Source organism: Eublepharis macularius, chromosome 4 (assembly GCF_028583425.1).
Source record: "Eublepharis macularius isolate TG4126 chromosome 4, MPM_Emac_v1.0, whole genome shotgun sequence".
NCBI classification, from domain to species: Eukaryota; Metazoa; Chordata; class Lepidosauria; order Squamata; family Eublepharidae; genus Eublepharis; species Eublepharis macularius.
Window position 1 is genome coordinate 125,464,152 of NC_072793.1, and position 72,089 is coordinate 125,536,240.

Here is a 72,089-nt window from a genome sequence, read left to right on the forward strand (position 1 = left end):
GGCGGCAACACTGCCAGAATTAAACAATCATCACAGTTTCTTTAATAAATATTCTTTTCATAGCTGAATTGCTCAGGCTTTAGCTGTATCTACCTATCATATTTTTATTCCACCCTACTTGCAGGGAGCTCAGGCTGGTACTTGAGGTTCTCCTGTCCTCCACTGTATCCTCACGACAACCCACTGAATTAGATTAGACTGAAAGAGGGCAATTGGCCCAAGGTGACTCTGAAAGATTCACGCCTAACTATATTAGACAGTCCCTAGGCCAGGCATGAGTCCATCACAAGGACTATCAGTCAGATGTGGGCTTGCAAGTTCCCCACTGGGAATTCAATCCTCCAGTGGGCAAGTTCTGATTCAAGACCATGTCAGATGGGGAGAAGGTGCTTGTGCCTTCTCCACATGCGACTTTCCTGGCCTGAAATGCCCTGTAGGAGCACTTTCCCCCCCACTCTAGAAAGCTTTGTACCCAACTTTGTGAAGCCCCAACAAGACAACAACCCTGTGGCCCCGATCTGAGTCAGGCCCTGCTTGCCGATGTGGGGATTCAGGGAACAGCACTGCAGTGGCTGGTCTCCTTTCTCCATGATCGGGGACAGAGGGTGGCGCTTGGGGAGAGAGTGTCATCTCATAGGCCACTGGTATGTGGTGTGCCACAGGGAGCGATACTCTCTCCATTATTATTTAATATTTATATGTGCCCCCTCGCCCGGCTGGTGCAGAGTTTCGGGCTTGGGTGTCACCAATATGCGGATAACACCCAGCTTTATCTGTTGTTGGACGGGTGGCCTGAATCGGCCCCTGATGCCCTGGAGCGTGCTTTTGAGGCTGTGGCTGGTTGGTTGAGACAAAGTCGGCTGAAATTGAATCCCACGAAGACGGAGGTCCTGTATGTGGGTCGTGGGGAGATGGCTTTGGGACCCCGGCTTCCTACACTTGATGGGCCAGCACTTACACTGGCCCTGAGAGTTAGGAACCTGGGGGTGATTCTGGATTCCTCCCTGAAGATGGTGGACCAGATCACTGCAGTTGCCAGGTCTTCCTTTTATTATCTTCGGCAGGCCAGGCAGCTTGCCCCTTATTTGTCTCCCCGTGACTTGACTACAGTGGTCCAAGCAATGGTCACCTCTAGGTTGGATTACTGTAACGCGCTCTATGCTGGGCTTCCCATGGGCCTGATCCGGCGGTTACAGCTGGTACAGAATGCAGCAGCGCGGGTCATTGCTGGAGCAGCGGTGTGGGAGCATATTACACCGGTGCTACACCAGCTGCATTGGCTGCCAGTGGAGTACCGAATCAGGTTCAAGGTTTTGGTGTTAACCTACAAAGCCCTACGTGGACTGGGACCGACGTATCTGAGGGACCGTCTCTCACCATATGAGCCTCGGAGGACTCTCCGCTCTGGTGGAAAACATCTTTTAAGTGTCCCTGGCCCTAGGGAGGCCCGCCTGGCATCGACCAGGGCCAGGGCCTTTTCAGTCCTGGCCCCGACCTGGAGGAATGCTCTCTCTTGCGAGACAAGGGCCCAGCAAGATTTGCTTGCATTTCGCCGGGCCTGTAAGACAGAGCTATTCCGCCAGGCATATGGCTGACGCTGGGCAGTGCCCGCCCCCCCATGAAGGGGGGGTTAAACCTTCACCCCTATGCGAACACAGAGGCATGTATGAACCACTATGCAGCATGAATTGTAATATTTAATGTTTTTAAATGTTTTAAAATGTATTATTTAATGTTTTAAAATGTTTTTAATGATGTTTGTATTTGTTATCCGCCCTGAGCCTGCGAAAGCGGGGAGGGCGGAATATAAATATAATAAATTAAATTAAATTAAATTAAATTTAGTTCTTAGTAGAGAACTTCCAAGCACTTGTGGATCATGTAGACCCAGAGAGGGCCTAGGGGGAAATGGAACACATAATTAAAGCCTGAGTGGACACTTCATTCCAGGTCTTGCCAGTTGAACCCCGGTCCAATATTCTAACCAGTACTTCACAGTGGATCAATCAAGAAGAGAAAAGTTTATAGTAGGCAACCCATTCTTGGGCCTTCCCAAATGATTGCTTTGTCATACAATAAACGTGTGGTTGTTGCAAAGAAACCAAACATCTCTCTTGACTAGCATAATTGTTGCTGGGCAATTGTATTATTTCCAGCAATAAAGCACAAAAGTTTGTTCATGCGGAAATTAACACACACACACACACACACACAACACTAGGATGTCCACACTGCACTTTGGAATGTAAGATATTTTTCTGCAGAACAGTGTTTTGAAACTCTCCATGAAGAGAAGGGCTCAGGTGTGTACCAGCAACTGGAGGCTGCAAGTCCAAATCTGTCTCCAGAGTATTACTTGTTGGCCCCTCTAGCTGACATGCCAGAGGAAAGGAGTATATAGTTTAAAAGATATGAGAGTCAGTTTGGTGTAGTGGTTAAGAGCGGTGGGACTCTAATCTGGAGAATGATGTTTGATTCCCCACTCCTCCACTTGTAGCCAGCTGAATGACCTTGGATCAGTCACAGCTCTCCGGAGCTCTCTCAGCCCCACCCACCTCACAGGGTGATTGTTGTGGGGATAATAATAACATACTTTGTAAATTCTCTGAGTGGGCATCAAGTTATCCTGAAGGGTGGTATATAAATCGAATGATGTTGTTGTTGTTGTTATAGTTCTACCAATGGAGTTTTCCGGTGATCCAGTTCAGGGGTTCACAATATTCTTCAGTCTGCAGGCCCTGCTGTAATTTGGAGCAAGAACAGTGGGTACCATCATAAAGTGATTGGCAATGCCAATCACAAAAGAGTGGAGGTTCTAAGCCAAACATCCTACTGTGATGGAGGTAGTAGCTTCTGACTGGGCGCTTCCTACAGACACAAAAGTAGACATGGGCACGAACAGCATTACGACCAGAAAAAAACCCACGAACAGCCCATTCATCTGTTTGCGAACAAACTGTTCGTGAGGCCCCATTCTAAATGAACAAGTGGTCTTTGCAAGCCTTGTTTGTTGCCTTCGTCAGCTGTTCGTCAAGCCAGACAGTCTGGTACCTGCAATCAATTCCCTTGGCAACCAGATGCAGGAACTGAACTCTGTCTGAACTCCTTCTGGCTTTCCTTCTGGCTTTCACCCTTCAAAGTACTTCCAGCAGAGAGTCCCGTTTTTGCCACTGTGAAGAGAAAATGACAGCACAGGGGGGGACCCATTGATCATGCCTTTTCCGGGGTGCAATCTCTCTGAAATTTGCAGGGCTTCAGAGGACAGTGAGGACTATGTCCCCTGCAAATTTGGTGGGTATTGGACATTGGGAAGGTCAGTTTGTAACCCCTCAAAGTAGCTTCCAGCAGAGAGTCTCATTTTTGCCACTGTGAAGAGAAAATGACAACAAAGGGGGAGACTCATGCATCATGCCTTTCCCAGGGTGCAATCTCTCTGAAACTTGGCAGGGGGGGGGTCTTCAGAGGACAGTGAGGACTATGTCCTCTGCAAATTTGGTGGGTATTGGACATTGGGAAGGTCAGTTTGGGGGGTGGTTAAAGGGCCCTGCCCCTTGCATGTGGCAGGAAAGGGCCCTTTAAACTATCAGTTGGCTGGCAGCAGGGGGGAATCCCCCCTGCCACCTGCCAGCTGATAGTTTAAAGGGATCTTTAAAGGGCCACGAACAACTAACATGTTTGTGAACAGGGTCATGTTCGTTACTGTTCATTGTTCGTTGTTCGTGGATGGCAGTGAACAACGAACAGCTTGTTCAGGGGGGCGTTCCATTTGTGCCCATGTCTATACAAAAGTGATGCCTCCTGGGTATTTTGCAGCACCTCCTGCTTTTAGGACACCTTTGGTTTTGAGAAAGAGACAAGCTGGTTTCTGTAGCCACAGGGAGAGATTACCAAGCCCATAGACATAAGGAAGACTGTTTCCAGGACCAAGCTGAGAGCCTGCATATGTGATGGGCCTGACTGTGCTTTGTGTTTTGCCAGTCAGTCAGCTGGTAGGAAAAGATCCAAAGCTCCCTGTTTTCTTTCTGTTTCATATAAGAGACGTTAGACTCCAGGACTCAAAGTGTGAGCAGGTACCAGGAAACACCTCAGAGTCAGCAGTCATTCACCATGGTATCCATAGACGTCATACTGGGGATCCTTGATCTTAGCTCACCACCCACCCCCACCCACCCACATTCCTTCCTCAAAGTTGCCCTCCTGTAAAGCAAGTTGTTGATCACCAGCACCAAGCATCTAAGAAATTCAAGATTTTGGCCTTCCACTAAATTAGTTTCTTCAGTATAGCTCAGTTAAGCCATAGTAAATGGTATTTTTCCACTGTAGTTTCCTCCCTCCATTGTTACAATATGGGTTACTTTCATCTCATCCCAAAGCTTTCAGTCATCAGCTCTCCCCTGGGGCTTTTACTGTCAGGCCAATTCTTTTTTTACTTGCTCACTCAAGTTTACCATTTCAGTGAAGCAGAACACTGGTGTTAGTTTTCTCACTGGGAATGAGTGGGCACTCCAGTCAATCATGGGAGTACACTGTCATCACACTATTTAGCAGGCTGCCAAGTCATTCGCATGCACGCAGTAACTTTCCTTTCGTCAACAATGGTGGTTGCCAAAGAGAGAGAGAGAAAATCCAAGTGCCTGAGCTGAAGGAAGAAAGAACAAAAACGGCAGCAGTTGCACAAATGAAGCTTTGACAAGCCACCAAACTGAGTGTCTTCTACATGTAACATAAAAAAACCTTCTCTCATTGACTACCTCTATATGATTGCTGAAGGACAGCTGCATTAGACTGTGGCAGCAAAAATAAAGAGCAGCCTAGGAGCACTGGAAAGAGTAACATGATTTTATTTCCAGCATAAACTTTTTTGTCAAATGCACTGTACTAGGTAGTCACTAGGTAGACATAAATATGGAAAAAATAAACAGGGAGGAAAGGCCATGACATTTTATTTATTTATTTATTTATTTATTTATTTATTTATTTATTTATTTATTTATTTATTTATAGTCCGCCTTTCTCACTGAGATTCAAGGTGGATCACATAGTGTGAGATTAGTACAATCAGTATCAAGGGCATTTCCATAAATGTAAAATCATAGGATTTTTCAAAGACATAGCATTAGCAAGGATTTAATGCAGAGTTGAAGAACTGCTGAAACAGAACATAATCAGTTCTAGGACTGACATTAGACAACATGAAGCACAGGTAGTCTAGGAGTACATATTCAAAGCATCAGATAATATGCAAGGCAACATAGTGGTGAAGTCTATGGTCCCTAACTCATTAGCGAAGCATCTGAGACCCCCTCTTTACAATACTTCCCTCCTGTCTAAATAAAAAGCCTTTTGGAATAATTCAGTTTTGCATTGTTTGTGGAAAGCCAGGAGAGTGGGGGCTCTCCTGACGTCCTCAGGCAGGCCATTCCAGGCAGGCTGCTGTTGATTTTGCCCATGTGCAGGCTGGCAATTGCAAGAGACCCTGTTATGATGAGCGAAGCTGCTATGAAGGGACATAAGGAGTGAGGTGATCTCGTAGGTATGCTAGGCCAAGGCCATGAAGAGCTTTGTATGTAATAACTAGACATGGGCACGAACAGCATTACGAATGGAAAAAAACCACGAACAGCCTGTTCGTCTGTTCACAAACAAGCTGTTCGCGAGGCCCCATTCTAAATGAACAAGTGGTAGTTGCAAGCCTCGTTTGTTGCCTTCCTCAGCCTTTCATCAAGCCAGACAGTCTGGCACCTGCAATCAATTCCCTTGGTAACTGGAGGCAGGGACAGAACTCTGTCTGAACTCCTTCTGGCTTTCCTTCTGGCTTTAACCCTTCAAAGTACTTCCAGCAGAGAGTCCCATTTTTGCCTCTGTTAAGAGAAAATGACAACAAAGGGGGAGACCCATGGATCATGCCTTTCCCAGGGTGCAATCTCTCTGAAACTTGGGGGGTCTTTGGAGGACAGTGAGGACTATGTCCCCTGCAAATTTGGTGGGTATTGGACATTGGGAAGGTCAGTTTGTGAGGTGTTTAAAGGGCCGTGCCCCTTGCACATGTCAGGAAAGGGCCTTTTAAACTATCAGCTGGCCTGCAGCAGTGGGGGGATCCTCCTTGCCACCTGCCAGCTGATAGTTTAAAGGGATCTTTAAAAGGCCATGAACAGCAAACAGCTTGTTCAGGTTTTTTTTCCATTCATGCCCATGTCTAGTAATAACCAATACCTTGAAATGAGCACAGTAACTGATAGGTAGCCAATGGAGTGATTGGAGGATGGGAGTGATGTTCATGCTCCTGCTTGCTCCTGCTAACAGTCAAGCTGCAGCATTTTGCACCAATTGGAGCCTCCTAGTTAACTTAGACGGAAGACCAAGGTATAGTGCATTACAATGGTCAAGTTTTGGTGTTACCCTAGCATGGATCAAGGTGCTTTTACCTTGCTTTTCTAGCCATTTTCTACCCAAGAGCTTTAAGCCTAAGGGCACTTTTTTTGAGGTAAGCCTCACTGAATATAATACGACTTACTTCCAAGGAGGTGTATTCAGGATTGCTCCCAAAGTGGCTTATAAAAATACTAAATGAACAAAGAAAACAAACAGCATAATACAACACATACTGGGCTTCCCTGGTTCCACTGATCTGGCTCCCCCAGGGCCACCAGCAGAGAGCTATGAGCTAAGAGTCCTTTGGCTCATGTCAGAGGCTTGTACATCTGGCTAAATACTGGAAGCTCAGACTAGATGCTTCTAGCCATAAAGATGTTCTCAGCTTTTCTCCTATGCTTTGTTCTTTGCCAGAAGTCAAAAAGAAATACAAGGTAAGATAATTTTGTACAATTCAGATGTATGTATGTATGTATGTATGTATGTATTTTATCACATTTCTAGACCGCCCTCCCCATCAGATGGGCTCAGGGTGGTTTAACAACAGTTTAAAACAGTAAAAAACATTATAAAAACATTAAAACATTATATCAAAACAATTAAAATTGGCTGGTATAAAACGTTAAAATACAGCATTTTCCTGCATGGGTGGTGGAAGGTCTTCAGTGGTATGGTTGGTGAGAGGACAGCCTAACTCCCACCAAATGCCTGGTGGAACATCTCCATCTTGCGGGCCCGGCGGAAAGATAACAAATCCTGCCGGGCCCTAGTTTCCTCAGACAGAGAGTTCCACCAGGTCGGAGCCAGGACCGAAAAGGCCCTGGCTCTGGTAGAGGCCAGGCGGACCTCCCTGGGGCCAGGGACCATCAGCAAGTGCTTAGTGGCTGATTGAAGCGACCTCCAGGGAACATATGGGGTAACAAAAATACAGGAGCCATTCAGTATAGTAGGAATGTTCCTAGTTTTGCTGTTCGAGTTTTGCTGATCTAAACAACATGAGATATGGGGAGATCCCCATCTTGCTATTGTACATTGTCTCTGTCCTTTTCTTAATTACATTTGAATTTTACACCATTATACCTCACCCTGTATTTCATGGCCCTTTGACCCTGTTGTTTACTTAATCATTTATTTACTTCATTTATACTCTGCCTCTCTCTCCAAAGGTGACCCAAAGCAGCTTACATCATTCTCCTTCCCTCTATTTTATCCTCACAACAACCTTGTGAGGTAGGTTAGGCTGAGTGTGTGTGACTGGCCCAAGATTACCCAGTGAGCTTCCATGGCAGAATGAAGATTTAAACCTGTGTCTAATATGCTCACCTCTACATCACATTGGTCATGGCCCTTTGACTCTGCAGTTCTCTTCCCTCCCCAAATCTTGTATATAAATGTCTGCACAGTGAGGATCCATTACATGTACCTGACAAAGTGGGCTCTCTGTGATCATTCTGACAGATGATCCTGTCCACTTGCTCTACAGTCCATCAATAGTATCCAAAATGCGTCAGATGAAATGTTTGGCTGAATGAGTGGAGTGTGATGTGATTAGAAGGGCCCGAAGAGCTAACAAGAGCAATTACAAACCCATAATATTCCAGAGGGATTTCAGTGGGGGAGAAGGTGTTGTGTAGAGAAGAAAAATTAGTTTCACACATGCAGAAAAAAATTGACATCACCCAGCTCCTGTGTTGTGGCATTCTTCTACAGAATGCAATTAGCATTCCACAGGTAGCAGGTGATGTGAAAGACCTCCACCTGAGACCCTGTCAGAGTAGACAATGCTGTCCTTGATATATGGCCTGACAGTCTAAGGAAGCTTCATGTGTTCATTCAGCTGTTTAAGGTATTTTCATCAGGTCTGCTTATGGATCATTTTAACAAAGCTACTATGATGGATGTTGACAAGATCCTGGAATCTATAAAGGACACCACTTGCGCACTGAATCATTGTCCATCCTGGGAGTTAAAATCATGTAAGGACCATATTAATGAGCCCTTGATATCTATCAAAAATCAGTAACTAAATCAGGGCACATTCCCTTGGCCAGTCAAAGATGCAATTATCCACCCATTTTTAAAAACCATCCCCAGACAAAAATAATATGGCCAATTACACCAAGAATCTAGTCTGCCTTTTCTAGGCAAAGTGGTTGAGAGAGCAGTAGCAGACCAACTCCAGGTCTTCTTGGATAATTCTTGTGTTCTGGACCCTTTTCAGATTGATTTTGGCCCAGCTATGGGACACAGATGGCTCTAGAGGCCTTAGTTGATTACCTCCGTATGAATGTAGCCAAGAGCCATGCTTCCTTGTTGCTTCTCCTGGATCTATCTGCAGCCTTTGATACAGAAGATCGTGCCATCCTGATGAAGCATCTGGATGCAAAAATAGGTATCACAGGAGGTACCTTGGACTGTTTTAAATTGTTCCTCATGGATCAGAATCAAAGGGTTGCCATCACAGCTATCTTCAGTGTGCGAGCTGCCTTGGTGTTTCAGAGGGCACAATCTTTTATTTCCCATGTTATTCAACCTTCGGCCGAATCCACACTTCCCTACCTTCCGGTTTTCCTGCGCATTTATTGCACTGGATTCTATCCCGCAATGTCCCAGGCTGTGTTCACATTCCCTTTCTTACTGAGTCAGCATCGCGCTATGCTTCATTCACATCCCTGGGAGAAAAGCAGGATAAGGGCCGGGTCTAGATACGCCGTCACCGATGACAACATGACGGTTTTTAAAAAAAATTAATGAGAGATTTCCGCTATATTGATTTTCCGCTGTATTGCATGCTCATAGATTCATAGAAAACACCACGCTGTATTGCATGCTTAGGCCATGCGAGACCGAAGTAGCATTTTATGTTGGTCAGAGAGCCCCAGGAGAGCACAATGGGTCACTGAAAAAGATAGCGGACACTGGTGGGACACAGGTGTTCACATGGCCAATTACCACAGACTACTGTGTTACTGCTCAAATATATATTTATAGGATAGCAATTTTTCGCTATACTGATAATTTTTTTTATTTTATTTTTTAAAAAAACTGGAAAGAGTCAACCTTTGCAGCCACAGTCCGCTTATCAGAAATTACCTAGGCTGTCCTTTGGCTGTAAAACATTATTCACTGTAATAAAAATGCCCCCACCCCCTGATGCCTCCACGGGCTTTTTACAATGCCACTTCCCAAACCGCTTGGGAATTGAAAAGGGATTGTGCAATATCGCTAAGAAAGCACCCTTTAAAAAAAAATAAACTGGACGGGTGTGCGGGCATGCCTCGAACAAAGTTGGGACCATAAGAATTGCTTGGCAAAAAGGGACGGTATTCTGGAAAGGCAAGAAACAAGGAAGTGAGGGTGGTTAAGAGGGGGAGGTCTCTTTGTGAACAGCTTCTATTTGTTCACATCCATGGTGAGAACAGTTGCGCAACAGTTGCGAAGGAATGGTGGGATTGAGTTGAGAGTACGTGAACAGCCCTCTGAGAAGCACATAAATGGTGGGAAAATAGCGACAAACTTGAGCCATGTGGATTGGGCCTTTGCATAAAGCCTTTAGGATAAATCATTTGTAGCTTTGAAAATGGATGTCATCAATAATGCTGATGACACCAGCTCAATATCTCTCCATCCAATTCCCCTGGTGATGTTGTAGGAGTCTTGGGCCGCTGCCTGCCTGCTGTGATTAAATGTTTGTTTCTTTCTTTGTTATATTATTTATACTCCACCTTTCTTACTGCAACCCAAAGCAAATTCTAAAGAGCAAGTCAATACAGTAACAGCTGGGACATTCAATAAACAATAAATAGACAATGGATTGCAGACAAGTGAAAACAAGCAGACATTTGATACAAACTGAAATAATGCTGGGGGGGGAAAGCAATTTAACATGACATATTAAATGAAATAGGAACTATCCAGTAGGAGCATACTTGCAGCAACAGACAGGGCACATAGTCTACAATCCTTCTCCTTTTAGGAAGGAATCTTATGGGGGGTTGGAGTGCTGTTGGAAGTCAACATGGAAAAGGGGGAGGGGGTGGGGAAATATAGCTGTGGGAAATTAAATGAATTGTACATGTATTTTAATTTGATTGTATTGACCCATCCAATAAAAATTATTAACAAACAAACAAAAAAGGAAGGAATCTCTCTGAACCGTTTCCTTACAGCAAAGCCCTGTTACCGCTGTAGAAAAGCTTTTAGTTTTGCATAGTTTGCCAAAAACCAGGAGAGTAGAACCTTTCCTGACCCCTTCAGGCAGGCCATTCCATAAAGTGGGGGCACCAATGAGAATGCACAATTGTTTTTGCCCATTTGCAGGGTGGTACCTGCAGAAGGCCATGTTCAGATGAGTGAAGCTGTCGTGACGGAGCACAGGGAGATAAGCACATAGATATGAGGGACCAAAGTCATGAACGGCTTTGTATCTGATAGCCAAAACCTTGAACTGACCCTAGTAACCGATAGATAGCCAATGAAGTAACTGCAAAATGGGAGTAATATGCAGGCTCCATCTAGCTCCTGATAATAATTGAGCTGCAGCATTCTGCACCAACTGGAGTCTCTGAGTTGACTCTGAGAGAAGATTTATGTAGAGTGCATTACAGTAGTCTAGTCTTAATGTTACTGTGGCATAGATCCAGGTGGCCAGATAATCTGTGTCAAAGTAGAATGCCATCTCCTAGGCTAGACTGACTAGACGAAACCCTTTCTTTGCAGCTCCGTTAACTTCTCCAGCAGCAATTCTGGATCCAGTATAAGTGAACAAATTGAAACTGAACCCAGTCAAGCTGGAAGGGATGCTGGATGGGAGGACAGAGATCTTGAAGGATATTGTGCGTCTCACTTTCACTGAGGTCCAGTTAACCCTTGCTGACCCAATTAAGAGCCTAGATGTCATACTGGCTCCAGTATTGCTGCTAGAGAAGCAGGTTAATGTGACTGTGCAGCTACAAAAAAGTCTAGCCTGCAAGATTGCCCCCTATCTTTACAATGCCTAACCGGCCATTGGGATCCATACCACTGTAACACTGAGACTAGTGTAACCCAGGTATTGGAATCAAGGGCCAGTTCCTGGTCTAGGGTTTCCTTTCTTAAAGAATCCCACTTTCTATTCACATACCTTGGTATAAACAAAACTGTATTTATTGTAACAGAGATAAACAGAACCTTTAATGTTGGCCTTGTCAGGGCTAGCAGCAGCCACCGCTGGGCAGGGCGCTGGGCGGTCTGCTCCTAACATCAAAGGGGGGCCAGGGATTCTGCAGGACCCTGCTCTGTGGAAGGAGGGGCGGTATACATCACCCAGACTCCCTCTCAGCCCACCTGCTGGCCTGCTCAACCTGGCCTGCGTACCTTCTGCATCCTCCATCATCTTCACCTCCCAGAACTCTCCTCCAAGCCTCCACTCTCACACTGCTCTGCTCTCACTCCACATCCTCACTCCTTACTCACACCCACCACCTCAGAGCTCTTCCCAGCCACCCTTTATAGGGCTTCCTGTCTCCACCCCGCCCTCCTTCCAGGCTTGTTCCCTCTCCTGACTGGGACCAGCTGTGCGTTCCTCCAGGTGTTTCCCTCCAACCACTAATCCCTTCTGGGCTCCTTTGCCTTGCTGGCAGGGTGGGGTTGAGTGTGAGCCATCCCCCAGCTGAGGGCTCCTTGGCCTCACTCACGAGAGGCTGCCCCAGCCAGCCTCTGAGCTACTGAGCTTGCCTGGCCTTGCTCACGAGGAGCTGCCTTAGCTGGCTTCCGTGCTGCCTGCTCGGCAATGCTGGGCGGGGCTACTCATCTCCTCCCCCAGAATGCCTGTGGCAGCCCCCCCTGGAGAGGCTTGGCTTCTAGCAACTCCTGAGCCAGGCTGCTGTCTTCTAGCCATGGCGTGGCCCTGGGCTGTCTCAAGCTGCTGCAGCAGGGGTAGCTGGCTGGGCTGCCGGGATCAGCCACAGCTGCACCATGTTGGCTGGCTACTGGGCTTCTCTGGCTGAGCTGATTATGGAAGGTGGGCCCAGCTGCGGCCCCTTGGCTGGCTGCCCAGCTCTTCCCACCGAGTGCCCTCAGCAGCTCCACCTGGAGGGGCTGGCTTCTGAGCGTCACCTGAGCCAGGTTGCCATCTTCAAGCTGGGGTGGATGCTGGGGCATGGCTCTGAGTTGCTGTGGCTGCTTCTCCCCCTTTGCAGGTAAGGGCCCTGTTTGGGCTGCTGCTGGGTCCCAATTCTTCCTGCCTCTGCCCTCTCCCTCTGGTGTAGGCAGGTTCTGGCCCTGGCTGCTGGCTGAGGTGGCAGGACTGCTGTCTCCTGGCTGCCTCCCCCTGCTTCCTCTTGTTGAGGCCGGGGGCTGTGCCTCAGACCCCGGACAGGCCTCACTTTAAAAAGGATGTGGACAAACTGGAACAAGTGCAGAGGAGAGCAACTAGGATGATCAAGGGCCTGGAGACCAAGCCATATGAGGAAAAACTGAGGGACCTGGGAATGTTTGGAGAAGAAGAGATCTCAGTTTGGAGATGTCAGAGGTAGCTTCTTTTCAGGAAGTGACTTCAGCTAGTAGAGGCAGGCCCACACCATAAGTAATTTTTTCCAGTTCAAAAAGTGAGTTTGGGGGCCAACCACCTGTCCAGAAAGTAACTTCAGCAAAGAGAGGCCTGGAAGGAAGGCTCATAGCAGAAGAAATCAGCTCAGCAGCAAGGTCCTCCTGAATAAAATTCCAACAGAACTTGCTTTCATTTTAGCCCCTGCCTGTGGTTACTTCAACTGAGGCCTTTTCAACAATATAACAGTTAACTGAAGCAAACACAAGGACATCCAAAAAGCTTCCCCTGCTCCCTCTTTCCCAGTTCAAATTATCCAGCCCTAATGCTCCCAAACCTACCAAAGTTACAGTCAATAAAGTAGCTACATATACTCCTCCCAGCATGCAAATTAAGTAATTGATTTGCTCCACCCAGCAGCCCACATTCCTAAAGCTCTGCTCTGGACTACTGCTTTAGGTCTCCTCTTGAAGTCAACTTGGAGATCATAGCTGTTATTATCAGTAGCTAGACAGAGCATGAATATTACTCCCATTTTGTCGTCACTCCACTGGTTGCATATCAGTTACAGGGATCAATTCAAGGTATTGAGTGTCAATCAATTAATTAATTAGTCTTTATTGCATCAGCAAATAAGCCATAGCAACAGCTCAATATCCTTCAAGATAAAATCAAGTCATTTCCACACATTTTCATAGGAGAAATTAAAATACATAATATTCATTTAAAATATCTCAGAATAAAACCACCTTACAGTCGAATGGCTAACTCAGAGTAGAGGAATGAATGTGCAGGTTAACCATGCTTACATTAACATGCCTCATTGTCATGTTTATGGCAGCAACAAAACTTGCCATTTGGAAAATAATAAATTTGTCACTATCTGCCAATTTCAACAAGAGCCCTGTGGCACAGAATGGTAATCTGCAGTACTGCAGTCCAAGCTCTGCTCACAACCTGAGTTCGATCCCGGCGGAAGCTGGGTTCAGGTAGGCGGCTCAATGTTGGCTCAGCCTTCCATCCTTCTGAGGTTGGTAAAATGAGTACCCAGTTTCCTGAGGGTAAAGTGTAGATGACTGGGGAAGGCAATGGCAAATCACCCCATAACAAAAAGTCTGCCAAGAAAACGCCATGATGCGATGTCCCCCCATTGGTCAGTAATGACTTGGTGCTTGCACAGGGGACTACCATTACCTTCTACCTATTTGCCAATATCATTATCTGTCACTGTGCTAGAGTGTATATATGGGAACAGAACTAAAAAAAAAATCTGGAAGATTCCCCCTAACAAAGCTGCATGCAAAATGCATAGGGGTTGTACAATTATTAAGGTTCCTTTGCTTCTGCACCAATTTGTCTCTTCATCTTCGTTTTGCCTTGGTGCAGCCCCCCTTCTTCTTCACTATCTGCCAGTAATAATACTAATCTATCCTGATCTGACCTTCCTGGAAAATGAGATATGATGATCCTCAGAAATCTATTGCACTCAGCCTCAAATCTTGGGCTTGAAGTCACAGCAGCAGACTCATTTGCTATATGGAATCCCATTAGAGCTATTAGTTATCTCATACAAAGCTCTTCATGACCTTGGTCCCTCATATCCACAGAACCTCCTATGCTCTGCCATGACAGCTTTGTTCATCTGAACAAGGCCTTCTGTATGTGCTAACCTAAAAAATGGGCAAAATTAAGAACTACCCATATGTGTACGTTCTCTGTTGTGGCTCCCACCTTATGGAATGGCCTGCCTGATGAGGTTAGGAAAGGTCCCACTCTCCTAGCTTTCCACAAACTGTGCATAACTTATTTATTCTGGAGGGGTTTTTAACACAGGTAATAGCATGTTTAACATATCATGTTAATGCTAGTGTTTTGTTTGAGCTTTGTTTCAACTCTTCCAGATTTCTGCTTGTTCTTATTGTGCTGTTTATAAGATATCCCATCCTGTTGATTGCATTGATGCGTGCTGGGTATTCTGTCTTGAATCTCAGTGAGAAATAACATAAATTGTCCAGGAATGAGGTCACAACCACCCCCATGCTTACTGGCCCCCAGTTACTAGATACAGCAGGACTAGCACAACTACACTAGGAACAGGAGGCTTCCAGGCAGCCTATACAGGGCCTGCTAGAGTCCCAGGGGCTCAAGCAGGGGATAGTGGAGCCCTTACCTCCTGTGCATGCATGTTATGTGCACAGATGCTTCCACACTCACCATCCCCAGAGGAATATCAGTGCACACTCTGAAAACCGCCTCTTTGGAGGCAGTTTTCACCTTTTCACCTCGATGCACTCATGCATTGTGGCTCCTTCCTTCATCCTGTCCTACCTATTTTCCAGTGGGATGAATGAAGGAGTTGCAGCCTGTGCGTGGGCACTCAATGTGAAAACTGCCTCCAAAGGAGTGGTTTTCAGTCGGCATGCACCGGGATTCCTGTGTGGAGGAGGAGGAGCACATGCACGTGCTTCTCCTCACCACCATGCTCCCCCCTGTCAGCCAGAGGAACAGGGTCAGGGGGACAGCAGGTGGGGGCAGGAGGTCCCCCACCCTGGGCAGGGGGGTGGGAAGCCTAGCAGCCCAGCAGGCCCAGAACAACTCTGGGATAGGGAAGCTAGGAGGAATCTTTGAAACCTCCAGAGGAAGTGAAACATCTGGGAAGGTAGGAGGGAGGATTAGGAGCTCATTGGCTGGGAGGCCTGTCAGGCTTCAGGCTTCACAGCCATTGGCTGTAGTCCGGGGGTTTCTGTCCTCAGGTAACCCTTTATTAGGCTGATCTGAGGATCAAGCCAGAGAGGAAGAGGCCAGGCCACACCCTTGAGGACAGAGGGTAGCCAAAGACCAGGGAAAGAGGGAGCAGGGTGTGAGATTATTCCCTCTCCCCTCTTAGTGATGTATTGCCTCCTGATTGGCTGGGAGAAAGGGAGATGCTGGAGAGTGCACTTCCCTCAGGTTCTAGCCACTAACAAGTGAAGACTGACACAAATAAATAAGTCAATTAGATGTAGAGTTTCTAAATGTGTGTGTCAGGCTTCCATAAGAAAGGAAGTGTCCTAGGGCAGACAATGGGACCTCAGCAACAGGACAAACAGCCTGCCCAATGGCCATTTTGGGTCACAAAAATGACATGGAGGGGGAGTTGAGGCCTCTCCTCTCACTGCACCATGCTCTGGAATAGAATCAGGCCCCACAGCACTTCTTACTGTGAACCCCCCCACCCCATTAACATATGACTGCAAGTTGGGCTGGGTGACCTGTGACCTGACTTGCATTGACATCTTGTGTAATGAGGAATGAAATCAGCAGCTCCTGCTAGGGCATGCATGTGGGATGGAGGATGAGAGGTTTCTGTAAAAGTCCTGGTTGGGCAGCTGGCTCATTCAAACAAACCACATGCCACATGTGGTGTATGGACCACCACACACAGTAATACATGCCTGGTTTCACGTTAGATTCTGGCGAGTGTGATGCACTTTCCCCCAGCTAAGCATGATTTAGATTTTTGAGGCATTAAGTAAGTTTCAAAAAGGGTCAAGCAAATAGGAATGTCTTTCTGAGGTTTTAGCTTGCTGAAGTGTTGCCAGGGCCAGGAATAGAATTCAGGAGCCCTGACTCCTTGACGCCAGCTTGCCCAAATAAATGGCCCTGCTTCCGAGGCCACAGCAACAAAACAAAAAACAAAGCCAGAAAGGGAGGATCTGACTTCATTGCTTTTGGAACCGATTGCCAGGAATTCTCTCTGCTTTTTAACCTTTGCCCTATTTAGGACTTAGATCACTCTTATAAAATTCAAAGCCTTTCAATCTATGGCTTTTCTAACCCTTCTTGAAATGGTAACTCTAATTTTCAACATCTTAGGCTAGGACCCCTATCCGCTAATTTCACATTAACTTTATGTGTTTCCTTAACAAAAATATTATTAATACTATTCTTCATTTGTAGTGGAGAAACAAAGCCATGTTGTGAGCTTTGTATATGAGAGCTAAAGAATTAAAAAACAGTTTGTGTAGTTGAACGTATACTTTTGTTATAATTTTGTATTATAAAGACTTTTATAATGGTTTAAATGTAGCAGGTAGGAGTAAACTAGGTTGCCCTCATCAACTCTCTAGGGCTGCCAATCTTCAGGTGGAGCCTGGCTGGCATTCTCCCAGAATTACAACTGATCTCCAGACTACAGTAATCAGTTTGCTTGGAGGAGATCTTTTGGAGGGTGGACTCTATGGCATTATACCCCACTGATGTCCCATTTTCTTCAAACTCCACCCCCATAGGCATCACCCCCAATTTTCAAGGAATTTCCCAAGCTGGTGTTGGCAACCTATGGGGTGGGCCTGGAAGTGATGGTGGGCAACAGCCACTTTTAGGCAAAGCAGACCAGGCAAGTGCAACTTGTTATGGAGTGATGATGGGTCCTTTTTGGATGGCCAGTCCCTTAGTAGCTGCACAAGTATGTGGATTTTTGATACTGGTTCTGGAAAGGGGATGGATGTGGGGAAATGAAATTACAGTTGATCAGGGGAAAAGGTGCTGCTGGAACTGTGAGTCTGCAAGAGCTAAGGTTTGAGTTGGGACAACGAAGGACTAGTGGAGCAAGAGGAGGCAATCAGTCTCCAAATCCTATAAACAGCAGGATACATGAAAGGAAAAACATATTGCTCTGTCAGCAGTCCAGATGCCAATCACAAGACCCAATATTTTAAGGAAACGGCTTCTAGAATTCTGGATTTTTGCACCTCTGCATTGATAATGCATTAATGCATCTCAAGTTAACAAAATGCACCAGACTATGATACCATATTCATTGCAAGCAGCCAGGCTCTTTACTTCAGCATACATTGACATGATAACTGGTACTGGAACCATTAGAATCTGTGGTAGAACCAACAGTCATGAATTCAGAGTATGTCACTGCTCTGGAAGTCCTTGCTTCAGGGCTTTTGAATGAACTATTTACCATTATTGGTGTTTTCTGGGTGAGGCATTGCCAATTTGGCTCAAATCTGGTTTTTTTAATCATGTTTCAGCCCTATTCTTTGCAATGAGACTCAAGGCCCTTTGGGGCAGCTGTTTTTTGCAGATAACAGCACAAAAATTGCCCAGAACACACTGCTCCCTCTAAACCATTAACCCACTGAGTTTGAGAGTGCACACAACAATGGGGCTCAATGTTTACAGACCTTGAAGAATGCTCAAGGAAGGCATGTGTTGGCTGTGTGCACACACACTGTTCTTTTCAAGGTGAGTGTAGGGAAACTGTTTTTGCACTTAACAAAAAAATTCATTGATCATTAATCCCCCTCCCTCTAAACCATTGATCCACTGAGTTTTTCCTCAAGTACAAATTCACACACACACACACACACACACAAAACAAGAGACCCAGAAGAAGGCAAGTGTTGATGGGCACATACTAAGGCAAGAAATTGGCAAAAAGGTAGCAGGGCGGTGGCAGTGGGACAGCGCCCAAGTAGGAGAGTGCTCCAAGCAGTGCGGCAACATTTCTTACAAAAATTCTTGCTTATGTTTGCTTTTTTCCCTTTTTCTAAGTGATGATAGTGCAGTTTCATTCTCACGATGAGGGGTTAATCCTTCCTTTTGACTCCCAGTGTTCCACTGTAAAGCGGGGTATACGTGTGTTCTTATATTAATCGCCATCAGTCTCTATCACCCAAGTGCAGGTAAGTAGGCAGGCAGGCAGGATGATTGTCTGAATTCACCCCCTCTCCAAACAGACCCTATGTTTTCCCTGTATGCTTACCTTTTGCGGTGGCCAGGCAGGATTGGAGGGCAGAATAGACCAATAGACCACAAAGGGCTTTATTTATGTTTGATGTGTAGAATTTTTTAAAATAATGTTTTGGTGGAGGCTGGATGGGGAGGGGGATCTTGCAATAGGATGGAAACCTGAAGAGAAAACTAGCTCATTTGTTGCATAGGTAGGAACTGTGAGGTAGCTGAAGTTTAACTGGGGTACATATTTGTCATTTGACTCAGAAAACATGAGAGTGCTGAAATACTATGGAAGAAATCCTTAAACGGTCTATTCAGATGTAAGTCCCATGTTATTCAATAGTGCTTACTCCCAGGGAAGTGTCTTTAGGACTGCAGCCTATAATTGAAGGCTTTTATGAAGTCTGACTGATTGAACAGATCACTTGAACCCCTCCCCCATGGCACTTTTCCTCACAGTGACCAACTGTCCAAGTGCCCTGATGAGGGTGGGGAAGACTGACCACTGCCTGGGTAGCACCCCCCCCCCAAAGTCCACATTCCCCTCTAAACAGGTCTACGCAGATGTAGGTCCCATAGTGCTTACTCCCAGGGAAATGTCTTTAGGATTGCAGCCTATGCTTGAAGTCTTTTGGGGATTTCATCATGTTCAATCAATTGAACAGATCACTAGCATGTGCAAGTGCCTTGATGATGGTGGGGAAGAAAGACCAGTGCCCAAGTAGAGATGCAAACCCAACCCCAAGATGACCATTCCCCTTTCCCTCCAATGAAGTTAAACAAATGTTTCCAACACCAATAGGAGGTGAGGGGTCTCCCTTTATGAGGACCTTATTGGCAGGGAGATGCCATTGTGGCACAAAAAAAATGCACTAATGTGCATTGCACACATTCCCCCTTCCCACCAACAGTGCTAATTAAGTGGTATAACATAAGATAGGGGCTCTCGCCCTGAAGATCCATTGGTGAACGCCTTAAGGAAAATAAAATGCTGTCATGCCAGTCCAGTGTCTGCATGCCTGCCGCCGCCGCTGTGCACTAAGAACCAAAATGAAGTACATGAACTTTTCAGTAGGAGGGTATCATTATACTTTGGTTTCCAGATTTGGTTCACCGTTCCAGAAGCCACTTTAATGAAACAAAACAGTGATTTCTGGGTGTATTTCCAGTTCTTTTGTTTTGCACACCCTAATGTACACATGTACATCCAATTGCTCCAATCCTTACACCAATAATAATAACAGCAGCAGCAGCAGCAGCAAAAACAACAATAATAATGGCCATGATAAAGGGATCATGTAAACCTGGTTATCATGTGTGTGGATGAATACCACATAACTGCATCATTCATTATGGGCCCCTATATATAGTATTTCCAGATCAGGTATTATTAATGTAAGCACTCTCGAAAGCCAGGTTGTTACCTGAAATGGTCTCCTTGCATAAATATGATTTATCAGGGGGGTGGGAATTAGCTAGCAAGGAGGGTCCCAATCCCAATAAGCCAAGCGAGTCTGGTGCTTCAAATCAATCAATAACTTTTATTAAAGAACAGAACTTTATGCACATACACACCACTTACTGGGGGAAAATAATCACGCACAGAGAGAGAGAGAGTCCTAGGAAATATAGCTAGAGGTGTGGGAATAGACCAAGAGGGAGTAATTATATCTACCTATCCTGGAGAAGGGGGTCCAGTCCATAGGAGAGAAGCTTCAAACATCCCGTGTCGTCAGCCCAGAGAGAGAGGTGTGGAACAGCGCTTGTGGATCCAGGAAAGCAAGCAAGCGTGAACAGTTTGAATGGGGCTGGGGCTCAACCTTTATATGCGAAATGTGCCCCGAGGTGGAGGAGAGTCCTCCTAGCAGTTAGGACAAAGACTCCAATGGTTAGTTCCTGGGTTGGACAAAAGGCTTGAGTACTTTGATTAATGACTGCCGGGGTGTATGAATAGGAAGGGAAACCTGGCCTGTTAGCTGGAAGAATACACTGGAGCTAGGTTGATAGTTTTAGGTAGGGAATACAATATCCCAGGAACGGCTGTATATACTTATGAATGCTATTTGATTAACTCCTCAATCACGGACAGGGATCTCATCATGGGAGGGGGGACAGGAATGTGCTAAGTGGGGGTGACTCAGCGAGACCTTCATTGCTCTGGGCCTTCCAGAGCTTGGGTGGATAGCGAGGCCAGTCGCATCACAATACCTCTGCATTCCACTGCGGCATTCCTTACATGCCTGGCTCTCCAGGGCAGGATCTGGCAACAACAGGGGCTCTCTGGTGGCGGTGCTGCAGCCATTTTAAACTCCAGAGGCTTGTACACTTTTAATATCATGAGCAGGCATATATCATGAGCAGCCGGGCTGACCACCCACAAAGTTGGCTGACAGTATGGAATATAAATGCTTAAAACAAACAAATAAAATACTTCCAAAATAATACTATGAAAAAATGAGAAAAATATTACAACTTTGCTAGAGGACTGCTCATGCTCCGCACAGGTTTGCAACCTTTGGCTGAGTATTCCACCAGCATTCATTAAATATCCAAAGGAAACAAATGGTCCTTCTCCACTGGGCAAGCCAATAAATATTTAAAACTTCAATTGGCCTCTGTGAGGTCATGAAAGTGTATTGGGCTGTATACTGCGTGGATAAAAGAGGATGGGTAGGCAGTCAGTATCTTACTGTTTGATCTCCTGGTTCCCCTGTAATAATTTAAATGTTATAGTTCACTGGGCATTATGAGATTGATTTCTCTGGACTGGACTACTTATGTGATATATCAGTACACCTTGATTTTCCCCAAGATTCAGACAAGAGACATTGAAGGAATAAGAAGCAAATATCTGGTCAATCCTACTGTTTTTGCTTCTAAAATCTATTCTAGGTCACGTCACTACTCTATGTGTACTGTTTGGGGAGGGGGGGCAGGGACACAATGATGTTAATATACAGGCTAATGACTGCTTCTAGCATGCTGTACCTTAAAAACTTGAGGATTGTGAGGAACTGAGGGAGTGAAGAACAGTTTGGAAACTGAAAAAGGATGGTGGTGGGCAGCACGACAAAATAATTCCTCTGGAGGTAGTTGCAGTCATAACATGCCTGCCATGGGGCAAGGCCAATCACAGAATGTTGGAATTTCCAGGCCAAGGCAACTACTTCAACATGGGCACTTCTAGCAGATGCAAAAGTAATGACTACGGAGCACCTCCTACATGGAGGAGGCAGAGGTAAGTGGGGATCAATTTTTTTCCTTCCCCAAGGAAGGAATGCTAGTTGGCTTCAGTTTCCAAGCAAAACAGATCATTTGCTCCCTGTGTGGCCATAGGGAGAGATTTTTGAGCCTGAGGGTGTACAGCTGTGACACACCTGCCTGCAATTAGCTCATCAGCTTGCTGTGAAGTGCCAGGGAGCAGCCTGCCTGTAGCCTCCTGTTTTTTTTTCATGTTCCGTTCAAGATCCTTTGGATTTTATCCCTGACCTGTGAAGCAAATGAATGCTAGGAAACTCATCGGCAGGTGTCATAATGCCCTCAGGTATCACGCTGGGAAATGATCACTCTGAAGTCACAAGGGCTTGAGCAGGCGAATTCTCCTCCCTTCTTTTCCTGTACCCAACTTTCAGTTGCTTTCAACATCTCATGCCTCATGGAGCATACTCAGTCTTCATCGTACTATTTGGGGGCAGGTGTGTGTGTGTGTGTGTTCATTTTGTGCCTATTCGTTCATTTTTTGTTCATTTTGTGTGTATTTTACAACTTAATTTACAATTTTTCTGCATGCCTGGGGAATTCCATGCGTGATCAGAGGCCCCTGCCTTTTCTGGGGGGGCTTTTGTGTCACAGGAAGAACCAGCCATTTTCCCATGATGATGAACCACTGGTCAGAATAAATCACTTCCGTTAGCATGGGCAGACCCTTGACAGGACAGTCCCAGCTATCAGATATAAACATAAACAGTAGCTTTACAGTGAGTCAGGTCATTGGTCCATCTAGTTCAATATTGTCTTCTGGTGATTAGCAGTGGTTCTCTGGTAAAGAAAGGTCTTTCCATGCACAAAATAAGTGCTCTACAACTGACCCACAACCCCTCTCTAAATATAATGTGTATACCTGTCAGGCCCCATTCTCTACTATGGTTTGGTAAACACGGGTCTGTACATTTTTTTATACCAAATATAGGAAAGTAGTGCTCCTATCCACTCAGGAGAAAGACCAAGGTGATCCAGAAGCTTTTATAAGGTTCAGATCTTATCACATGACCTGCGATGGGACTATTACTCACAAGGCTTCTTTGTCTTGCTAGTGCTGCTGTAATTCCTTTTCTTTGACCAGAGCTTGGCAGTGTTACAAAGGCTGTACCTCTCTGATTTCCATATAACCTCCTTTTTGCTACTAGGGAAACAGTGGAAGGCTATTACTGAGAAACTCCTGCTATGGCAACACTTCATATCTAGACTTCTAGAGCAGGGGATGGGCTTGAACTGGAGATCAGGTTTATTTGGGAAATTCCACTGAGGTGTAGGAGTCTGTGCCATATAGGCATTTTGCCTCAGGAACAGAATGATTACACATTTTATATAGAGTCTTCTTCCCACATCATTGGGCAAGGGCCAAGGCTATCAGATAGAAAACAGAATTAATTGCCCAGGTGTCACTTGTTTTCTAGCAGGGTTTTATTTTCATACATAAAGGTGACACTGTATATTTATTACATTACACATGAAAGAGTTATCCATTTGTTTTTCATGGAGATAACACCATTAAGCAAGTTACAACAAAAAAGAAATAATAAAAAACTGCCTGTATCGAGTCCAAATACTGGTCCATCTGGCCTTTCTATTCTGATTAGTGGTGGCCATACTTGCCAGGTTACCGCTGGCAGTGGAGGATCCCCATTGCCAATGAGCATTTCCTGCTGCTGCACAGTTGAGCAACAGAAGAAGAAAGGTGGGAAAATGAAGAGGGAGCAACAGGCAGCATCCTGACATGTTGACGTGAATCCCCATGCTCCTGGAAATGATGTCAGTGCATCACCAAGGATGCTCTAGTATCTTAGCAAAACTCCATGGCTGAACCATAGAATTTTGCCAAAATGCAAGAGTGTCCTTGGAAACACACTGACATCACTTCCTGGTGCACAGAGAGTTATGTCAGCATATTGATGACATCTAATAATGTTGCTGGAGAGCTCCCCCCCACACACACACACACTTGTTAAGTTTCCCACCAGTTCAAAGTCCCTGCTGTATCCCTAAGTGGCAGCTCTCCAACATCTCAAATAGAGATCTTTCCTAGCCCTGCTAATTTGATATAATGAGAATTAAACCCGGGACCTTGTAAACACTCTGTTTGATTAGCTTGTTCTCAAGGCTGAGGGTAAGACAGAAAAAGACCTTACTTAATTCTGGATAATGGAAGATAACAACGAAGCCAGGGTTTGCATTAATTATGGAGACTTTGCAATGTTGTCTGCAGGAAACCAGTTGTACATAAAAGCCAGCAACAAATCACAATGTTTCAAACTGCAGGAAGAATTTTTCTTTTTCTATTTCCTTCTTTCTGTCTGTTGTTTATAACACAATGGAACGTATCAGTATGTTTGTTACATTTTCCGAAAAGAAAGAGAACAACTGTAACATTCTTGTTGTCGTTGTTAGTAGTAGTAATTTAGTCTGAGTTAGTAGTAACATCCAAACAGGGTGAATAAGAAGACAAGCATGATGAAATACCACAGGATTAAACTCAACGGTTTCGTTAGATTGACTTACTTATTTCCTTACTTACTCTAATCACTGCACCACACAGAAAGCTTGTCTCCACTAAACTCCATAACAGCAGTTTTCAAGCTTGCTTTGTCTGTCAATTACTCCTCCCCCCACTCCATGTCCCCCTCCCAATTTCCCACTGGGTGCCCTCATGCCATCCAGGATTCTTGGGCTTAAATGTTATCCCATGCTACCTGGGAGTGGATCTTAGAATGTCTTCAGTCTTCCCATGAATCCTTCCCCTAAGCCTGCTTATTCTCAGTGAAGGTCTGGTGGTAAACCTGTCTTCCAGAGGAGCTTATTTCACATTACTGATCTTTTCACCTGCTTCTTGCAGCTCATTTATATTTTATTGTAAAATCATAATTTGGTTTTCTTAAGACAAGCCCTGGAACTGATTTTATGGTTGATCTTTGATTCTTGACTGGTCTGCTTTCTATGTTGCATTTATTCTTTCTCAGTCTGTAAATCAGTTACTAGGCAGATTTCTAAGAAAGGGCCATAAACTTGTTTATGTAGAAATGCTACCAGACCTGGAAGTGTCTGTTTTCTCTCAAGATCACAGGATAATTTACAAATGCTGTCTACTAATAGAGTTTAGAAGTCTTCCCAGTGATGGTGGCACCTAAGCAGGATGTAGAACAATGTAGAACAATGAATGCCTCAAGGAATCACAAGGTTACAGTTAAGGATGCTTGAATCCCCACTAGTTCAGCTTAAGTTCTGCTTACCAGTTGGAGAAAGGAAGTGATTATTTTATTAGGTAGTTCAGCTGTTAAGGAGAAGCTGCGCCCTATTCATTGGGTTGCTTTTTGGTTATTGATTGTAGTGCAATCAGAACCTTTCATGCATGTGCATTCTCACACTGTCCAATTAGAGGTGCCAACTCCAGGTTAGGAAATTCTTGGAGATTTTGATAATGAAGCCTGAGAAGGGTTATGTTTAGGGGAGGGACATCAGCAGGGTATAATGCCATAGAAGCCACCCTCCAAAGCAGCCATTTTCTCCAGCGGAACTGATCTCTGTCATCTGGAGATCAGTTGTAACTCCAGTAGATCTCCAGGCCCCACCTAGAAGTTGGCAAGCCTAAATCCAATGGGTTCTTAGTTTTCTACCAACAAACCAGAAGTGACATCATTGAGAGAGGGTATTGCTCTAGGATTCACCCAAAATTCTATGGTTAAACCAAGTGTTGTGCTGATGTGATGATGTCACTTATAGTTTTGTGCCAGAATGATATTGCATATTGGTGTAATGTGAATCCCTGCCCCCATTTCCCCTTCACCCTATCAAGCAGCAGCAGCAGCAACAGGGGCACAAGCCAGGAGTTCTATAGCTAGATATCTGCCCCACCCCCTGTCAGTCATGACTTTTATACACATGGGTCTACAATCCCTGTTATAGCCTTTGGGGTGTATGTGTAAAAAAGAGTCCCTCCCTCCTGCTTCAGTGGAAAAGCTAGTAGGATCCAACTCCCTATGTCTAATAATTGCCCACCTCATCTCATCTCTAAATATGAGGGTACCTATAGCAGAGCCTCTGAAGATTATCTCAACTGATATATGCCTTGAAGTTTGAGGTATGAGAATAAAAGTAGGTATGCATGTTCAGGACAACATTCCATGTCCAAAGTAAAAACCCTGCATGTATTTTCAGGACAGCCAGGAAAAACAGCACACCCCACAGTACAATATAATTTGGAGTGTGAGAGAAATCATAATAAACTTTTATTTACATATATGCAACATAATACTCTGTTTGCAGTCTGATGTCCACACCTGTTTGCAAAGGTACCAGGGGAAAGGCAAAGTGTATACTAATGCAACATCATTTTAAAATACTGAGATAATAAAAGTTTGTGTGCATGCTCAAGACACCATGTTGTGTTATAGGGACAAACTCAAGCTCAAACCAAGCAGTCAGTTTCAAGAGTGGTGGAATGAGTAATTTTGCCCCCTTCCTCTGCGCAGGGCAGGACATTAGTTCTGCATGGATATTAGTCCTAGGAACCAATGTCCCCAGGCTTAGAAAAAATGCTGGTTGGAAGGGAGCAAGATCCATGATCCTTTACCCATGGATCACTGGATCCCACCGAGTCTCTGAAAGAAAGGCTCCCACACCCCATGCTTTATAATGGTGAAGCATGAGATAGTCTGAATAGCAAGCCAAATGTTGTCTCTTGAATTCAACCCGGTATATAGCATTTCTGAGAATGTAAAAAGGATCACAAATTTCTGATTATGGATGTTCAGACACCCATTAGTTTATCTCATATCCCGTATGCCAATTATTATCAGAGGTAATAACAGTCAATGGACTGTTGGTCTGTTCATTGACCACTTCAAGGTTCTTTGGTAGGTCGATCGAACTGATTCCTTCCTAACACTACACTACAGTGCAGAGCAATCAGCTTTACATGCACGTGCCTTGTCACACAGGAGTGTGAGTTCTACTTTTTCCGCCCTTGCTGTGCCACTGTTTTGCTTGGCAGGCAAAGGTTTAAGTAGACAGTAAACCAGTCACAAATCATATAAATCAGTCATGAATAACTGCTGTGTTTTTAAAAAAGAAAATCCTACCATTTTGTGTTTTCAGTGGTCTTTAGTGACATTCATGTTTGCATTGCCAGTGTTTTGCATTGTTGAGTGCTGAACCAAACAGGCCCAGTGACCAGCTCTCATCTGATCATCACGGTCGAACATAGTATGTTCAACTGTTGAACATGCTCACTGTGAAGAAGAAACATCATTTGAAGCATCATTATCTGAAGATTTGGATGAGCTTTACCCCAAGCCACCTCCAGTGGGCCTACAACAGAAAGTGAGCTGCTCTGGCAGTATTGTGGAGGACTAAATACAGGTGTCACTATACCATGGTTGCTGTACTGACTAAGCTGGTCCCACCAGTCTGTTTGGAAAAGTTGGCTCAGTTCTCTCCACATTGCTTGCTGATGCAGTCTATGTATCTTGATACCCCACACATTACTGTCACTGTAGGAAGCAAACATCTAGCTTAAAAGATCTTTGATCTTCTCCCCCTCCTCCTGGACAAATGGAGAAAGGATAAATAAATGAAGTGCCAAAGGCTATCCAGTGAGCCTGTGCCAGAGTTCAAAAGAAACAAATAATCACCTGATTCTTATCCTTTACTTTCACCGCTCCCTTCGGGAGTGTTGTGTCTTGGTGGCAAAATAGTATAATCAAATAAGTGCATTGCAATCATTAACCAACATTAGGTGACCTTTGATATCATTCTTCCTAGATACCATTCTTGTTTGCTTTGGGGCATATGTATTCTCATCTCCGTTCTCCCCTCCTCTTCTGTTATCTTTGCCTGGACAGCTTTGCAAGGCTTGAAGTCCTGCATTCTTTGGCACCAACACAAGCTGGTTTAGCAACAGATTCTGGGCACAATCCAGCCTAAGTTAGTGATAAATTTGTGCTCTGATGTGAGAGTAAGCCCTCTTGAACTCAATGGAATTTACTTGCCTGTAAACATGCATAGGTCTGGGCTGTGAATCTCATCAAAATCAATGGTCTATTAATTAAGTCATGATTAAATTCCATTCCGCCACTTTCAATGGGAGTTTGTCATGACTGGCTTTGCTGGATTGTGCCTGTTTTCTCAAAGACTCTAACCACACTGGTATGTTTCAGTGGTATGTAGACGTGCGTAACTGTGCGTAGGACGACTTTCAAGGCCAACATCAACATCTTTCTATTTCAGACTGTGAAGGAGACAAACAGTTTGGCAAAAAGTGCAGGAGGAAGCCTGTGTCAGGGCCAGCACTAGGCAACCTAACAGTGCAGTCCTCTGGAGAGTTACTCCAGTCTGAGCCCATTGATTTCACTGGGCTTATACTTACAGAATTGCTCTGCAAATCACTCAGCTTTTTTCTTTCTTTTTTTAACCACAAGAATCTGTATTAGGTGGTACGATGGTATAAGCAAATCTACCTTTCAGTGCAGTTGTTAAAAGATCCTCATGATTTTCGATCAAAGTTCCTTGTGAACTTTGATATTTGGCTTAGGAACCCTCTGTATCTTAGGCTACATATGTTCTATGCAACCCACCATTGTCTTCTGTAAACTCTGGGGTCCATTTTGTCCATTTGTTGATAAGGTAGAGTATGAAGACTTCATGACTTTAGTGTTGGATTATCATTCTATTTAGATGTTATATATGACTTGTATCCTCAGACAAATTTTAGGCTACCTGCACTGATGATGCTAACACAAAACACAGAAGCCTTGAAGCAAAGAGAACACAGAAGAGAGAAAATATAGTACTGCTTATATTATCCAAGATAATTTAGAAATTTACTTAACAGCACACACTTGAATATTACCCACCTACCAGGTCCTCATGGATGAACCCACAAAATGCAGACTGCACTGTGCTACAAGTAGAGATGGGCACGAACAGAAAAAACCCCCAAACGTGATGTTCGTTGCCATCCACGAACAGGGACTCACAAACAACTATGAACATGGCCCTGTTCACGAACATGTTTGTGGTTGGCTGTTCGTGGGGGCCACAGGCTCTCCTCCAGCCATCATCCAAGTCAAAATCCCTACTGCACCACTCCCAGAAACCTGACCTGAGCAGGCACCAGGAAAGGTACCAATAATAAATAATAGCTTGGCCCCAGAGCCTGGCAGCAGCCCTGGAACTTGAAGGGGTAGATCCCTATCCCACCACACGCAAACAAAATTCAATGCACTCTCTCTATCAAAATGCCAACAGCAACTGTCTCTCCACTGTCTACAAAGTCAGAGCTGGGAGCCCCCTTCCACCCTGGTCTTTGCTCCCTTGTTGTAACAAATTTGGAGCTCTACACTTGAAAGGAAGACCTGCCTATCAAGCTAAATTGGGCTTAGATTGGGGTTTCCAGGGCAACAGCAGGAGTTCAGACAGAGTTCAGACAATCCCTGCCTAAGCTGCCAAGGGAATTGATTGCAGGTGCCAGACTGTCTGGTTTGATGAACAGCAACGAACAGCAACGAACGAGGCTTGCAATGACCATCTGTTCGTTTAGAATGGGGCCTCATGAACGGCTTGTTCGCTAACAGCAGATTGGGCTGTTCGTGGCTTTTTTTTGTTCATATTGCTGTTCGTGCCCATCTCTAGCTACAAGCAGAAAGTCCAGTCTTCATTTCTTTGTAGTTCACCCACTGACTAGGATTTCCACTGCATCCTCTAACATTTCTGGGCTGAAAATAGGGACACTTGTATACTTGTAAGATTTGAGTCCAGTAGCACCTTAAAGACCAACAAGTTTTTCAGGGTATATATGTGTTTGAGAATCAAACTTCCCTTCATCAGATACAATTATGAAAGGGAGTTTTGACTCTTGAAAGCTTATACTCTGCGAATCTTATTGTTCTTAGGTGCTATTGGACTCAAATCTTGCTGTTCTATTGCAGGTCAACATGGCTACCCGCCTGAAGCTTGTATACTTGTAGTACCTCTGTTCCTACTTATTCAAACTTACTTGAGAATAAGTCTTATTGGAATGAATAGAATATTGGCCATTTTCATACATCCTTAATTTCTTGCTTATTTGCGCTATGAGGTCATTAGTTGCGAGCCCACTATCATGACACACTGTTCACATTGTCTTGACTTCGTGTGGCTGCGTCACTGTTAGGTCTTGCCAGGTAGTTCCCCAAAACACTCCACTGCATCACTTGGGTGAAGTAGTTAAAATGTTTAATGGAATTGGCAGGAATGCCTAAAGCTAGTAAAGCCCAATCAATTATAGGGTAATGCCCCACCCCAGTGAGAAATAAAGTCAATTAGGGATTTTGGCATGCAAGGCCTGGGAAAAAGAGGGGGGGAGAGGAGTTTGGTTCAGTCTCTATGAAGATGGGAGGAGAGAACAGGCAGCTTGGTTTCTCCAAGGTCAAATTCTCAGCTTGGCAGGAACTCAGCATGAAAACATTCCTCCTGTAAGGTAAGCAATTAGTCCTGGCACATTAGAAATCAGGTTTCATTCTAAACGTACTCAGAGACCCAACAACAGATACAGATACAATCAGATACATGGCAGATATGCAGGGCTTATCTGACATACTGCCCCCCAAGCTCTATGCCCCTCCCCCAGGTTTGTCCGGGTACTCTCAGTGAAATCTATGAATTAATCGAGGAACATTCACATCAGAGGCCTTGACCCACTTAACATTACTCTTGTTAAAATGAACCCATTGAATCAGATAGAACAGTTCTCCTCATTTCATTTTAGAGTCCAGCACAGCCTTCAGCCTCGTAGTGGGGTTGGCCATTCACCATTTATTTTATTTATTTATTTATATTGTATTTGTATTCCGTCCTCCATGAGGGGGGCGGATTTGAACTCCTTGGTCAGGATGCCACTTATCGGGAGGAGGAGCTTTTTTCAGGAGGCTGAAATGAAATATGGGGTGAGTGTGCTGTAAATTCTTTGGTAATTTCAGTTCCACAGTCACATCATTGATAATTCTAAGTACTTCAAACGGTCCTAAAAATTTCCACCTCAGTTTTTTGCTTGGTTGTCCCCCCCACAGATTCTTAGTGGAGATATATACATGGTCTCCCACTTTCAGGTCCTGGGAGGGGGGGATTCGTTTGCAATCCATATGCTTCTTATACTCCTCTTTAGCTTCGTTCAGTGTTTTTTGAATTACCTCCCACTGACTCATTAAGGTAGTCCACTGTTCAGCCAGGTCCCCCCCCCCGTGGTTTCTCCACGTCAGTCAGGAATGTCAGGGGCTTGACCTCAAACCCCTGGGCAACTTTAAAGGGGGAGACCCCTGTGGAACTATGTATACTGTTATTATAACAATATTCTGCAAAACCCAAGAATTCAGTCCAGTTGTCTTATTGGTAATTAATATAACATCTCGGGAATTGTTCCAGCACCTGATTAACCCTTTCAGTTTGTCCATTGGTCTCAGGATGATAGATGGAGCTTAGTCCTTGTTCAATTCCCACCACTTTCATTAACTCCTTCCAGAACGTAGTCACGAACTGTGACCCGTGGTCCAAGATCACCTTACTTGGAAATGAATGTAAGCACACCACATGCTGCATGAACAGCATTGCTAACTTTTTGGCAGATGGCATCTTAGCACATGGAATGAAGTGCGCTTGTTTCAAAAACTGATCCACCACGACTAAAATTACAGTCTTTCCCTTAGAGGGAGATAGGTCCATAATGAAATCCATGGCTATGGTGGCCTAGGGTCGAGTTGGGGTTTCTAACAGCCTTAATAATCCAGGAGGTCCCCCCCCGGGTTTTCCCCATCAAGCACACTTGGCAGGACGATACATATTGGGACACATCCTGCCTCATCTTTGGCCACCAAAACTGTCTTTGGACTAGATGCAGGGTTTTCAAATAGCCAAAGTGCCCAGCCAACTTTCCATCATGACAACTCTGTAGTACTTCCCCCCCCCCCCCGCACACTCACCAGAATGTACAGTTTCCCTTGTTTGTACCAGCCTCCGCTTTCATTTTGTTCCAATTCATCTTTGGGCACCACCTCCCCCTCCTTTTTCACCTCAGGTTTCACTCTATCTTCCCACTCCAAGGGAGGAGGAGGAGGAGCTGCTTGGGCTTTTGCCTGTCGCCATGTAGTCACTGCCCCTCCCAGTTGGGTGGGCAAAAACATAGTGTCTACAAATTCCTCCTTCTGACTATCATGCTGGGGGAGGCATGAGAGAGCATGTGCTAGAAAGTTTGATTTGGAAGGAGTTAATGAAAGTGGCGGGAATTGAACAAGGACTAAGCTCCACCTAACATCCCGAGACTGATGGACAAACCAAAAGGGTTAATCAGGTGCTGGAACAATTCCTGAGATGTTATATTAAGTTCTTATGATCAAACTTTCTAGCAGATGCCTCTAAGTTCTTATGATCAGTCCACACTTCAAAGGGCATCTTGGCACCTTCTAACCAATGCCACCAAGTGCACAGCGCTAATTTAACTGCCACCACCTCTTTATCCCACACAGCCCAATGGTGTTCAGGGTCCGAGAATGTCTTTGATATATAGGCGCAGGGATGCAGGTTCCCTTCATCCTCCTCCTGGAGGATCACACCCCCATCACCATGTCACTAGCATCCACCTGAACTATGAACTTGCAATTCTCATTGGGGTGGTGCAGGACTGGTTCAGATGTGAACAATCATTTAATCTTTCAAATGCCTCCTGACATTCCCCAGTCCAATTCAATTTAGCACTAGGTTTCGTTCCTTGGGGTCCCTTCTCTTTGGTCTTTAGCAAATACGTTAACGGCAAAGTGATCTGTGCAAAGTTCTTTATGAACAGTCTGTAGAAATTAGGAAACTCCAGGAATGATTGCAGCTGCCATCAGGTTTTGCAGCTTCCTAACCAATTATGGCCTGAATCTTGGCTGGGTTGATCCCCAGTCCTTGTCCCAACACTTGGTAATCCAAAAAATCTAATTCCTTCTTGTGGAATTCATATTTAGACAGTTTTACCGGCAGCTGGTTATCAAGTAAGGCCTTCAACACTTCCCTCACCAATTTCACATGAGATTCATAATCTTGAAAATATAATAACATGTCATCTAGGTAACCCCCCCCCTTTATGCAAAACTTCATTAATTAGATTCATGAACACCCCCAGGGCCCCTTGTAATCTGAAAGGCATTACTAAATATTCAAACTGGTCCAGCGGGGTGTTAAATGCTGTTTTCCATTCATCCCCCTCTCTAATTCAAACTCTGAAGTAAGCATCCTGTAGGTCCAGTTTCAAAAAGATCTTTCCTTGAGCCACTACTCCCAATATGTCTCAAATGAGGGGGAGAGGATAGGCATTCGACATCGACACCGCGTTAATGCCTTGGTAATCAGTACACAGTCTTAAACCCCATCCTTTTTCTTGCGGAACAGTACAGGGGCGGCATGGGGGGAGTTCACGAGGTGAATGAAACCATGTTCTAAATTCTTGTCAAACTTTCCCAATTCCGTCCATTCCCCCAGGCTCATGGAGTATAACTTTCCCTTCAGCAGCGTCTGATCGGGGATCAGTTCATTGGCACAGTCAGTAGCCTGGTGGGGAGGGAGCTCATATGCTTCCTTCTCCTCAAATACTCAGCTTAAATCTTGATATTCAGAGGGAATTCCAGAAGTTCACATGCTGTAGAAAAAAGTGTTATTCTGGGCGGTGGATGAGCTCGTGTCACAGCTGATGACAGTACCTTCCCACCCATTTTACCTCTTTTTAAAACAGGAACCCAGATTTGCACTATATCATTGTTTCTATATGCAAGATTGAACCTCCACTCCCCAACAGTAGCCTGTGATAGGTTGCATTTTTTGCCTGCCAATTTACTTCAAAAGACATTGGTGGATTAAGGGTCATCAGTGGGGAGAACTTTGGGAGTCAGTGATCTCAAAATGGTGCGCACATGCTCAGAAAACCACTGCCAGCCATTATGTTCCTGCTCAAAACCCAGTTTGCATTTTTAATAGATTTGCATGATTGCACTGTCACTATAATTTTTTTAAAAAAGATCCGACAGTCTAGGAGTGTTCCATTATTTGCAAAACGTAACTTTAACATTAAACATTTAATGTCCTTGTGGAAAAGAGCAAGAGTCCAGTAGCACCTAAAAGACTAACCAAATTAATGGTAGGGTATGAGCTTTCGTGAGCCACAACTCACTTCTTCAGGTATCTGTATCTGTATCAGTATCTGAATAAATGAGATGTGGCTCATGAAAGCTCATACCCTACCACTAATTTGGTTAGTCTTCTAGGTGCTACTGGACTCTTGCTCTTTTCCACGACTACAAACAGACTAACATGGCTACCCATCTTGATTTAATGTCCTTGGTTTTTAAAAATCGGCTGTTATTGCAGTTGGTTCCTTTTAAACAAGACATCGCAATAGCACAACAAAGGTGTCCTTTTTTAAAAAAAAATTAGACATAACTGTCGCCAGGAGCCTGCAGAGGCTTATGGATTCCTGGTCATGGGCGGGAAAATGTCTTCCTAGGGAGCAGAAACTGAGAAAGGAGGAGGGGGTGAGTGGGCGGACTCTGTAGAAGCATTTCCAGATGTTCTCATGCATGCGAAAAAAGTGGTAAAAACGCATTACATAGCGGAATAAACAGGAAATCTACATTCTTGGAGAAAGCACAACGATGATGCGAGAATGATGGGTTTTTCATGGGTGGATTACGAGGATGTGTATACAGCTGTGAGTAGAGCAGAACAATTGCGATACTGTGGCACTAAAAGAAGGACATGTGAAAACGGCCATTCTTTCCTATCATTATACATTATTGGCACCTCCGCTTGGCCTGTTGTATGCTGTATATCTTCACACTATGATAGCATTATCTATCCTCCACTGGTTTAAAAGCATGGAAATGTACATAGCAAGTATAACTGCACTATGTTATCAACATTTTAAAATGGACTTCACTGGCTGAAGCATGTGAACCAGTAGGCTCTGCATTATATTGTACCTAAATATTCATGCACATGGTGATATGCACGGGCAGTAGAAATGAGATGCATCGGCTACCCACTTGCAAAGGTAATTTCTACAGACCTGGGAGGAAGGAAGGGAATCTGAAAAATGACCAGTCTAGCAGTCATTCTAATGACTAGAGATGTGTATTACAAAATTCCTGAGCCAAAAAAATACCCCCCCCCCAAAACACTGTTTTAGGTCATTGCCCTGGTTTTCAGAAATGGTTACACAAATCTGAGATTCTTAGGCATTATGAAAAACACCTGCACTGAAAAATCCCTGTAGACTTTTGTATTCAGGAGCTTACCATCAGCAAGGCAGCAAGCATCCTGGCCATTTCCACACACGTTGAATAATGCACTTTCAATGGACTTTAGCAATCCTTTGGAAGTGGATTTTTTGTTCCACACATGAAAAAGCAGTTCCAAATGTTCACTAAAGAGTATTGAAAGTGGATTATCCAACGTGTGTGGAAGCAGCCTTAGTTATTCTTTGATTCTCCACATTTCCCACACAATGGCCCATAGAAGGCAGCTCCTGGCCAGCTCAAGCCAGGTGCAGGGCCCTGCAGAGTTGTGTTTCTGGCTCACTCCTTCTCCTTCCCCTCTCCATTGTGGGGGTAGAGTACTATTTTTCTTCACAAGTATGATTACTGGGGGCACTTTATTCAGGGGCTTGTAGAATTGGACTCCTTGGTCCAATTTACTTGAAATTTGGGAGGGAAATCTTTAGTGTTTTAGGAAGCATTCGTTCACCTGCAATTTGGGTGTCATTAGGTTGAAAAACAGTCACTCCAGCCCCCCTGGAAAAATGCCTCCCCCCCAGAGAATAATGGAACCCAAATAATTCTGGAATCCCAGAAAATCCTGAGCCTGAATCCTGAAATAGTATCAGGGGGCCTGAATATCTCGAATACCGGTATTTATGCCTTTTTAGAAATCTAAATCCAAAAAATATGAGTGCACATCCCTACTAATAACATTTTTGAAAGATATCCTCCAAATTGCTCTAAAATATAAAATGGACAAAATGTGAGTGTTGATTTTCCAGGAGAAGTAGCAGGAAAACAGAGTCCTTTGGAAAATATACATTTCTCTGTTGGCCCAAAACAAAGATACGATGGGAAGTGGGAGGAGTCTAGGCACATGATGTAAACAGCACCAGAGCTTTTCTCTGAATCCTTGCTAGCTTGTCAATATCCTTCTGGTGTTGTTGTGCACCATCCAATTTTAAAATGCTTCCCACATGGATCTAACCCAAGATGCATTCAAGCCCAACTGAAGCAGAATAATTTCCTCTATTCAGTCCTGCTGCATTAAAACCTGTGTTGCCTAATCTTTTTTATCTGAGTACATTACTCCCAGCTCAGTCTTTTCAATTTACTGCTAATGGGTTTTATTAATGATTTGGATGGCAGTAAAAGGTTAGGCCAACTAAATTCGTACACTGTGATAACATATTGGAAGCTGTTGCAACCAATCAGCAAGGACTGTTAACACACACATAATGAGGGAGTGATGCAAATCCAGGCACAAAATTCTAATAGGAGGCAAGCTAATAGGTCTGCCAAGAAATAAAGAACTAGGCACCCAAGACGTTTTGGTGCTTGCACCAGAATCCCCAAGATATTCCAATAGGAGCAGCCACTCCTGAGCCAGATGATTGGTTGGTATTTCAGCGCACTTGTGTGGGAGGCAGTGGCTGGATACAACTACAGCAGCGGTCAAACTAGCCTTCTTGCAAGAAGAAGCATCCTCATTGTACTATATGGAACAGTTCTGTAAACAGTATTACTGTACTTTTAAGATATGTTTTCCATTTAGGGTTCCCAGGTCCTTATACCCTCTTGGCAGGAGGTGAGTGACCTGAGACTTACTTCTCTTGATTTTGATGCGTGCGTGCAAAGTGCACGTGTGCTCCTGGCAAGGTGTGATGACATATCTTCTGGGAAGGGACATCACTATGCCAGGCATGGGCATGCTCCCGTGCTTTGCACTGGGCTAATTCTGGCCCATTTGGGGTCAAAATTGGCCCTAGTGAAGCATGAGAGTATGCCCACAGCTGGCATGATGATGTCACTGCAGGAAGTGACATCATCACATCCCACCCATGCCTGGTGTGTGCTTTCCTGGGTTGCCTACTAAGTAGAGGGTGATCTCCTGGGGAGTTGCCCTATTGCTGCCAATCGCTGACAGCATCTGGCAACCAGCAGGAGTGCTGTAGGGGGTATATGGGGAGACTGCAATGTTTGCTGCAGCATCATGTCACTTCCAATAAAAAAACTGGAAGTGACACAGGGGATCTCTAGGAATCACTGGAAACTATGTAACACCATAGAGTTTCTGGTGATTCCCAGGAATACCCTATAATCACTTCTGTTTTTAATCAGAAATGATGTGATATCACTCTGAAGCTGTGGGTTTTTTTAAAAAAAATTCTTCCACCACAATCAGCAGCTAAAATGTCAATTGAACAAGCACACATCCCTTGCTGATCTGGTATGCAACACTGCGTATGTCTACATCGACAAATATTGTTCAACTAAGGGAAGGGAGGTAGCACAATAAGACATTCAGATAAAGCTGGATTTTATTTATTGCTACTGGAAAAAAATATTTTGACAATATCAAGCCCTATACATTGTTTTCTTTGTTTTGTTTTCAGTAACTCCTCTTCCCACCTGCGTTGAGCTGTCTAAAGGTACAGAAAGTTCTAATCCTACTTCCCTCTAAGTTCTGTCATACCTTGTACTGAACATCCAGCCTGATGAAGAATTCTAGAGAAATTAAAAGCTTGCATTCTATTTTGTGAATTTGGGGGGGGGGTTGTTTTTGTTTTTTTGGGTGACCTATACAACTACTTGCAATCTCTGCCATTGGGTGTAACAGGATGCTGGAGTAGACAGACCGCTGATCGAGGAGGATTCTTCTTTTTGCTTTGTACCTTTAAGAATTCTGTAGAAGAGGGCATTTGGAATTGTGCAATATCCTACAGAGGCAAGAAAAGCGGCATCTGCTGAAATTCTCTCTTCTACATAGCTATTACGGGAACCCACTCACCCTAAGATATTAGTGATTAATCCACTGTAAGGTATGAAATTGCTATGTTCTTCATGCCATGCTATTTTCAGCTGGAAACTCTTTTTCTTCGTGCTGATTATGCAGGATAGCCAAATAGCTTTATGATGGCTATTGCTTTGCCAACATTCTTGGACAACTCTTGTTCAGTAAGTTGCTATAAACTCTTTCAAGCCATGGGAGTCTTGAGATGGGGAGAATATTCCAGCCTGTGCATATGCCTTGTTAATGATTCAGGATCATCAAATACATTTTGATTGCTTTCTATCTTTCACATCATACAGCTCTAGTCTGATTAAGCAAATTAACTGATGGCACATTCACAAATCTCCCACATAAACCTGTTCCTCTGTGCTGATTTTGCAGTAAGAAAAGTTCCATTACGGCACTGGAAAATCTTCAAAGGAGTTTGCAGATTGTGATACAACAAGGGGCATTTGCAAACCTAGGATCACGTTTATCTAGGCAGAGAGCTTAGGACACGACTACACTACAAAGATGCACTGGTTTTATGCTAGTGGTTGTCATGGCATCCCTGGAAGAATCCTGGAAATTGTAGTCTGGTGAGGCACTGAGAATTCTGTTGAAAGATCCCTCCCCCCTCCTCAAATGACAGTTCTTAACGACCAATCCATTGTCAATCTGTAATGGGCCTATGCACTAACCCCACAAATGATGAGAAAATGTTGAGATGTGGCTGCTGCAATATGACAGCTTAGGGGGTTCCATTGCTACGTCCAGGTTCTGGTTGACCTAGAATGTATTTGAATATCCTGGACATTTGAAGAGAATACACTGACAAGACAGGAGCTGTGTTTTTGAGCAATTTTCACTTTATGTTTCCAGCTCCAACCGCTGGTGGTATTTCCAACAGCAAACATATGACATGACATTATGATACACACAGAGAAATGCATCTCTAACTTCCTGTAGATATATTCCTGGGAATCCTTCCTGACTCTCTGTATCTATTAGATTATGGTCCAAGTACACTTGACCCTGCCTGAAATATGGTGCTTAAAAACACACTTAGGCCCTTTCCAGTCATTGCATTTTTAATACAATAATAATACTTCCTCCATTAATACACTTGGATCCAAAATGATCAGATGCAAACCAAGGCTGGTGTGGATGGGAGGTTTACAGTTCCTCAGAAGCTTCTCTGGTAGGATCCAAACAGGATCAGATCCAACAGGTTGGGCTATGGCAACATCAGCTTGCACCTTCTCCCTCTAGCCCCAACAGACCTCCAAACATCTAATGTTGACATGCCTACTTACTTCCTCTTCTTTCCTCCTCCATTTCGTCTACTTTTTCCATTCATGCCATTTTCCCTCTTGCCTTTGACTTGCCCTGAACAAATCAACTTTATTGTTACCTTTGCTAAGTTTTTTTTCTATTTCATATTTTTGATGACAGAGGTTTCAGTTCATGAATCTGACAATAAGGGCTCTAGCTCATCAAAGCACAGGTTTCATTAAATATGTTCATCTTTAAGGGAACACAAGACACCTGTTTTGTTTTTAATGCCATCAAAACGTGGGTGGAGTTAAAATTGTGGATCCATACCAGGTTAGAGAACCCAGATACAGAAAACTATTTCTGTGCATATATTAGATAGGGAAATATTGAAGAATCAGGCAAGTGTAGGAAAAGAAATTAATACTGTAAATGAATTGGTCAAGTAAATACTGGTAAACATATTGGTTTGGATGAATATTTAAGACAAATTGTTTACAGCTGTGTAGGTCCAAAAGTAACCCCCTCCCCCAACACCATCCATGTAATATCTAGATATGGGCACAAACAGAAAAAAAAACCCCGAACATGGTGTTCGTTGTTCATTGCCATCCACAAACAATGAACATTGACAAACATGACCTGTTCACAAACATGTTCGTTGTTCATTGTTCGTGGGGGCCAGCAGGCCCTCCTCCAGCCATCAAGATCCCTACCACACCACTCCCAGAAACCTTACCTGAGCAGGCAGCAGGAAAGGTACTAGTAATAAATAATAGCTTGGCCCAGAGCCTGGCAGCATCCCTGGAACTTGAAGAGGTAGGTCCCTATCCCACCACACACACAGAAAATTCAAGCTCCAATGCACTCTCCCTGTCTCTCACTCAAAATGCCAACAGCAACTGTCTCTCCCTCACTGTCTGCAAAACCAGAGCTGGGAGCCCCCTCCCCCCTGCTCTTTGCTTCCTTGTAACAAATTTGGAGCTCCACACTTGAAAAGAAGACCTGCTTATCAAGATAAATTGGGCTTAGATTGGGGTTTCCAGGGAAACAGCTGGAGTTCAGACAGTTCAGTCAGTCCCTGCCTCCAGCTGCCAAGGGAATTGATTGCAGGTGCCAGATTGCCTGGCTTGACCAACAGCAACGAAGGAGGCTTGCAACGACCACCTGTTTGTTTAGAATGGGGCCTCACGAACAGCTTGTTCATGAACAGCTGGTTGGGCTGTTCGTGGCTTTTTTTTAGTTCATATTGCTGTTTGTGCCCATCTCTAGTAATAATCTTTATTAAGAACAACCCAATGACACATAACAGTGTGTAAGCTTTCAAGTTCCCTAGAATTCTTAATCAGATCATATGTTACAAATTAAAAAAATATTAAAAAGATACATCGATTTGGCTCCCAGAGGTGGTAGTGGTGGTGGTGGTCTTCGTCTTCTTCTTCTGTCTCAGTTGATGCAGAGTTCTGGAGAACTCAAAAGCTTGCAAACTGTTTTGTATCACTGGGTGGATCCTAATAAAGGTATTACATGGAAGGCTAGCCCAGTAAACATCAGTAGTTACCAAACAGATATGTTCACACTTTCAAGTAGGCAGATATACACACCTATCCTCCTCTACCCTTGGGAATGATATGGGAATGGAAAGGACTATGATTTGGGAGAAAATTATAAACACTAGGAACTTCCTATGCCTCAGTAGCCATTTTGAGAAGGCCCTTCGCAGGTGGTTTTTGCTTCAGTAAATTATTCACCAATCTGGCAGGAAGGATTGACCTGACTGCCACTTGCAAAACCAAATGAGATAATGGGCAAACTGGCTTTGGTTCTATTCATTCAGAGTCATTGCATCTGAAGAAGTCTATAAAAGCTTATGCTGGAATAAAAATATGTTAGTCTTTAAGGTGCCACTAGACTTTTATTTTTGCTTCAGCAGAGTAACACAGCCACCCTTCTGGCTGTGAAGCTGTTACTCTGAGCAAGTATTAATAGCTAAAGGCAATGGCACTCAAGAAAAGGAACTGACACCTGCCACGGTGTGATGATCTTGCTTAGCACCAGTTTTTTAGGTACTTAAAACTGACTATGAGTTGCAAAGAGAGGAGAGCTCTAGGAGAAGATAGTGTGATGTTTATGTGACACTTTTTGTTGCATCCTGGAAGATGATTAATGCAAGTTCTGTTCAGGGTGTCCTAAGGTCAGACTGGCAGGGCTTTTTGTCAGCTGGAACGTGGTGGAACAGAGTTCTAGAACCTCTTGAAAATGGTCACATGGCTGGTGGACCTGCCTCTTGATCTCCAGACACAGGGGAGTTTAGATTGCCCTCTGTGCCACAGCGTGGAGGGCAATCTAAACTCCCCTCTGTCTGGAGATCAGGGGGCGGGGCCACCAGCCATGTGACCATTTTCTCCAAGGGCAACCCACTGAGTTCCACCACCTCTTTTCCCAGAAAAAAGCCCTGCAGACCAGGATTTGACAGAAGAAAAAGAACACTTATGAAACAGCTAATCTGTAACTCACACAATTCAAATTAGGTAACTTTCACTGACTCTTTAACATCTTTGTTAGTGTAAAGACCACCATGATTTTCTTTTGTTCTTTTAAGACTGCTGGAGAGACCCTTGACTACCTGCTCCTTTTTATATGCACAAAAGGAGAATGTCAATTTGATGTATTGTCGAAGGCTTTCACGGCCGGAGAACAATGGTTGTTGTGGGTTTTCCGGGCTGTATTGCCGTGGTCTTGGCATTGTAGTTCCTGACGTTTCGCCAGCAGCTGTGGCTGGCATCTTCAGAGGTGTAGCACCAAAAGACAGAGATCTCTCAGTGTCACGACACTGCAAGAATTCTGCAAGAAACCTCTGAATGAGTCAGGCTCCTCAATAGAATTCAGTAATTGGTAAGAGGAACTCAAATGCCATATGCAGTAGCAGACCAGAAAAGAAAAACATTAACACACAACTCTTCCTAACAGCCCTTCCCACTTGATATCCAGCTGGTTTGCTCATAAAAGTTTACTATAAATTCCTCTACCAAATAAGCATCATTATGGTTATGGATAGGTCAAAGAATTGAGATAGCTTTTCCTTGAACAATAAATGCCAGGTAAGAATAGCTCTGCTTTCAAATATATATGCCCATGGGTTTCCATAAGAAGTGACCCTAAGTTTATTGGTTTATTCATTAGATGTTTATCCTGCCCTTTTCAAACAAAGAAAGGCAGGTGGGGGGAGTTGAGGGGACTGTGTATGATTTTCTCTTCTTCCATTTCATCTTCCAAATAACCCTGTGAGATAGATTAGGCTGAAAGAGAATCAGTGGCCAGTCACCCAATGAAATTCATGTCGAAGTGAGAATTTAAACCCCAGTCCTATCCAACAGTTTAACCATTACACTACATTGATCACTTGCTTCCTAATTCCCAGGATTGTCAGTATCCTAACTGACAATGACCTTATAGCACTTTAAAGTGTAGATATTAGCAAGCAATAATGCTAATCTCTGTGTTGCAAAAAGCTTCCCCTCCTGATTTCTGGAGGCAAGTTGTTCTTAAAGACACAAGAACAGGACAGGCCATTTTTTCCATATCCATTAGCAACTCTGAGCCATTTGTGCACTTCCAAGTATCATGAAATAGGACTCCAGTTGACTCAGACTTGCCCACGGCCATTTGCCTGGTCTCTTATAGCAGCTAAAAAGAGCTTGATGCATTCCCTGCTGAGCTCCTGAAGATAGCCCCCGACTGATGCTCGCTCTCTCTCTCTCTCTCCCCCCCCCTCTATATATATATGGATTACTAAATTCTGTGGACTAGTAGCAAAACTGAGTTAAGCCAATGCTGGAAAATGTTAGGGAAATTTTTCTGATTTGTAAAATAAATGCAAAGTGAGGTAAGATGAATCGGTAGGACTGGTGGCTTTGTCATTAAAAAAGAACAGTACTGCTACTAATGCACCATCTGCTATGTATTTTGTGCTATCACACTTCTTTAAAACAAGCCTGAGAGATCTAGGATGAGTTTCTGACAAGAACAGAACTTTTTATTTGATGGTGGGATTGGGGATTTGTTCATCCATCAGTCTTTGAGAGAAATTCATCCGTGGGAAGTGCTGAAATCTAGGCAGCTAACAGGAGCCAACAAAGTCCATGAAGTTTGGAGATAACAGAATGGCTAGATGAACAGATGTACACGTGGCTCATAAATACAAGCTCTTCTACATTTAATTTGGCATTTATTACCTTTAGGCTTTTGCATTTTGAGATGTTAGTTTTGTTTCATGTCTCAGGCTTCTGCAGACTTTTTCTATTCCACAACCAAGATGCTGAGCTCAAAACTTAAAAATAAAACATCCTCACTCGGAGCAAACAGTGGGATCTGGGAATATGCTAAACTGCCATATCACATGCTCAGAGATATTCAGTGATGCAGCAGGCAGAGAGAATATAGATCCCACACTAACACTGAAAACTACAAAATATATAAACAGATGTTGAAAGCCCTGGGGAATCTCTCTTGGATAGAGCAGAATTGGGATGCAGTAAGTCCTAGGTCAGTTTGGGGAATTATTCTAATCCAACAGGTGCACCATGTTCCTACATGGATTTCAGTTGGGGCAGCCTATCCACAGAATTCCTCTGTAGGCCTTCTGAATTAGCATCACACACTCACTTTCCATTCACTTCTATGCCTCAAAGAGTCAATGACGTTGCTTACAGTGGAAAACTAGATCCATTTAATTAGATAGCCAGACTATGAAAATAAATTTCACATAGGAAACGACCAGTTCTCTTTTTTTAAAAAAAAAACATTTTACAGCAGTATCATTCTCAAACTCTGGAAAACAGATTATTCTATGCAATTCTGGAGGCTGATTTTGGCCATTCTTAAATTGTGATAAAGTTGATAATAGTCTTCTTCCAAGGAGAGCAAAGCAACCAGAGAATAGCAACATACATTAGTTTCCCAGGAACTCTTCCAGACAGGTTCTGGACAGACTACACCGAGCTTTCATTCAGAAAATGATGTATTATAGCATGCATGTTCTCCACAGCAATCATAGTTCTTTATAGTATTCTGTCATTTTCATCCTACAGCATCCTAGGCTGTGTGTGTGTGTTGCATGCTATCAAATCCCTTCCGATTTACAGGAGTTAGCCATGTTAGTCTGTAGGTGCTACTGGACTCTTTTTGATTCTTCCGATTTACGATTACCTCCAAAATGCCCTGTTATTAACAGACTTGCTCAGATCTCATTCTGAGCCTTCCCCTTTTCCCACTGCTTTCAACTTTTCCTGGCAGTACTGGCTTTCTAGTGAGTCTTCTCATGCTGTAACCAAAGGATGACAGCCTCAGTTTTAGCTTCTAGACAGAATTAGGGACTGATTTGATCTAGAACCTCCTTATGTGTCTTTTCAGCCATCCATGGTATCCACAAAACTCTCCACCACGACATTTTGAATTAATCTATTTTCATCTTGTCAGCTTTTTTCATTGTCCAATTTTCACACCTATATATAATAATGGGGAATCTCACAGTATGAATTATCTTACCTTGGTCTCCAGCAACACTTCCTCATCCTTAAGGATCTTTTCTAGTTTCTTCATGATTGCTTTTCCTAGTCTCAATCTCCTTTGCATTTCTTAGTTGTAGTCTCCCTTTTGGTTGATGATTGAGGCAAGGGATAGAAAGTCTTTGACAATTTCAATTTCTTCATTGTTAATTACTGAGTAATTCCTCAGCAGCCATTACTTTGGGCTTCTTGATGTTAGGCTGTAATCCTTCTTGGGCATCTTTTTCTTTAACTTCATCAGCAGTTGTTTCAAGTCTTCACTATTTTCTGCTAGTAATTGTTAATGTTCCTTCTGCTAATTTTCACTCCACCTTTATCTAATTCTAATCCAGTTTTCCGTATTATATGTTCTGCATATTAATGGAACAGATAGGGAGATAAAATACATCTTTGTCTGACACCTTTGCCAAATGGATACCAATTCTGTCCTGCTGATGTGACCATTGATTCCTGAAGAAGGTGGATGCGTCTTAGTCTGGTGCCTCAGCTTTGACCATTCTGCCTTGAGCGAGTCTGCTATTGCTATTGCCCATAGCTTTGGTGAAACAATCAAACCCCCTCACCACGTTAATATAGGCATCTGCCTCTTGCCTCCATGCAATTGCCTGGCCATCTGTAGAGTATGACCATGCAGAGAAAGGCCACACCACACAGTCCCTCCCCATGATCAGCGATGTCTTGGAAGCAGTGTCACTGATCATGGGGGGAGGAAGCACATGCATCACTTATCACAGGGCAAGGGAGGGGGTCATCTGTACCAGGCCCCTGCTTGAAGCAATGCATTCTATTCCTATGGGCAGGGACTCGTCTATGGCACAATCCCTCGGAGGATCATCTCCAGCACATGGCCCATCAGATGAATAGGAGATGCACACATGAGTCCTCGTACATTCATGTTTTCAGTGACATGTGAAGTGGAGGTGCTCTTAACAGACTGGATCCTTAACTGTATGGCTGTTAACCTAGCAACCTGTTTTCATTTATTGAGAAAGCCAGCATGGTGCGATGGTTAGCCTATCAGACTATTGCTGGGACCTCATGATAAATATCCAAAGACAGGAGGGAGTTTCATCAGTGGAATGGGACCCTCTTGCCTCTGCCCTCTGGCTGCAGCCCAAAATGCTCCCTAAAATGTTGCTCACGTGAGACAGGGGAGCCCCAGAAACAACATGAGAGGAATCAGAGGTCTGCAGTGGAAGACAAAACTGGTGAAAATCACCCCTTTTCCATTAATGGATTTTTCCATGGGATCTAAATCTATAACTGGAAAGATCCATATACAAATCCCCACTGTGCCATGGAACTAGGGGACTTGGGTCCAGACATTCTCTCTCAGCCTAACATATCTCACAGGGTTGTTAAGAGGCTACAGTGGGGGATAAAATGGGGAAGAGACCCTGTATACAACCCTGGGGTCTCCAGGGGGTTGAACACATCCCTGCAACATCAGCTTCAAGCCATCTGCTATGAATGGATTGTTTGGGGTTCATTGTTTGATTATTGTTGAATGGGTCAATCCCTATGGGCTCAGCCTGCTCTAAAGTGACATATTTGGTGGGATCCAAAAACAAAAGCCATGTCATACTTTTTTTTAGTGAACCATAAAAATAGCACCAAAAAGTGCACAAATTGTCAAGTTCTCTAGAATTTTTCATGAGATTTGTTAGTGGGAGTCAAGACCTGTGACTAAAGAACACTCATGTTCCTCAGTAAGTGTAAAGAGATGGAGGATAGGCCAGCAAGAGTAGGCAGAGGTGTGTGTGTACAGTGTTTGGAAGTGACACAGAATAAGAAGCAAAGGCAGATCCCAAATGGGAAGTTGTGTTAGACAGAGACAGCTGTGCGTTGGTTGAAGCATATGGGTGCAGGATCTCTCTCTCTCTCTCTCTCTCTCTCTCTCTCTGATATCTGATGTGGATGAGCAGATCTCCTGGCCTGTAGGAGTGCCTCTTTTCTTCTACCTGTGCTCTATTTGTATATTGGTAAATAGTTCTGCCCTTGGAAATTTCCACCACTTGGAGAAGTGGGGAGCATGCAACTGTATATACATGAAAGAAAAAGCAGGCACAAAAGAATTGTTTTGAAACTAGATTTTTCTGGTGCTACCTTTTGTCCTGTTCGTTTGTAAACAGCAAAGGAATCACATTCCAGATCTCAACAGTAAACACTAAACTGACTTGCATGCAGTGAGTGTGGCTACTTTTCCAATGTCTCTAAGCAACCTCAGAATACAGTGTTGCAAATGGTAATCCATTTGTTCACAAGCTTTCCGTTGCAGCTTTTCCCCTCTGATATTGTTAACATTTTCCACTATTTCAAGGGTATGCCAGTTCCGCCTTCATTTTTGATTAAGAACTCTGCATAGCAGGTAATTAAAGAGGATGGAGTTTAAGCTATCATTCATGTATCTTGGTTTTAGTTACCATGAAACAAACATATTCTTATTCATATACAGAGACCATGGGTGGTAATGACAGCTGAAGCTATTGCACATGTGCGCTTCTACAGTGTAAAATAAAAAAAAATGTTAATTTAAACAAAAAAAGTTACCATTGTTTTGGCTAAAAGACCAAACTAGTATTATTGGCAAGGGATCTCTTGTTTTGATGCCATGACCAAGAAGGCCCTTTCTCTGGTTTCCTTTAGCATATAGTCCTTGGTATACTGTTTACCCTTTGTGGTTTCTAGCTCTTGGGAAGGTAAATAGATTCTACCGCTGCTAGCTATCTTGGGTCACCCTGAATTTTAATCTCATACAGACAATCACCCCACTCTTGGTTACCATATCATTTGTTCAAAGATGAAAAACTGATAATGTGGCCAAATACCAAAAGGACAGGGTGGTCCTGTACATTTAATTGAATTAGAGTGGGCATGTAGACTAGGTGACCCTAGTACTCCCTAAAGACATTTTCAAGATCATATTTTGAACTACTTTGGAAGAACAACGGCTGTAATTAAAAGATTTCTTTGGGAATCTACAGTAAATCTAGTCTGCAAGCTTCCTAGCTTTGTCCAAATCATGTTCATGGTATAATACCAGGTGCCCAGTTCAGTGCTTGTATAAAGGCTGACTGGGTCACCAGATTCAGAGAAGGACCAAAATCCTATAGCTACAATGTATGTGGGTATGAGATCAGCATGTGTAGAGGAGGAGTAGAATTGACCACACTGGTTCCTCTCCCAGTCAGGACTGAGCACATTGGCCTTGTCCCTGTCACATGCATGTATCTCACACAAGCACAAAGTCTGCATGTAAGCTGTAAGATCCATCCACTGCTGCTTTTCAAATGTTTCCAGTCATAAGAATGGATCCACAAGCACAGAGTTTGCACTCAGAGATGCATTGTGTCCATGCAGAGCGAAGGTACATGGGGGCTGCAGAGCAGGCATGCTTCTCCCTTCTCCTGCTTATCACACATTGCCCTGTACCTGCCACGTCACGTGTACCTGAGTTTCAGAAATGGCCCAAGCTGAAGCTGAGCCCTCATTTGGCAGCTCTAGTACTAATGATTAGGCTGCCCATCACCAAGGCAAACCAGAACATAATTCATAATAAGGCAGGATTATTCCCCAGCAATACCCTGGCAAAAGGGCACAAGCAACAGAGGCTCCCACAACTGTGATCAAGGCAGATGAAACAACAGCCCTGCAGTTAAAAAATAAAGAGGCACTTGTCGTCTTGATTTCCTTTGTCCCTTTGCTATGGAATTACTATTCCTTTACTGTCAATATATTCAGCATTAAGAAGAGAAATGGAACATTAATCACAACAGCAGCTTCTTCCTGTTCACATACATTTGATACTTTGGCCATAAACTGATCAGCTTTCATGTTCATTCCACATTTAAGAACCTTACCAGGTTTTATTCTTCATGCTGCTGTCATGCTAGTCCCATCCAGCACTAAGACAATTGTTTTCCATCTCCATACAATTTGTGCCTGTGTATGTGTGTGTGTGTATTAGACTTGCAAATGGTGTACTTTCACTATTTTATTTCAAATTGGGGCCCATGTGGAGCACTAAAAAGAGAGAGCAATACCCTTTGAAGAACAAAATAAAAGAATTCTTTAAAATGGCAACATTCCATGAAATGCCAGGACATGGTCATTGCCAGTTCCTCATCCAGAATTGTTTACAATTGCCATTACAATTGTAATTATGATAGCAACAGAGATTCAGAAGTATTTCATGTGCATATTTTTGATGTCAACGCACAACCCCCCATCTGCACTGTGATGTTTATCCATGCCCAATAGAACTGGCAATATGCATCATTTGATTGAATGGGGATATGCACTTACATCAAAGGCTACAAAGTTCATTCCTAATTGCTGCTAGATCACAGCCTCTTTTTATTGTATGAAAGCTCTGAGTGAAGCTCCAGCTACTGCACCTCCTGCCCCATTCATTCATGAATCATCTTGTCTACTTCCCGCCTGCATCCATGGGGCAAAAATATGGTTTATAAAACACAGCAAAAAGTGAAAGAGTGTGGCAAAGAGGACTGGTGATGGACTGGGGTAGCAGCTGTAGCTTTGCTCTGTGTCCTAATACATGTGATCTGATCTGGATAGCCCAAGTGAGTTTGATTTTGACAGGTTTTGGAAGCTAAGCAGGGTCAGCCTTGGTTAATAATTGGATGGGAGACCTCCAATGATGACCAGAGTTGCAGAGGCAGGCAATGGCAAACCACCTCTGTTAGTCTCTTGCCAGCAAAACCCACTAGGGGGGGTCACCATATATCAGCTATGACTTGAGGGTACTCTCCCCACCACCACCTGGTACATGTAATGGTGCTGGTAATCCTACAGGGGGATTCATTAAAAGAAGGGAACCCTGTGTTGCTACTGACTAATGCTTTTTAAATAGAAAAAGGGCTATGTGAATGATTCTAGAATAAAGTTATGCAACAGGGAAACAGTAAGCCATTAATCAACTGAAATAATTAAAATATATTTAAATATTTACAAAACGATGTAATCACAGAGTGTTATGTATTACTGGTGATGTCACAAACACTAGCCAATTGGTTCCTTAGATATTTGCAGCCACATTCCATGGTAGTCTCCTAACAGCAATACATCTATTACCTATGGTTGCTACCCCCAGCTGCCCCCCTTCACAGCCACCCTGACCAGTGGAGGGGAACAGAGTGGAAATGGGGGAAAGCAGGACCATATACTGGTAGGGGATGCGGGCATGAACACACCCACTTCCCCCAGCTGATGATGTAATTTCCAGTGCAACCTGGAAGTGATGGGTCACGTCATGGCTGATTCAGTAAAACAGGCCCCATGCTGCTATGTTTGGGCTGATTTTTACTTAATCAACTCTGGTGTGACCTGTCACTTCTAGGCTGTGTCAGAAATAACATCATCAGGGACGTGGGTATGAAAAGGTATGTCCCCGTCACCCCCTGCCCCACTCGTGTACACACACATATTTAGGTTGAGGGGACCTGGCAACCATGCTACTGTTTAGGGGTCTGAGCAGTAAGGGAACACATTAACCAGGGGTGGACTGGCTATTATGGCCACTAGGAAAAGTCTGGGTGGGCTGAGTCCTGGGGGGCACCTGGGCCCAGCCACCCTGGTAAGTTACAATGTCAGCTCACCCAGCCTGCCACCAGGGAGCTTCCCCATCTGCTCACCTTTGAGTGGTTTCTAGCTGTTCAGCCAGAACCAGGGAGCGGAACTGCTTGTTTGCCTGGCAAGCTGTGCCTCCCGGACCCCTGATCCAGGCCCAGTGAATGGTACTGTCCACTTACCTAGCCTGGGCCAGCTGAGCGGCTCTGTTGGCTCACAGCTCACCCTGTCTAGCCTAGTTTGGCCTGGCCAATTGCTCTGCCAGCTCTTCTGGTGAGTTGAATTGCCTGCTCACCCAGTCCAGGTCTTGTGAATTGTGCTGCCCACTTGCCCAGTGAATTCTGTTGCCTGCTCAGTGCTCATCTGTCCCCAGTGAGGTGCCCCACCCACTCACCCAGTCTTCTACTAGTCTTCCATCCCTCAGGGGTGTGTTGCAGGTAGGGTTTCCAGATCCCCTTACCCTCTCAGTGGGAGAGGTGATCTAGTACTTACTTTGCTAGTCTCTGGCATGACTATGTCACTTCTGGCCCCTGTGAATTGCAAGGAGTATGCCCACCACTGGGCATGATGATGTCACTTGAGGAAGTGATGCCGTTGCAGCAGTGGGGAGCACGCCTGCTGTGCACTGGCCTGGAAGGTTTTTTGCCTCCAGAGCCTGTTCCCAGAGGCCTTCCTCCCTTTCCCCTTGTTGGTCAGGTGAGTGGCCGTGGGGGACTGTTATGTACTGGGCTGAGTTGGCTGAACAAGGCTTCTAAGGTATTTACTGTATTGATTGTAATGCACTATACTGTGTTGAGCTTAAGGTTCAGTCAAGGCTCCCAATGCCTGCATTCTCATTTGTCCATAATCCCTGCAATATCACTGGTTACTTTCTCAAGGCAGCAGCCAATCAGTCCTCTATAATAAAGGCCAATCAGTGGCCTGCCAACTCCATACATTGCATATAGTTTATGCAAATGATGGTGTTGTAAAGTATGTGTTCTCATTGGCTATCAGTTATTCTTGGGGTGGAGCTGCTGTATATATATTGAGGGCTTCTGTTCAGTTTGTCTGTGTTCTGTGTTCCTGCTAAATAAAGAGCTGTTATATTATGTGATGTCTGAACCCACTATTTAACACTGGCGACAAAGGTGGGATCTCTGATTGGGTATGCAGCCCTGATATCAGAGTGAAATCACTACCAGGGTGCTTGGGTATGCAGCCCCGAGACCTGGTCAGAAATATTAAGCTTGGGTAGGCAGCCCTGAGAAACAGAGCAAATCACTTGCCGGCAAGGAATTGTTGCCTCACCCATCCGGCATATGCTCACTTCGTCCAGAGGGCAGACATGGCCGCTAAGGGCCACTTGGAGCTGTTTGACTCAACAGCTGATGACTGGGAATCATACATTACCCGGTTTGAATTCTACCTTGAAGCAAACAAGATTGATGACACAGATCTCGTGAGAGCAACGTTCTTCAGCGTGTGTGGGTGTTCCACATTTGATATAGCGCAGGCACTAGTGGTGCCAGCCCCGCTTCAAACTACAGTGTTCAACACAATAAAAAACAGACTCAAGGAACACTTATCACCACAGCCATCCAAGATAGCCTGCAGACACGCGTTCTATAAGTGAGATGAGGCGCAAGGGGAATCAATAGCGGCATTTGTCACAGCCCTCCGACAGGCAGCTAGACAATCCAACTTCTCTGACCTTGAGATGGCACTACGTGATCGCCTGGTGTGCGGCCTTCGTAATGAGAAGCTACAGCACCAGCTCTTCACACAAAAGAGCCTCAACTTCCAAACAGCTTTCAAAGAAGCACTAGCGGCCGAAGCAGCAGACCAGTCCACCTGGGAGGTGCGATGTTTGCGGAGTCCAGAGCCGCCCCTGAACGAGGAGCAAGTCCACTATGGGGATTTCGACAGTGGCTCTGAGGAAGAAGATGGTGTGCATCAATTCCACGCAGTGCAAGCCCAGCACTCCATGAGGCAGCCATACTACGGTTCCCCTTGTGCCAGTTGTGGGGGAGACCACGAAAGAAGGAGGTGCTGGTTCCGCGATGCCAACTGCCGGGTGTGCGGAAAGAAGGGCCACATCACTCAGGCCTGCATAGCTATCAGAAAGGGAGGATCTCCGCAGCAGTCTCCTCACTTCGCTCCATGCCGCCAAAGGCCAGCAGGGAGAGAGCACCAGCCAGATGAATGCCACACCACATCTGTTGTCATGCACACACAAGCAGGCAACAAAGACAAGATCTACACCGTGGTTCGTATCAAGGGAACACCATGCATGATGAAGGTTGACTCCGGGTCAGCGCTCTCAATTGTTTCCAGGGACACCTACAACCACCTGTGCTCCAGGGGCAAGAACCAACCGCTCCAGCCCAGCAGTCTACACCTGATGGATCTCCAGGGTTGTCGGGTTCCAGTGGTTGGAGCTGGCCGAGTCGTGGTCAGCTACAAGGACTTTCATGGCCCCCTTCCTCTTGTTGTGGTTAAGGGGCACTGCACGAGTTTGCTGGGACTTGATTGGTTCGAGGTGTTGGGCATCCACATCACTGGAGTCCAACAAGGCAGCCAATCCAAAAGCGAAGCGGCACACAGCAAGTTCCCTGCCAGGCACGTTTCATCAGGGTGCCACAAAGGACCGCCCGTCTCCATGCCAGCAGTGAAGACAAGCCGTCGGAAGGAGCTTCAGGTCCACTCTGCACTCAACCCGAGCAGCTTCGACTGCCTTGGCAGCTACAGGAGCAGAAATAGAACTGGGACTTTTCCCCACAATCTGCGGCCTCAAGCAGCTCGCAAACTCCCACAAGAGACTGTACCTCCAGAGCAAAGCCAGCAAGGGACACTGGGCCATCAGCCCCAAAGAACTCTGGCATGACCGTACCATGCAGGCTCCGGCAGGCTCACCTTTCCCCAGTCTCACTCCAGGACTCTTGGCAACAGGTGGTTCCACGGTAAGGGGGGAGGGGTGTTATGTATTGGCCTCAGGGCCTCAAATGTATTCTGGCTCAACTTTCCCAGCCTATCTGCGAACAACAGGGTGTTCCAAACTAAGGGGGGAGGGGTGTTATGTAGGGACAGAGGCTAGGAGTGGAGAATCTTCCACTCCTACCAGGGGACTGACAGCCCTAGTGGCAGAGGAAGGGGCAGGGCCCTTTCCTGGGCCATTTTGTCCTCCCAATTCACCTCTGACTTTATCAGTTGTGCTTTACTACATTTTTTAGCAATATGTTTTAGAATTTTACAACAGTTTTGCAGCACTGCAAGTCAGCAAAGCCACACATCACTTTCAGTAGCAGCCCATTGCTGCTCCTCATTTAAAGGACAAAGTAAGCAAGGCTAAAAGAGAACTAGAAACATTATTTTAATTATAGTTGTTGGATTTCAGAAAAAAGATTTCCTGGTCTGTCAGATCCTACTTTCTGTACATACTTCTGTCTAAAAACTGGAACTACATTACATTGTGTAGAGATAGATGCAAACATCTTTGCTGAGCCAGAGTTTGATTTTTCCTACATGGCAGTAGTTTGTGACATATTTATTACTCACAGAATGTACTATGCTGTTGACATATTTCTGCCACCTAAAGCATTATAGCTCCTCAGGGTGATATTCAGATATTGAAAGAGTACAGAAGGTTCAAAATCACCATGGTGTGGTAACTCAGAGATGGTGGAGAATGCAATTAGTTTTACAAACTTGTTTTTCTTACTGTCATTAAAAACTAAAGTTCTGACTAGAGTATAGAAAACTGAAACTGGATATTAAAAGATGACATAGATAGTTTTAAACAGAGGTATACTTTAGGAATTTGGTAAACTACTACTGTTGCTGCTGTAAACTCTAAATAAGATGACCAGCAGGCCTGGAGAAAATTTCCCTATTCCTTGGTTTCATGTGTGGAAATGAGGCCAAAATTTTTCATTCCATTAAGCCTCTAATAGACAGGACATTTTTTTCTCTCCAGGGAGCTGACAACCCTAGTTATAGCAAGCTGATATCTAGGTCTGTGAGCCAAGCTACAAGTGATGCCTGACACAGGTTGGACACTTGTCAGCTTCCCTCAAGTTTTTATGGGAAATGTAGGCATCCTGGTCTTGCAGCTATAATGGAAAGCCAAGCTGTAAAACCAGGACGCCTACATTTCCCATCAAAACTTGAGGTAAGCTGACAAGTGTCTAACCTGTGTAAGGCATCACTTGTAGCCTGGCTCTGAAGCACAACAGGGAAAGGGGGGCAGAGACAGTTTTAAGGAGCAAATGGATGGGAGTATCTTAGCTGCTTTAGAGAGGGCTCAGCGGGAGAGCATTTGCTTCGCATGCAGAAGGTCGCAGGTCCAACCTGCAGCATCTCCAGTTAAAAGGATCGGTCAGTATGTGATGTGAAAGACCAGAGACCCAGAATCAGAACAGACAGTACTGGTTCTGATAGACCAAGGGTCTGACTCAGTATAAGGCAGATTCATATGTATCCATGTATCATATGTGTTTTGTTTCCTGAAAAACTGGGAAATTAATGAGGCCATATCTTGGCAAGGTGAGACAATCCTTATTTGCCTGAACCTCAAATGTATTTAGATGGAGGTAAATACAGGGCAAAACGGGGTATCTCAAGTATGTTAATTTAAATAGGCCAAAACAATGAATTGTGCCTATTCTTGCTAAGGCATGTTCTCCCTGAAACCCAGCTAGTCTACTGCATTTTGTAAAAGAGGAGGTTGCGAAAACTAGCAGCCAGTCTCAAATGTTCTGTTCTTGAGTAAGGTGATTGAATGTGGCTGGACAACTTCAGGTGATCCTTTCTAGTCTGTTTTTAGGCCTGGTTATGGGACTGAAACAGCCTTTCTTGCCCTGGTGGATGACCTACACTGGAAAATGGACAGAGGGAGTGTGACTGTTGATTCTTCTGGGCCTCTTGATAGCTTTTGGTACCATCAGTTATGGTATTCTTCTGGGCTGGGATTGGGAGGCACTATTTTGCAGTGGTTACAGTCCTATGGAGGGTAATTTTCAGAAGTAAGTGCTGAGGGACTGCTGCTCAGCCCTTTGGCCTGCAGGCTCCTGCAAGCTTCCATCTTGTCCCCTATGCTCCTTAACATTTATATGAAACTGCTGGGTGAGGCCATCCAGAGATTTGGGCTGGTTTGTCACCAGGGCCGGCGCCACTGTTGAGGCGGTGAGGCGGGGGCCGTGGGCACCGCAGGGCTGGAGGGGGGGCCAGAGGGGTGCCGGGGTCAGAGGCGCATGCCACACCACCACCGGCCAGCCCCACACCGCCGCCGCCACCACCACACCCCCCCGGGCGGGTGCAGCAACTGCGGGCCAGGGACGGCAGGTGGCCGGGCGGCGTGCAGAGTGCAGACGGCCTCCTCGTGCCGCCCCAGCCACCCGCCAGCCAATGTCCCCAGTGTCACTGCGTGATGATGTCGTCACATGATGATGTCATCATGCAGTCTGGGGCGCATGCGCACTGCGCGCTTAAGGATGGCCTCAGGCGCCAGTGACTCTGGCGCTGGGGCTGTTTGTCACCAATATGTGGATGACACTCAGCTCTCTCTTGTGCTTCCAGCAGACCACAGTGAGGCTGTAGAAACCCTGAACCAATGCCTGGGTGCAGGTCTGCTGTGGATGCAGGCTGATCCCAACAAGACAGAGGTGCTACTGTTCAGTGGAAGGTCTGGTTCGGGATTTAAGGTATCACCCATTCTGGATGAGGTTGCGCTTCTCTTGAAGGAACAGGCCTGGAGTCTGGCATTGCTCTTAGATCCAGAACTATTACTGCATAAGCAAGTAGCAGTTGTGGCCAAGAGGACTGCCTTTTACCAGCTTTGACTGCTTAGCCAGCTGCAGCCTTTCCTTGGAGGAAAGATTTGGCCACTTTAACTTTAACTTTAATTGAATTTTTATACCGCCCATCTCCCAAAGGACTCAGGGCGGTGTACAGCAAAAATAAAACATACAAATATAAAACAATAAGAATATAAAATATAAACATATTGAATAATTTAACTCAGAACAGGACAACTCAATTAAAACACATTTAGGCCAGCCCCGCTTGTCGGAATAATAACGTCTTAAGGGCACGGCGAAAGGTGTGTAGGTCAGGGACCATATGTATCTCCGGGGGCAATTCATTCCAGAGGGCAGGTGCCCTGACAGAGAAGGCTCTCCCCCTGGGGGTCACCAGCCGACATTGTTTGACCGACGGCACCCTGAGGAGGCCCTCTCTGTGGGAGTGTACCGGCCTGTGGGAGGCTATCGGTAGCAGCAGGCGGTCTCGTAAATACCTAGGCCCTAAGCCATGGAACGCTCTAAAGATGGTAACCAGCACCTTGAAGCACACCCGGAAGACCACCGGAAGCCAGTGTAGCTCGCGCAGGAGAGGTGTTACATGGGCGTGCCGTGTCGCTCCCATAATCACCCGCGCGGCTGCATTCTGCACTAACTGCAGCCTCCAGGAGGTCCTCAAGGGGAGCCCCATATAGAGAGCGTTACAGTAGTCCAGACAGGAGGAAACGAGGGCATGGGTGACTGTGCGCAAGGTGTCCCGATCCAGAAAGGGATGCAACTGGTGAACCAGGCAAACCTGATAAAAAGCCCCCCTGGCCACGGCCGACACATGATCTTCTAACGACAGCCGCGCATCCAGGAGGACACCCAAGTTGCGAACCCTCTCTGTGGGGGCCAAAATCTCACCCCCGTTAGTCAGTGATGGAACCAGCTGGCTATAACGGGGCGCCGGAAACCACAGCCACTCAGTCTTGGAAGGGTTGAGTCTGAGCCTGCTTCTCCCCATCCAGATCCGTACGGCCTCCAGGCACCGGGACATCACGTTAAGGGCATCATTGGGGTGATCCAGGGTAGAGATGTACAACTGAGTATCATCAGCATACTGATGGTACTTTACCCCAAAACCACGGATGATCTCACCCAGCGGCTTCACATAGATGTTAAACAGAAGGGGCGAGAGGACCGACCCCTGCGGCACCCCACAAGTGAGGTGCCTCCGGGTCGACCTCTGCCCCCCTGTCAGCACAAACTGCGAGCGGTCGGAGAGGAAAGAGAACCATCGCAACACAGTGCCCCCCACTCCCAACCCCTCCAACCGCCGCAGCATGATACCATGGTCAATGGTGTCAAAAGCCGCTGAGAGGTCTAATAGGACCAGGACAGAGGAGCAACCCCTGTCCCCAGCCCTCCAGAGATCATCAACCAATGCGATCAATGCCATTTCCGTACTGTGCCCAGGCCTGAAGCCCGACTGATATGGATCCAGATAGACATCTTCCTCCAGGTGCTGGGGAAGTTGTTGTGCCACCACACTCTCAACAACCTTCACCACAAAACGAAGGTTGGAGACTGGACGATAGTTTGCTAATACAGCCGGATCCAGGGAAGGCTTCTTGAGGAGGGGCCTCACCAACCCCTCTTTTAGGGCCGTTGGGAAGAAACCCTCTCGCAAAGAAGCGTTAATAATTCCCTGGAGCGGTGCATGCCTCGGTTACATCTAGATGAGATTACTGCAGTGCTCTCTACATGGGTTCACCCATGACTGAAGACTTTAATCTCCTTTGAACATGAACACAAATTCAGGAAATCATTCCATGGCACAAGAGTGTACAGAAGCATCTGAAACACACCACCTTGAAGGCTGAGATACAAAAAAAAGAAGTCGGTGAGCATATTTGTGGCATTGGTCTGTCTACTACAGAGGCTTGAAGCAGTCCTCAGACTCCTTAGGATGGGATCAAAGGTGACCGGAAGCAGGGTCTGGCCATCCAAAGGGTTATGAGTTCAGGACATAGCCAGGTCCAGCCTCAGAGTTAGCACCCAATTATACTGGCCATGTGAAGTGGTTGAACCAGCAAGGCTCCCTGCTTAGTTCAGGGCTAAAATAGTCTAAACAGGGAGAAGGCTCACCAGTTCCTGAGCTTCCTCCACCAAGGCTTGATTGAGACCTGATCCTGTCAAGCACTATGTGTGCTTGTCAGAGGCCATACTGGCTTTTTAAAAAAATTAATGTCTGCTCACAGAGCAGGACTGCAGCCATCTTCATTCTCCCCTTGCTCATCTTGTTCCACTGTGCCAGACTGGAATATGAGTATGTGGGATAGGCTGGGGCCGAACTGCCTGAGAAAGCTATGTTTTGAGAATTCAGCTTATGTTTCCTGGCTCCTACAATTCAGAAAGAGACCCCAGAGATGATTCAAGAGGGACCGTGGGCTCCTTGTCAATGGTGTGTCAAATGTAACACCCATATAACTTTGGCTGATTCATTCCAGTAATCCTAGAGACAGGGCAGATCCCGGTCCAAGGTGGTGCAGACCAATCGAAGGAGAGGTGAGGGGAAAACAGATATAAGAGTTCAGCCCAGACTGTGGGGCTTCTGCACTAACTACATGCCATGCTTCTACAAACTAGCCAACTTTGGGTGAGAACTCCATGTGAGTTTAATGTTCAACATGAATGAGATTCTGGAATAAAATACCAGAAGTGTGGCTGGGCTCCTTATGTGCCTCCTGGGCAAAGATGAGTATGTTTAATCTCCGACTGATGTGCCTCTGTCTGTTTGATTCCTCTTAACCGTATCCAGACAAGTATCAAAGGGGTCTTTCTTGTTCACACTGAGCTGATAAGCCTCTCTGAAGCAAGGGATTGATCAGCCCCAGACCAGACAGGCCAGCAGACAGCCACCAGTGCTTTCTAACATGCTCAGGCTGTGATCTGCCTCAGCAGCTGCTAGCTTGGCATTTTGTTGCCATTAAGGCTGTCAAGCCTGCTAGTGCTGAACAGTGGTGGGAGAGTTTTCAAATGGCCAAGTTGGGATTTGAATTGAGGTCTCTCCAGTCCTTGCCTTAGTCACACTACCCTTTGCTGGGTGCCTTGTTAATGATACTTCATCAGTCTATCTTGTCTCCTGGGCCTACCCTATCCCACTGTACAAAAGCTCAGGGAAAGCCTGCCATGAATGTTGAAGTCTATGCCTTTTTTTCACCAGGTGCTAAATAAAGAGAGGGCTAATTTTTCAGGAGCAGCATGTTCTAGCCGTCCTTGCCAGATTGCAGTCTAGCTCACGCAGGCAGTGTTGCTGTACATATGACCGTGGAGTGTGTCAGGCACCACAGCTGACGAAACCCAAGCATTCTTTCTCCAAGGCAGGGGCCGTTGACACAGGAGCCTGATACTCATCAAGTTCAGTTTCAAGGACTGCAGTGTAAATCTGGCCAGCTTTAATTGCACTGCCCTTGAGTTTAAAAATAACTCCCTCCATGGAAACTCTCTTCCATCTCCAGCAACTCTGAAATGAAATGGTAGGTGATTTTAAAGGAGGTGCCTGGAACATCACATTCTGGCCTACTCGACTTTCGTTTGTTAACCGTCAGTTGGATATAATTTCAGCTGTTTGCAGCTCCACCAGCATTTTAATTTGTGCAAATACATTGGACATATTTATATTGTAAAGTTATTATCTGTTTCATCATGAATATAAGCCATGGGTTTCCCAAAGAATCCTGGGGATTATAGTTCGGGGAAGGCTTAGAATTCTATGTTACAGCTTCCTGCCTCCTATAGAAAGAAAGTTCCCAAAGTCCCATGGGGGAAAGGGCATATTAACCAGTTGAAATATACTTATATAATTATGTTTACAGGGGTAGTTTTTTAACCAATGGGTGACCAGGACAACTGGCTCCGGGCTCCATGCTGGAGGGGACCCTGATTGGCCCCAGCCCCAGCCCACCCCTGACAGAGGGGAGGAAAAAGAGAAGACTCCCGCTGCTGCTTGCACTGATCCCATCTGGGCTCAGGAAGCTGGCCCAGTGGGGGCCACTGCCGCTCAGACCCATCCAGTCCAGAGCTTGGGCAACGGCCTTCTGGTGTTGGAAGCTCCTGCCTGTATTGCACAGGGTGGGGGCTGCCTGTTGCTTGAAACCTGAGTGACCCCAGTGGGAGTGGGGAGGATCATCCTGCTGTGGGGAGTAGTGGGGGCAGAGCTGAAGGATTTTGGGGGTGGGGGTGGTTCTGGCCCCCATGAACAATGAACATGTCTGGGAACAGTTCATGTTCATCCATGTTCGTTGTTTGTTGTTCGTGGATGGCACCGAACATCAAACAGGGTGTTCGGGTTTTTTCCCCTGTTCCTGCCCATGTCTAATCCTGAGCACATACAATTCCACATTCTGCCAACCCAGGAGGAAGAAGATAATACCATGTTTCCCCCACTCATGCTGACCCCATCCAGGCAGTGGGCATCTAACTCCACTTTGGTGGCCACTCGCATCCCAGAAACCCACAGACTGATACTCATATCTACATGCCTCCAGCTACCACCCTAAACATACCACTCGGTCAATTGTCTACAGCCAAGCCTTATGTTACAATCGTATCTGCTCCAATGCTCTTGATCGGGACTCCCACTTAAGAGATTTACAACAAGCATTTTTGGGACTACAGTACCCACCAAATGAAGTGAGGAAACAAATTGACAGGGCCAGACTAGTACCCAGAAACAGCCTGCTCCAGGACAAACCTAAGGAACTAACAACAGAACACCACTGGTTGTCACCTATAGTTCCCAGCTCAAACCCATCCAACGTATCATCAGTGATCTACAACCCATCCTGGAAAATGATGCCTCTCTCTCAGAAGCCCTGGGTGGAAGACCTCTCCTTGCCTACAGACAGCCCCCCAACCTGAAACGACTTCTCACTTACAATCATGAATCGGCTAGCAGAGTCACCCGCACAGGTACCAGGCCCTGCAACAGACCCAGATGCCAGCTCTGCCCTTATATCTACCCAGGAAATACAATTACAGGACCCAATGGCGTCAACTACACTGTCTCTGGCTCTTACAACTGCTCATCCTCCAATCTGATATATGCCCTCATGTGCCAACAATGTCCATCTGCTCTGTACATCGGACAAACCAGCCAACCTCTGCACAAAAGAATAAATGGACACAAATCTGGCATTAAAAATGGCAACATCCAGAAACCAGTGGGAGAACACTTCAATCTACCAGGACATTCCATCAAGGACTTAAAGGTCACTGTAGTTCAACAGAAACCTTTCAAAAACAAAATCCAACGAGAAGCTGCTGAATTGGAATTCATATGTAAATTTGACTCAGTCAGGCTGGGATTGAATAGAGACTATGAATGGTTATCTCATTATCAGAAGTAACTGACTTCCTTAACAGAAGCGAACTGATCTCCATATCAGAAGCTACTGTTTGCATCTACTCCTCCCTCCCCTCTCCACCTATATATCTGACCAGTTTCTTCTTGCCCTCCATGCACCTGACGAAGAGAACTGTGATTCTCGAAAGCTTATGCTACAATAAAGTTGGTTAGTCTTAAAGGTGCTACTGGATTCCCTATTCACCAACTCTCTTTTTTACATCACTGGTGATCTCATGTCAATGTACTCCATAGGTTGAATTGTCTGAAGAAGTACCTGTTTGTGTATGTCCATGGATGAGCCTTGTTTTTAATATTTTGAGAGGGTGAGTAATTTTTCTGCATTTATTTTCTTGTCATGCCCAGAGATTGTTTCAGGGAACAGGACACTTAACACCAGAGTTATATTGTCTCAAATATTGTGTTCAATCTGTAATACAGGCTATTGAAGACCTGAGATTAATTATATTCCCCCTAGATATCATCTGTTGATTATTTTGTGTATACTTTTGCTCTTCTACTTCAGCTAATGCCTTTAAAAATGCATTTAAAAACTGGCCCCATGTGTGTATGTGTGTACAAAATCTTGTCACATATATTTCCCAAACCAGACTTTCACCTCTTCTATTTTAACTATTCATAACATTTATAGCATTTACTTTCTTGCCTGACCTTTTTCCAGACATCAGCTCACAAAACATAAGGCAGCTAGAAAAAGACTTCTGTCTCTACTAAAAGCAGCACACAGGGTTTTTCCAGTTTTGAAAGTATCATTTTGATGTTTGAAATTGTTACTTAGTTCATTCTGGAATGATGTTGTAATAACTTTATTAGGACCCATCAAAATGCAACGAGCTAGCTTTTAAGTTCTACAGAACTTTTCCTTACGACTCAGTGGGGGGGGGGGAAAGGTTGGGAAGGGAAGAGGTTGTCTGATATCTTAAGATGGTGGTTGTGGAATGTGTGATTTTGGATTACACTAATATTACTAATATTAAGACTGCCTCATTTCCCTCTGAAATCCTGGGAAGCATAGGATTGAACAAAACATTATGTGACAGATTCATGATTTGTTCACACAACATTCATTTTCAGTGTAATCCTAAACAGAGTTACTCCAGTCTAAGCCCATTGAAATCAATGGATTTAGAATGGTGTAATTCTGTTTAGGATTGCACTGTTTATGTTCAAAATCAACTGTGTAGAGAAGGGTGAGAAGGTGGTGGCAAAGCTATTGGGGTGAGCTAATCCTTCTCCCCAACAAAGTCTTCCGAATGCAATCTGTCCCTGGGCCCTTGAAAAGAAGGCCTGGTGCTTTTCAATATTTTTTATAAATGATCTGGATTAGGGTGTGGAGGAGCTATTCATTAAATTTGCAGATGACACCAAATTGGGAGAAGCAGCAAACAAAACCAGTAGATAGAGACAGAATTCAACAAGATCGGAACACACTGGAAAAATGGGTGGATGTGAACAAGATGCAATGTAACAAGGACAAGTGCCTTGTTAAGTGCCGAGTTCTACATCTGGGTAGCAAAAATGAGGAAAATGCATACTGGATGGGGAGAGACACTTCTGGGTCGCAGTGTGTGTGAACAAGATCTTGGGGTTTGGATGGAACTTAAGTTAAATGTGAGCAGCCAGTGTGATGCAGTGGCATCTAGTGCAATCTTGAGGTGTTTCAACAGAGGCATAACATCCAAATAGCAAGATATCATAGGGGGAAACGATTGCATGGACCCTGCTGAGGAAATGTCAAGAGATCCCTGAGTCAGTACAGGATCTGATCTACTCCTCATGAGTAGCAGAGATAAGTCAGCTTGGAGAAAGGAGCCTAATGAACCCAGCCTCACCTGTAGGAGAAACTCTTTATAAAGCTACAGCCAGCATGGGATGAACTTGTCACAACCTTGGTGTTCTTGACCTTTCTGTTGCTGAGCTCTTGGGCTCCTGCTGCCTGAGCCATGGAGTGCCAGTCTTTGATTATGGGATATGTTACCTGACCTGGGACTTTGACCTGAGAAGCCTTGTTGTGGGCCCTGTTGTTGCCAGGACTGCCTCCAACCTGGTGAGCAGGACACTTTTCATCTTTCTATTTATATTTTTTGCTCTCTGATATACTCTTAGCATTGCTGCTGTTTCTGCTGGTTTGTCATGAAAATATGGTTTAGAGCACATTACACTTAGTGATACACATGTATTGTAATGAATTCTTTAAGTTTTGGAATTTCATTAGGTTGTTGCTCCTGAGTTTTATTTCTAAGATTTCTATTCCTTGGTCTGATTCTGTCAAGGAGCTTGTTTATAGTTTATAGTTCATGTCCACTCACACATCCCCACAAATGTATCAAGCGGCACCATTTCCAGCCTCCCTGCCCCCTTCCTCCCCCCAATGTAACTTCAGGCAGAGGGGTGGGAATTGAACTGTGGCCCATGAATGTCTGGGGGGGGGGGGGCGCTGAGGACTTTCATTCTCTGATAGCCTGAGCTGCTGGCATCTAACAAGCCAGGAAGATGGTCGCTGCAGGTGGAAAGCTGCTGCCAGGGGGTGGGGGATGTGTTTGCGGAAGCAGGGATGGACTTGGCATGATTGAAGGTATCTGCATCATTCTCTGGGTTCCAAGAAATGAAAGCACTGAGTCAGGAGATCCTGTAAAGCCCCTGAGGAAGTCTTTATGACGAAATCTGCCGTTCAGCCGGCCCGAGCTAGGGTTATCTCCGTGTTGGATCCTCAGTGTAACATCTTGGAAGACACCTACAAGAAAGGAATAAGAACTGCTACAATTACTTTCATTGTATTATACTTACCTTAGTCTCTCTTTGGACCTGGAGCACCTTCCCTGTTCTTAAAAGGATTTGGAATAGGGCATGCAGTCCCTTGTTTGACTTTGACTGCTGAATTTTGTATTAATGTACCTATGAATGTTTTGTATATATGAATGCATATTTATGACAATTGTTGAGTACACCTATTGTATAAACCTTTGAGCTTTGTGCCTTAATATATAGAAATAATTTTCTTAATTTCCCTAGGTGGTTGTCCACTTCTCTCTTACCTTGTCTGTACCAGGGAATTGCCTTGTCTTATTGACAGTCTCCAGGTGGTAGCTGGAGATCTCCCAGAATTACAACTGATCTCCAGGCAACAGAGATCAGCTCCCTACCATCTGGCCCTACTTTTTAGGGAGGGGAAACCTTTTTCTTTTGGTGGTTGCGGTGGCAGCGGTTATTTGAAGGAGCACCAAGCTGCAGCCACCAGCCTGGCCCTCCCCATTGACTGCACTGCTGTTTGCCCCTTGCCTGAATGTTGGGAGGGGTGTGGCCATTGGCTGGTGTGAGCGGGGTTGTCAGGGGAATGGTGGGCAGGCCATCCCAGAGGCCACTGTATCTCGCCTTGCTATGCTCGGACGCCAGCGGGACTATCCTACAAAAGTCTATAGGGAGCCGTGCAGCGCCACCCCATTTACACTGGCGCATGAGCGACGATGCTGCCTGGGGGGTTAGGAAAGAGATCTATATTTTAACCATTGTGCTTTAATTTTAGTTTTATAAATTTAAAATTGCTTGATATGGTATACTTGGAGGTTGGATATTGTTAACCAAAATGAATTCAATAAGGGAAACCATTTTTCCATAAAGTTTATTGATTGGGCATAGTTTTCTGCCTGATAGATTCTATCATTAATCTTTTTGAGAATAAAGTGGTCCTAGATTTTTAAGTACCAATTTGATATTGTTGGTAGACTGTGTGTTTTCTATCTAGAAGCGATTGCAGCTTTAGCTGTTACTAAGAGGTTATTTACAAAGTCACATCTAATTTGAGGAATTGGTACGTTATGCTATTGATCAAGAAAGATCTTTACCTTTCTCTGTAACTTAACAGCCTACAAGTATTTTATAAGTAATTTATAACTCCATGGATAAACATGACTAGATCACATGTACATTTTTTAAGCTTGCCTGACAGCAAGACCTTTCGTTTCTGTTGCTCAGAGATATTCTGTAGATGTTCAGTCCAGGAATTGCAAAGTAAATTGTAACAGGAGCAGCTAAATCAAGAAATATCAGTTCTGGATCCAACTATATTTTGTATCCAGCTATATAAAATTTCTGGTTTAATACTGATAAATGAATAGTACAATAATAATAACTGCGCTTATATACCACTCTTCTAGACAGATTAGTGTCTCACCTAGGTTGTTGCTCCTCACCCAGAGCGGTGAACAAGTTAGTGTTATTATTACCCCCACAATACAGCTGGGGAGCTGGGGCTGAGAGGAGTGGCTTACACAAGGCCACCTACTGAACTCATGGCAGTAGTGAGATTCAAATCAGAGTGCTGATTCACAGCCAAACCACTTATCCACTGTGCTATGTTGGCCCCAGAAACGCAAAGGATTCCATAGTTGGGTCTGCTGAACATCAAACAGCTTGCAACTTGCCCACATGGGTTTCTTATATATAGAGGGATTGTGCATATGTGAGAAGTCTTTAATAGAGATGGGCACGAACCAGGAAAAAAACGAACCATGCAGTTCATGGGTCATCAAATTTCACGAACCACGAACTTTCACGAACCTGCCCCTGGTTTGCGAACCGGTTTGTTTGGTTCGTGAAAATGTCACATCTAGGTCAGAAAATCATCACTTCTGGGTCAGCAGAAGGTCACTTCCAGGACAGCAGAAGTTCACTTCTGGGTCAGAAGAAGGTCTGCAAGAAGTCCATCCCCTGTTGCCTAGGAAACTGATTGATTGGCATCAGGCTGTCTGCAGTGACGAACCAAAAAAACAAAACAAATGAACCAGCCTAAAATTCATGGCGGTTCGTCAGAAATGGGATCTGATGAACCATGGTTCGCATACTACGAACTGGCCTGGTTCGTGCTTAATTTTGGTTCGTATTTCAGTTCGTGCACATCTCTAGTCTTTAATCCTTCCCATTGTTACTTGTGGTACTAGCATTTCTTAAGTGCCCATTCTGGCCTGTTTCATGGTGTTCCGGGAGCATTTTGGCAGGGAAAGGATTAATAAAAGCATGCCAGTTCAGTGTTTTCACTTCTCAAATCTTGTTTTGCAGAGTCTTTCATGCACCTCCCCCCCCCCCCCATTTTTTGTGGTCCTATCATTTCTTTAGTGCCCATTCTGGCCTGTTCTGTAGTGTTTGGGAACATTTCAGCAGGGAAAGGGTTAATGAAAGCCTGATATTTCCATGTTTTCATTTCTAAAATATTGTTTTCTGATGTTTTTATCATGCTTCCCATAGGGTTTTTTTGTGGCACTAGCATTTTTTTAGTGCCCGTTCCGGCCTGCTCCATGGTGTTCCACGAGCCTTTTGGCAGGGAAAAGATTAATGAAAGCCTGCTATTTCCTTGTTTTCATTTCTGAAATACTGTTCTCTGATGTCTTTAATGCTTCCTGCTTTTTTTGTGGTACTAGCACTCTTTGGTGCCCATTCTGGCCTTTTCCATGGAGTTCTGGGAGCATTTTGGAAGGGGAAGGGTTTGCGCATGCACATGTGGTAATAGAGAGTTCCACCACCTCTTTTCCCAGAAAAAAAGCCCTGAATAAAAACATGATTTTGCCGTGTTTTCATTTCTAAAATATTGTTTTCTGGCATCTTTAAAACATCCCACTATTTTTTGTAGTACCACTATTTGTTTAATGCCCATTCCAATCCGTTCCAGCCTTTTCCAGCTTTTACCTCTTCCCTTTCTTACCAGTACTGTCTAATCTACCAGTACTGTCTCTTGAGAAAACCGAGACAGTAAAACTGGATTTTATTTATACTGTGAATATGTCCTTTATATACAAAAGGGCTTTGCAGTTCTTCTATTATTTAGCTTCAAAAGAATCTTCACAGTAAAATGCCAGTTTGACCAACAGCATACTAAAAATGAAAAATAGTGATTAAAGAGTGTTTCCTCTCATACATTTTTGCACATGCAGTAGACCCTCAACATTCATGGATTCAAAACTCATGATTTCATTTATTGACGTTGTCCAACCATGTGATACAGTATGACACGCACACACACCACCCCTTAATTATGGTGCCAAAAAGAAAATTAAGAAATGCAGAGCAGTGTAAAGAGAGGTGAAATAGCAGGGGTGGGGGAGTGATGAGCAGGAACAAAATGCTAGTTAGCACTTTGTTGGTATTACTGTACTGTCTCCACCTTGTTTTTATTTCCTGCTCCATCGTAATCATTACATTCAATGTTAAATTTTGTTGGAAATTTGGTTTTTTGCTACTGCCTCCTAATGTTCCCTGATTTAGCCATTCATGGTAATTCTAGGAACTGATCCCCTATGAACAGCAAGGGTCTACTGTACATGCATGTGTCAAAATGCAATGTATGCATGCAGGGGCAGTATGCCTATATTTTACAAATCACATGCCAGAGAGCCAAGATTGGCTGTGACTGCACATAATGGCAACAGACTCGCACATTTTACATGCATGTCACCTTCTAATGTAAGCATTATTACAACTGTGCAGTGGGTGAAAAGACATGAGGGTCACGTAGGATCAGTAGACCACCTCAAAGCAGAACTGATGAAATACCATTTAGAATGCTTGTTGAATAAACTCAAATAGGTTATGCGTATAATTAGAATCAAGCAAGCAGGATCACCAAAACTCTGGCCCTCTCTCCCTAAGGAGATAGGCAGAGCAATCTTAAGAGGGGGAAGGGCAAAAGTGCTCTGGGAGCCAACTGGCCCCTCTGCTGACATATCTCACATTTATGTCTGCATAAGCCTGAGTTATGTCAGCACCGCATCTTGGCAGCGCCCCGCTAGGTTGGAACTCTGGCACTGGCCTGCCACAGCCAGCCACTGGCAGGCTTCAGGCATAAATCCCTGTGCTGCCATGGGAGTGTATGGGACAGGGGATGAACCAGGAGTTAGTTGGTTTCCTAAGCCACTCCATGCTGGGTAACACCTCCAAACAGTGTCAGTTACGCCATGAAAAAAGATGGTGTAGCCTATAGGCAGCCATGCAAAGAGAAAAGTCAACTGCCCCCACCCCATGAACAGCCCCCCTAGTGGCCCAGAGGAGCACAGGATGCTGATTACAGTTGCAACCAATTCCTTTGTGCCCTGGCAGCAACCAAGCCCCCTCCTCAGTACCCAGTCAAGGCTCCCCTACATCAACTCCAGCCAGGGCACCCATGAATTCAGTAAGTAGGGGCACAGCATGGGCTCTGTCTCCGAGTTCCTTGCCATGCAGGCTTAGTGTGTGAGGCACCTTAGTAGCAGGAAGAGCACAGAGTGGGAATTTTGCAAAATTGGGCAAGCGCTTAGCACTTACACCCCTGGGGGAAAACAAAGTCCAGAATGTTTGACTAACATCTCTCACTGCACACTGCGTACAAGTAACCCTCTCCCTAGGCTCCGCTTAAAGGGGTGAGGATACACTGACAGGTAAGAAGAAGCTGGGGATCTGCCTGTCTGGCTCTCTCCTCCACATCCACCTCTGGGTCCCCCTTGCATGAGGCTAGGCACTGTCCTCACAATGGTGGCCTCCACAACTGAGACCAGTGGCATGTTGGAGGGGGGAACAGCCTGAGTCTTGCCCTCTGTGGCTGGCTCTGAGAGAAGCTTATTCAACAAAGCTGCCTGAGACAGTGGGCAGCCATGGCATTGAGGGCTTGTCTAGTGAGTGTGTGATCCTGTGGTCATGCTACATCCAGGAGGTGGGAGTGGGAGTCCAGAATACTGGCCTTAACCCCTCTTGCCTCCTGCTCTACCCCAATCTCCCATGCAGATGAGTTGCTCAGCGGGAGTCCTCAGCTGTTCCTGAGCTGTCAGGTGCCAGAGAGGTGGCAAGTGGCCCAGGGAGCACACAAATGGCCACAGGGCTGGAGAAGAAGAAAGGAGCTGACATGAGGCTCTCATCTGGGATGGGAGGACGCTCTACTAGGTCCCAATGCCAAGTGCCCAAGTATCCTGAGGTGACAAGTGAGGAGGAAATAGAAGTAGGCAATGTGGAGGGGGCACCCAGAGCCCTAGAAACAGAAGTAGAGAGAGTATGAGGTGAGGAATATGTGACAGGTATCCCAGATATGGGCCCATGTGGCACGGCTGGGGTCCTCTAACACAACCAGTGCTCTTCCTTTTGTCCACCCAGGTACCTGCATGCTGACATTCTCTATTGGTGTGGTGGAGAATCTTCGTGCCCTGGCCCCATCAAGATGGGCCATGGAATCCAGGATGACTGTCTTCTGGACACTAGGCATCACTGGGTCCCCAGAACCAATGGCCACAGAGGATCCAACACAGTGACAAGATTCAGCATTCTTGGAGGGGGGAGGGATGGAGTCTGATGGAAATGGGGAGGGGGCTGGGACCCTGGTTTCCACTGACCAGGTGGATGTGGAAGTCTCAAAGCCAATGCCAGGTGCCTGTGCACAGTGCCTGTGGCCAGTTCAGTACATCCATCTACCCTCTCTTCCATGTGGGTAGTGATTGAAGGGAGTGGTTGGCGACATGCCTTGAATGGAGGGAAGCTATGTCCCACGGACATGAGTGTATGGCAGGGCTGGTAGTATCTGTGACAACAGCCACCAGTCAGCTGGAGGCTATGCTGGCTGCCACTCAGGATGGACAGGCATGCATTGAGGGGATGCTTGGGGAGCTGGCAGCTGTAGCTCATGGCCCAGCAAAACTCAGAGGCCCACTGGCCTCCCTTCCCACTCCACCACTGGAAGGGGTGGTCTGGGGTACAACACAGAGCTGTCCTCTATGGCAAGGGCTAGAAGTGGCCCTTATGAGGGCAGAAAGACAGAGTATAAATTTTGTTAAATAAATCAATGTATATATAAATAAATAAAATCACTATTGACCTGGAAAAATGTCTCTCAGGCCCCTCTAATAAAAGCCATATTGGACTCATTCTTTTTTTTTTTTTTTTTTTAAGTTTCAAAAAATTTTATTGAAAGTGTAACAAGTAACAAGATCAACAGTAAATGCGTAGAAAAAAGGTGACATCATACATAACAATGTTCAGATACAACAATACATAAACATCAAAACACTAACATTTGGCAATAATCAAGTGTGCAAATATTATACATAATCAACAGGAGTCTAATACAGTGTTAAGCAAGCTAATTACAACAGCGTCGGGGGAATCATGTACAGGCACATCCATTATGTCGCAGAGTAAATCCATATTTCAAATTTCGGGGTTTATAATCGCGTAGTGAGGTAGCTTAGAGATCAGCCATTCATTTTGAGATAAAAATTCCAGGAAAGGGTACCATTGTGCGTAAAATTGTGTAGGTTTGGAGGGGTTATGCAATGCTCGAATTCTGTCTGTGATCTTTTCCATCATAAGGTGGTCCCACACCACTCTATACCATATGTCAAGAGTGGGAGGGAATCGCGATTTCCACCTGAGTGCAATTGCGGTCTTTGCAGCTGCTAGAAGAGTTCTGACCAATGCCTTCCGCAGATGGGGAATATCTAGATCTCCCCAAAGATCCAAGAAAACAAGCCCCGGGCTTGGGGGTATCACATAAGTCGTGATACGGGAAATTTCCTGGAGAACCGCATTCCAGAAAGCAGCAACACTTTTACACTCCCACCAGCAGTGCAGGAACGTACCGTGCTCCCCGCATTTTTTCCAGCAGAGTGGAGATCTGCTGGGATATATTTTCGCCAGCTTTTGGGGAGTGAGGTACCACCTGTGGATAATCTTATAGGTTTGGAGGCGCACACTGGTGACAGGGGAGTTAAGCAATGCAGATATCCAAACATGCTCTCTATCTTCTCGTGTGAGTTCTATCCCACAGTCCTGCTGCCATCTATTGAGTAGCGCTTCAGTGTTTAGTGGTTTGGAATCAAGCAGGACGAGGTATAGTTTTGATAAGAGACCTTTACGGTTAAATGAGTGGGAGTCCAGAAGTGCTTCAAATTTAGTTGTTGGTTTAGTCATTACGCTTTTTATATTCAATTCGTTCAGAAGATATCGCAGTTGCAGGTAGAAAAACCAGGGGACTTCCCTGCCTAGGTTGTTGTTCAAGTCTACTCTGTTCATAATACCATCCTTGGTGGCTATGTCCAACAACCTCAAGTCCCTCAGGTCATCCCAGGAGCGCAGTGCGGTTATATTATGCTGGCGAGGCATGCCCTTATGTGATGTGAGCACTGAAAAGCGGGATATGGCCGGAAGAAGGGATCGCTTATGTCTGTCCCAAAGCTTTAGCAGTGCAGCAAGGAACATATTTTGATATATGGAGGAAGGACGCAAACTTGGGGTAGACCAGAAAGTTTCTCACAATGTTTTTGGCTGGGAAAAGGTGCCCACTATGTTTACCCAATCAGAGTGTCCAGAGGGAAGTAATATCTGGAGGATGTCTGACAATCTGGCTGCATCTGAATAGAGCCCTATATTTGGGTAGTTAAAGCCCCCTGCTGTTTTAGGGGCGCACAAAACTTTGAAGGCAATCCTAGGGCGCTTATTCTGCCACAAGAATCGGTTTAATGCCGCCTGCCATTGGCTCAGAATTTTGCTAGGGATTTCAATCGGAATTGTTCTATACAAAAATGTCAATT